Below are 72089 nucleotides of genomic sequence, written 5' to 3' on the forward strand. Positions count from 1 at the left end.
ATATATATATATATATATATATATATATATATATATATATATATATATATATATATATATAAATTTGAAGTTTTCTCAATCGTATGAGATAATTAAATACGCCTTGCGAAAATGTTGTTTCGTTAAAAAAAGTTAACTCAAAGGGGGGAATAGCATGAGTGAAAATATATATATATATATATATATATATATATATTCACTCATGCTATTCCCCCCTTTGAGTTAACTTTTTTTAACGAAACAACATTTTCGCAAGGCGTATTTAATTATCTCATACGATTGAGAAAACTTCAAATTTATGATGGCTTCTAAAGAGGTTCCCAACAAAGTGCCTCTTCCACCTTGGATGGATCCACTCTAACTCTACCGAAGATGATTAGATATCCTAAAAATTATATTTCCCTTGGTGGTGGTGGTGGTGGTGGTGGTGGTGGTGGTGGGGGGGGGGGTCAAGGTGGGTTGCGCCTCCTTTGCAGGGTCATAGGGGTAGTGCCTCTGACGGGTTGGACAAAATTCACATTTGGTATGCAAATTGTTATGAAAAATATTATTTTCGGATAATATTTATTGATAATTACCTTGATACCGCCATATTTACCCTTGGTAATAAAAAGAATTTGAATTCCATAAAACCCTAGTTCGTGATATTTTATCACATCATTGATTTAAGATTGTTCCTTAAAAGATTATTTCCATAATCTTAGATTTCATGTAACCTAGTTATAGGGTCGAAATATCTTATTCGAAAAGCGACCAGACGATCCTTCGAGTATATCTAAGTTACTTATTGATTTCAGAAATCCGTCTTCTCCTCCTAAATCTAACAAGAATATCGTCTTCCTATAAATTCAATTGATGATATCGTAAATCCAATTTAAAAGAAATGGTTCATGCGTTGAGCTTTTCGAATAAATATTATGTTCTTTTTAACAAGTACTGATTCTTCATTATTATTTTATTGAGTTTCATATAAACAATGCACATTCACATTGATCCATTGAATTTCATAAAAAAGGTATGAGTACTAACCAAGGAGACATTCTTGGCTTGATAAACATATATTCATGAATTCCTAAACCATTTCATCAAGGTATGGTTCTCATAAATAAAACAAAACACTTAATGCTCTCATTGCTCCTAAAAAGCTCCAAATCACCTAACCCATAATAAGATCTCGTATTAATACACTGAACCCTTAAGATTTGATAGTGTATGAAAATAAAACTCTAATAGATACCATAAATTATGCTTTATGCTTATAATTTGTAGTCTTATCGGAAACCTATTAAGCATCTAAATATAACTCTTTCATAATAACCTTGATTGAGAAGATATAAGTACAACAAAACAAATCATACACCAACAACTTTTAGGTTTTAATATTTCCAAACCGTGTCTTATTTGCACGGATTTAGAAAAACTCTTGCAAATTTGTGCATATTTGATCTCTAGAACATCCTGACCCTGTGTTTTAGTTACTCCGGTAGATAAATTTTTATGTAGACATATGTATTTTCTAGCTACCGTCATTTTTCATGACTTCACACCTAAAATTCTATGCTCATGTAAAACTCTGTAATCTTGAAAAAAAAATAGCCAAATTGCCTTTCTTTGAGGTTTTAGCCAAGAACATCCCATAAAACAACACCAATTTTACTTATCGAAAGTAATGATTATAATGTATATGGATGGTTTGTGGAGGTAAATAAACTATATAAAGCAACTAATTGTAACATCCCGAGATTTAGGTACTTTTAAATTCATCTCTATTGTTTTACCATACGACATTTCAGTCCCTAAGTCCATGAGAATAAGCCTTGAAGCCTTGTGGCATTTTGGTAATTTGAGTAGGATGAGTACGCAAAGAGTACATGAGGGTACGCTGAGCGTATTAGGGCGCACCCTAGTACACTGGGCGTATACTTATGTACATGGGGCGTACTCTTGTCAGGATAAAACTCTAATTTTTAGGGTTTAGGTGGTATATAAGCAACATTATGGTTCATTTTACCCCCACCTTTCCAGCCTCCAAGCCCTTGAGTTGTTTTTGGCAAACCCTAACCCCATAAGAGATTATTTTGAGCTAAAAGTGTGTCCTTTATGTGCTTAAGGAAGAAGGAATTGCATCAAGGAGCTTAGAAGTTGAAGCAAGCTTGTGGATCTTGGATCATCACCTTCGTGGGAAGCTCCATATGGAAAAAAGTCTTCACCTTAATGCTTTGTTTGCTTGGATCTCATTTTTGGTAGCTTTATATATTCTTCTTGTCCCAAAAGTCCCATTTCTATGCATGTTTGGTGTTGGACGTTTTGAGTTGTCCTTCTAGACCCTAGGAAGGGTTCTAAGCCATAAAAATGAGCTCCCTTTAGCTAGTTTAGCTTCATGCTTCTTGTATAAGGTCTTAATGGATTAAGACCTGTCATTAAGGACTTTTTTGAACGTGGAAAGTCATAAAGTTGGGAACTTTATGACCCTAATATGCCTTTGGACCTTGGATCTGAAGTATGAGCTCAAGTGCTAAAGCCATTAAGCAATTAAAAAAGAAGTTGGAGTTGTGAGGTTACGCCCTGCATAAAGGGAGTACGTCCCGCTACTCGGTTATATCCCTCGAAATCAGTCAATTTGAGGCTTGCATACGCTGACCGTACCTCCGGAGTACACCACGCGTACTCACATGGAACAACCAATTTTGAGTTAACTCGGTTGGCTTAACTCGACTGGGTTGACTCAGTGGACCTATGGAGTTTGACCAAGTTTGACTTTTGAGGGTATTTTCGGTATCATTAGGATTTTGATGGAATGATCACTTGGTGAATGTATGCATTGAGTAGAGAGTTGAGATTTGGAGTTGGGCCACATTAGTTCTGTTCAGCTTGTGAGGTGAGTTTTCCTCAATGTACTTTCAGATCGAAGGTACCAAGGCCAGACCATTGGTTTGATAACTTGATATTATTGATACGATGAGTATGGAATAGATATCCATGCTAGTTTGATATGCTAGTCTGGTAGATCTGTAGGACCACATATGATATTGTCTATTTATATGTATATGATATAATCTGTTATATGTTGACATATTATATGGGTTGGGTTGAGGTTGTACTGTTCTGTGTTGTAACCAACAAACCCTGGAGCAGACCAAATATGAGCTGAGGGTTAGGGAGTGTTGTTGGATAAGGTATCTAAGTCCATAACTATTTCTGGTATGTACTTGACCCGACCCGGCATGGTCCATTTGGGTTGCATGGCACCATGCAATTGGATAAACTAAATGAGAGAAATAACGCTTGGAGATTATTAATATATTATAAGTTCTAATATATTAATAATATTATTTGATTAGTTTGATCAAGAATTAATTTAGAATTAATTAAGTGATCAAAAGATAACTAATTAAATATATGGGTTGATTAAGTAAATCATCCATATCTTGTATAGTGGGCTAAAAGGCTCCATGGATCATCAAGTTGGGTTCTACCCATAGGATGCTCCATGGGAGTTACAAACCCATGGGTCATGGAAATGAAGAGTCATGACACATTAGGGTTTAACCCTAGATGTGTCAACACTATATAAGAAGCATAATCTCCACCAAAATCGGTTGCAACAAAGAAATAGAGGGCTTGGCCGATTTGAAGAAGTGAGTATACTCTCATAAGTTCTTCCAAGAGCATTTGGTGTTGTGTGAAGCATTTGAGGCATCACCACTTGGGGTGCTAGGCTCACAAGGTTTCAAGGAACACAAGCAACAACAAGGTAAGTTATTCTATCTATACTTTATGTTTAAATTGTTCCCCATGTATGCTAGATAGGAATATAACCTTGGAAATCAACTTTGCATGACAAATTAGACAAACATAGATCCAAGGTTATTAGGGTTGCATGTGCACTTAGGAAGTGTTAGAATGCTCAAAACCCATCAAGTGCATGCAAGACTCATATTGTGGGCTCATAAGCATTCCAGATATGAGTTGAGGGTTCGAAAGGGCATGCCAAACTTGCACTGAGGGCTTAGTGGTTTTTAATCCGAGGACTGTTCAGGCCGATGAGCAAGCCAAACCTAAGTTATGGGCCCATGGGCAAGCCAAACTTATGTTGTGGGCTCAGGGGTAATCCAGTATGTTAGCTATGGACCCATTTCATGTTGTTATTATATATGTGCTTTTTGTATGTGTATTGTTATTTTGGGGGAACTCACTAAGCTTTGGGCTTGCAGTTTTGGATTCTGCTTCAGGTACCCCCAGAGGACCGCGGGAAGGCGAATGCGTGATCGTGCACCTCCTCATGTTTCGTTTCATGATTTTGGGTTTACTCTAATATTAAACCTGTGTTGAAAACTATTTGTAAACAATGATGGTTTTTGGGTTGTTTTAAAAGTTTAAAATTTTCATGAATTTTATGGATGTTACAAGTTGGTATCATAGCCTTGGTTTGAGTGAATTGGAGGAACACTTGCATGAATCCAATCTCAAACTAAGGAAAATGATTTTTAAAATGATTTTTCAATGGTTTTCAAAATAATCAAGGAGGATGTGATGTGTACGATCAGCTGGAGCCAGGAACTAGACCCCAAAATACCATACTGTTATTTGATATTGTGATATGTTAGAACAACATGCTAGTGATAGGCTAGGGATCTTCAGGATTTTGCATGATAGAATTTCCTAATTATATGATGCCTGATAGCTTAGGGTTCTTCTCTAATGGAATTGACATCATTACTGTAGTTACTTAGTGTATGCATTATCGTCATGCATAACTAAGATTTTATAGCATGAGAATATTTGCTCTGGCCTTATTTCCTGTTCTTGTTTGATACATGGCTTAGGGTAGGATTAGATATTCGACTGTCTATAGGGTCCAGTGTTATGTATGGCTAGCATACACGAGTCCTGTAGGGTTGGAGGAAGTTTCATGGATGAGCTGTGCGGGGTCAGCCGACCACTTTTGATATATACAGACTTTTGATGGGTTTTGGTCATAAGACATCCTATGTGCTCATACAAACCCTAATGCTTGGATCTAGGTTTCTCTATTGTACATGCTTTGAATCCAAGACTATAAACCCTAATTCTAGCATATGGAAATCGACATTAGAATATAATTAGGTTTAAGGTGTTACCTTGATTGTTATGTAGCAATAACAATCCCAATTCTTCCTTGAATTGACTTTGGAATGCTTAGAGTCACAAGTGTCACTCCTCTAATGGTTCACAAACACCAAGAGCAAATGGAGAAGGTATAAAGAGAGAGGAGAGAGGTTAGAATTCATACTTAGGACTTCTTGGGAAGGGATACACGAATTCATAAGCCTTGGGGTCTTTATATAGGTGTAGAGATAGGGTTTCAGTGATTATCCTTATCTACTTGCTTATCCACACAGCAACCCATAAGATAATCCTTGAATCCTTATCATAGTCGAATTCTAAGGCCTTATCACCTTAAATTCGTTCACTCTAATAATAAGATAATCCTTACCTTATTTTGTAACTATCACATAATTACAAATCAGCCCCTCTAGTTTAATTAATTACACTTGATCACAAAATTAATTCCTAATTAATTATTGACCAATATTAATTAAACAAATACGATTTCTCCTTTAATATATTATTCTTATAACATATTAATAAATCATAATAACCTCTCTCTCTTTATTTATTTCTCCAATCAAGTTGCTTTGGTGAAGGCAACCCAAAAGGACCATGCACCATCGGGTCAAGTACATACCAAAATAGTTATGGACTTAGACATTAATCCAACAGTCTCCCACTTGGATAAGTCTAATAACTATTATGCGTATGACTTCAGATCCTGATCTGCAATCGTAGATTTCCAAAGCCGCTGTCAACTCTGATCCTATCAGATACGCGTGTCCTTAGATAAGGGATCATATATTCCTCCATTCTAGATATCGTATGATATATGATTTCAAACCATTCTCTTTGTACTATATCTCGATTTCCGATTTATGACGACAGACTAATTGAACAAATCAAATTAGCCCTAGCCCGGCCGTGCATTTACGTTTGTCATCACTAAACCATCGAGGGGCCCAAAGATATCTCTTTTATTCTTTGAATAAAAGGAACGGATAAACTTTGATACAATGCTCGCTTGCACTCACGCACCGAATCACACACAACAATATGTTTTATAACACCAAGTTACTAGTGCGTTTACATATTATCAATGTGCAACCGTTTTGAAAGATACAACTCACACATCTCGGTTTCAAGAATATAAGATGTTATCGTCTCACCAATCACTCGTAATACAATTCATGGAGTGATCCAAGTGAGCGTGGGTTTAATCCAATGCTCAAATCATATTCATAAGCACTCATGAACGTTGCAGCAAACATTTGCTTATGTCTAATACTCTTCTAGACAATCCACACACCAATTCACGACAGTCTTCATTGATATCTACTTCCAACATATGAACGACTGTGGCCCGTTCGAATAATTCGATTATTCTTAATAAACTCAATTATTCTGGAAGTCAAAACATGCAAGGTGAAACACAAGAATAATACTAATCCCATATGGCCTCAAACCTTTGAGTATAAATGAAACTCCTTTTATTTATCACCATACCGATTACTCATTATTTGTCGTTTCGGGTAATCAACTTCTTACTTGAGTTATAACACTTGTCCCATGCTCTTAGCATGCACACAATGTTCACCTATGGTTCTTACTTTTGTGAAATAGACAAATTTAGCACATTTCCAATCATTCTCATTTTACAACTCCAAATCCATTTTCTTAAGTGTAAGAATATCAAATTCTTGTTACTTATAGAATATACTAGATTCTAACTCTTTATGCAACGATCCTTTCGTAATGTCACTGCACCAAAGTCACAAAGACTATTGCCAATGATATTACAAAATCTTCTATCGGAGATTGTTACAAGACAATTCCTTAGATATTATGTCTTTCACTCAAAGTACATTCCTTTGAACATCCTTTTGCATAAAAGTTTCTAATCTAGTCATAGATTTACTTCCCAATACGGACACGCTTCCATATTTTCCATATGACAACTTATTCTTAATAGAATCTTATCTATTCATAATAATGTCAATATGGTCCATCCAATACCATGCTTTCAACTACTCACAAGCAAACAATCCTCGTCGAACTTTGGATTGTTATTTGATAGTTGTTTAATTATTTTAGTCAAAACCGATTCTAGTCCATTTTCCCTCTAAATGCGCTAGACATTTGGAAAATTTAAGAATGGTCAAACATTAAAGCATTTGCAATCGATCCTATACCCGAAGCGTATGGGACACGATGCACAATGTTTTATTTGCTATGTTCTCAAAATTCGAATTGTGAAGAGGAATGCCGTAATCATAATCGAAATTTTAAGAACACACAATGTACCTTTGACTAAATTTATTAACATTCCACAACCTAATCCTTTAGATTTGAAATGAAGCATAATATTCTCTCCCTTAATTATAGAAAAACAACTTTATAACCCTTACTACTTTGCAAGGTTTAACTCTTGTTTTCTATAATTAATATTGCCAACTTTTCAATACGTGCCTTAATAATCATACAATCATAACATTTATGCTCCCACTATCATGATGATTATTGTAAAACATAACACTTATGCTCCCACTAGCTTTGACATGTATTCATAAACATCTTAACTTTCAGAAAACAATACCTATTGAATTTCTTAAGTCCATGTTTCTAATACTTAATGCTTTGATAATCTTTTATAAAGGCTTCTTGAACTTATACACCTTTGCCTTTAGATAGTTCATATGTGTGTCTCAACAATTAAGACTAATTGCCAAACCTCACAATTCAAATTATGGAAAGGGATATCGTAACCATAATCGAATTCGAGAATGCAATTTTACAATCACTATCTTAAAATCTTTCTTAGTGAAAGCATTTCCTCACAATCATTTTCATGAAGGAGGAAATCTTATGACACTTAGATTTAAAGCGGTGTATTTGTTTCTATCCATGTGAATTTGTTAAAACCATAGTTTACGACAAATTCAAACTCATATGGATCGAACTTTCTTAATCTTGATTTCTTGCCTCATGATAGCACAGCTGCCCACCACGTCTTCAAATAGTTAAGCATCTCACCTTTTTCCTATCAATGTACCTTTCATTGATCAAGGTGCCTTGCCTTTTATGCGTTCAAAATGAGAACTCATAGGACTCATATGCATAATTAACTCAATTGGAACAACATAGAATCAAAATATTGTCAACACGATACGTTGTAAACCTCAACTCGTGTGCTAGTGATGATCGATAAGGTTTATTTGATTTGTTCTTGAAACCTTTCAAGACCATTAAGACTCCCACTGACTCCTTGACATATAAGATTCTCTTGTCAATAAACATTTGTTGACAACTAAATATTCAAGAGTTGGTGTAGCTTTTATCAAAACACTTCATAAATTGGTCCAAGCTGGTCTTTGTCTTATTCAAGACATCACTACTTTCCACATTTTATGAATGTTATAAACCTTTAATACTTTTCACTCATTGCCACAATCTTAACTTTAAGACTTGTTATTGGAACGAAGTATGATAGACTTCTTGATTTTTCCATTTCTTCAATTCTTGATTCCTCTTCTCAAACATACAATTGTACTAAGACTTACTTAGAGGATCAATTGAGATATGGTTCTTAATCATTAAGACCTATCATAAAGCATAAAAGGTACTCTCCCTTCTTCTTAGAATGGAGAAACTTTTATTTTTCTGCTTACTTGATTCTTCTTATTCGTTCTACTATTGATCTAAACCCTTTAATCAATTCAGAATTACACTTAATCTTGTAAGTATAATCATATTTACTAATCCTTTAGTAAATCATGACGAATATCTTTGTTACTCTTATGGTGAACTTGATCAACACACAACTTTGTGTACTCGATCTCCTAGTCCTTCACTTGACACTTTGTCAATGAATTAGTCTAATTTCCAAAATATGAAATTTCTCATTCATCGTGCAACCAAGTTGCATGATTCCAATTTTCTGTCCAATTGAAACTTGGGCGATGAGAAACTCTCCCTATTTGGTAAATTCTTGACTTTCCATAACACAATAAGAAACAAATCCATTATTGCTAATAATTTTAACATCAATTTTTCATACACGCCATTGTAAGGATAAATAAATAAAATATAAAATCAAAATTTATTTTATTGCGGAAAAATTTGTCCTTCACAATGCAACTCATTGAAAAACTTATGCTAATACATCTTTCTTAGCAATCTAATTCTAACTCTAAGTAGTAGCTCAAGAATCTAATCTTCGAGAAACGTGATCGAAATCCATTCCTTCACGGTTAGATTCTGCTCACTTCTTCCCTTAAGCTTCCTTTCTTTTCTTCGATCTTACAAGACATCAATTGTAATCTTATCACATTATGTATTAAGAATCTAGAATAGAAGCTCAAAAGAGTTAGTTAATGGATTTTACCTATATTAGAGCCATACGTTTCGACTCTCCCATCTCTTAGATCTCTTAGGTAAATAGGGCAGCTTCGTCTCCAATGCCCCTTCCCTTGGCAATAAAAGCAAATTGACTCCTTTTTGGAACAGGACATGGAACTACTTCAGACATCGCCTTTCTCTTATGATCAATGTTTTCAATCATAGCATGTCTTTCGTTGCCATTGTCTATATCCATAGAGGTTTCGAAGGCAGATTCACCAATCAACTTTGCTTTTCTAGTGCGCCAAACCATTGCTGATTCAGCAGCAATAAGCATATAGGTGAGATCTATAAGGGTCACGTCGCGGTTCATCATATAGTACTCTCTTACGAACTCACTAGATGAGTTAGGAAGTGACTGAAGAACCCAATCAACAGCCATTTCCTCACAGACAACGGATCCCAACATTCTTAACCTATCAATGTGTGACTTCATCCCTAGGACGTGTGCACACACCGACTTTCCTTCTTTATGTTCACTTGCCAAAAGGGCTTGAGTGATCATGAACTTTTCAAGCCTTTGAACTTGTGGGTTAGGGAGAATAATTGGAGGAGGAGGAGAAAGTGAATCATGATCTCTTGTTCTTCGATCGAATCGTGGAATATCATCTTCATGTGGAATGCTTGTTCCACAGGATTTGGGAAGACCATAGTTGTCGAACTTTGACGGGAGAAAAACGAATTCAAGTTAGTTGATAGATTGAGTCCTTAGTAAATCACCCAAATGAAATACTAAGGCTAGGACCCAACACAATATTCTACAACTCGGGAGAGGGATGCCATAACCCTTATTGCAGAATATTTGAAGGTAAGTGAATGACGATTCACTAATTTCCACCACGAAAAACGAAAAAGAAATTCAAGTTTTAAATCTATGAAAACTCCTAGATCCTTTGAGATTCATTGAACTTTCAATGGCATGTTTAAATCTCGATATGCCCCTCTTGTTTGTGACTGGGATGCCGAGGATCACAAAGCAGGTGTGAATAACCATGCAAACTTACATGGTGCCCTCACATGTTACAGTCACCTATTTGATGTGCCGGTAAACCACACACACTCCACCGAACTATGACAAACATTGAGTCACCCTTTGCTACCTTTGCTTAGAACCATTTAGTGTGCCCGTTAACCACACACGCTCCACTAATGTCTTCGCAAGGGCACAAAGTGTAATTTCATGGAATTGCATCAATTCACTTTTCCTAAGTAACTAAGATTGGGAATTTTGAAAAATGTTTAGTTACTTTAGTAATTCATTATACGTATAATGGAAGGTTTCGTCCTATCCTACCCGTTCGGCTAACGAACCTCCACTAGTCAAGACTGCGGTGGGTAAGAGTGGATACCCATTCAATCACCATTTTATAGGCAATTTCCTTAAACACCCCTTATAGACCAGCTTCGTGAATGAGGCTTACTAACGGTAAGATTGACTTTTACTCATACATATATAATGTTAGACTTTTAATGTTATATATATAGTATAGGGTGTATTTTATAACTTTTTAAAATACTGTGTGGTTAACTTTAACAATTACACTTTTAATTTAATTAATTGGTTAACCTAAACTTTTATGGATTTATTAAATTCTTTTAACTATACACCTTAATTAATTAATAAAACCATAAGGGTGTATTTGAACTTTTCAAAACTAGGGTTTTAGAATTTAACATTCCTAATTAAACTTTTTAATCAACTTTTAAATTCCAAAACTTGAGGGCAAGTTTTGAAACATTTTTTCAAAACATTAGGGTTTTAACTATTTAAATTTCAAAACAACAAAACTTTTGGGTTCAAATTTAAACTATAAAACCTAAAGGGGAAAATATGAAACTTTTCATAACAACAAGGATCAAATAACAAATAATTTTAAATTAACATTTAATCACATAATTATCCATATTTGATTTATGTAATAATTTCTTGCAAAACAATTTATCAATTTACTCAAAATAATTAATCAATTATCTTATAAGGAAACAATTATCTTATTAATTGATAAATATCTTCATTTAGATCAAAAATATAGTCAAATATATCATATAATCGGATTAATATTGATCTAACATGATAAGGTAACTATCCATATGCAAAAACAGCAAGAAATCCCGAGATAAGCATTATCTGACGAGTTGACTCGTCGAGTCAAGCCTGGACTCGTCGAGTCACCCTGGACTCGGCGAGTTCAGCTATGGACTCGGCGAGTCCAGCCTCTAGAACACCAAACAATCGAGTTTTTTAGATATACAAAGCATCAATACAATTGAAACCATCCTAGGCTCTGATACCACTGATGGGTTTTGGTCATAAGACATCCTATGTGCTCATACAAACCCTAATGCTTGGATCTAGGTTTCTCTATTATACATGCTTTGAATCCAAGACTATAAACCCTAATTCTAGCATATGGAAATCGACATTAGCATATAATTAGGTTTAAGGTGTTACCTTGATTGTTGTGTAGCAATAACAATCCCAATTCCTCCTTGAATTGACTTTGGAATGCTTAGAGTCACAAGTGTCACTCCTCTAATGGTTCACAAACACCAAGAGCAAATGGAGAAGGTATAAAGAGAGAGGAGAGAGGTTAGAATTCGTCCTTAGGACTTCTTGGGAAGGGATACACGAATTCATAAGCCTTGGGGTCTATATATAGGTGTAGAGATAGGGTTTCAGTCATTATCCTTATCTAGTTGCTTATCCACACAACAACCCATAAGATAATCCTTGAATCCTTATCATAGTCGAATTCTAAGGCCTTATCACCTTAAATTCGTTCACCCTAATAATAAGATAATCCTTACCTTATTTTGTAACTATCACATAATTACAAATCAGCCCCTCTAGTTTAATTAATTACACTTGATCACAAAATTAATTCCTAATTAATTATTGATCAATATTAATTAAACAAATATGATTTCTCCTTTAATATATTATTCTTATAACATATTAATAAATCATAATAACCTCTCTCTCTTTATTTATTTCTCCAATCAAGTTGCTTTGGTGAAGGCAACCCAAAAGGACCATGCACCATCGGGTCAAGTACATACCAAAATAGTAATGGACTTAGACATTAATCCAACAACTTTCCTCTAGGGAGTGAGGATTGAGGGTATGAGTATGTTAGCAGGTATTGTTAAGGCGATGTGATGATCCTATGAGACAAATACGAGTAGGTGTGGAAGGTAGTATGGGCCCATACTACTGAAAGTACAGGACCCGTACGTGTAACAAGCAAGTCACAACCCCTAGGGCTTTGTTAGGAATTGGTTCCACATTATGATATGCGTGTTATCTGATATCCTCCTAGTTTATTTTCAGTATGGTGACTACGCGTCGAGTTGAGGCTGGGTCCGGGTCGGGATTAGGAGCTGGCCGTCAGGGTTAGTCAGCTGTGTTAGATGATAGGATCAGGGATATCCTGTAGGAGGAGGTTGTTGCTCTTTTCCAAGATCAATTTCCAAAGATGTTTGGGTATAATAGGACTGCCATGATTGAGTACTTTGATGAGAGCTATCCTTCTTTGTCCGAGGCTACTGTTGCTACATCCACTGTACCTGTTTGCGGCTGCATGGGTTGCATTGGGTCGAGTTTTTCAGTATCAAAATTTCGATATGAAGCCCCCAACTTTCGATGGGATGCAAGACCCGATCATCACCATAAGGTGGCTATCTAATGTGGAGGGTGTTTCTTCACTTGTTCTTGTACAGCTGACCAGAAGGTCAGGTGCGCTCCGAACCTTCTGAGGATCAGAATGAAGGATTGGTGGAAGCTTGCTACTAGTTCATATTATGTAGAGCAGAGAGTGTTTGTGGCTTTGCAGTAGTTCTCTGAGATGTCATGAATAGAAAGAGTGGATCACCTCTCTCAAAGTGATATTCATAAGATAATAGGGTCGCATATCTCTCCCAGTCTTAGTGTGGATTTCTTTTATAAAGCTCCTCTCTTCACCATCTTTTGGCTTCCTGGTTTAATGGTGCCAAATCAAAATCATAGTGTGGCTTTCTTAGGATCATGCTAGTGAGTTGTGCTTACTGGGACAACAAAGCTGCAAATTGTTTGGCTGTGGAGTGACTCTTCTGAATCTCCTCTTCTCTATCTCCCATTTTTTTGCCTTCGGCTATTACCAGCTGGCAACGCTTGGCCCAACATTGGATTTGTTTGAAAACAATACAACCAAGGTAGTGTTCATTCAATCAAAGCTTTTATTCCCTAGCACTAATGACTCTCTTTGGAAAAAAAGGAATGTAGGGAACAAGTCTATCCTTTCCAATGGTTCTTGAAAGCTCTTAATCCCCGTTTCTCCCATTTTGATTCTCCTTCTCGCATCAGTTCTGCATCAGATAATGAGCCCATGCGCAAACTTTCTCTTTTATTGGCGCCTGATAGGTAGGCTATTAGATTGAGTCGAAAGCCTACCAACGCATAAAGGTTTCGATTCGAACGAGAGCCCAAACGCGGGAGGTGAGAACATCTTGATCGAAAGCTCCACTATTCTGAATAGTGAGAAAGACTTTTTCTAATTTGATCGATCGCTCCCGATATGTGCCGATGGTGGAGTGTGAGAGGTTGGACCAGGTGTACCTGGATTTGAGAGAGCGGTCTGAGACAGTGACAGAAATTACCAGGATGTTCATAGAGAGGGCTATGTTTTGTCCTGAGTTTGCTGCATCTGAGCAGGCTTAGATGACCTATTACTTGATCATGCTCAAGACGGAGATCATACAATTTGTTTCCACCCGATGCTATGGTACTTTGCTAGAGATGTAGGAGGCGCTAGGCAATGTGAGATTGAGATTGATTTGTAGTCGAAGGAGCAGAGGCTGGCCCCTGCGCAGTCACAGCCTGTGTTAAAGCGGTTTAAGATTGTTGATGTTAGATCTGGGGGCCGGAAGGGTCGTACTTGTGGGAAGTGAGACAATATGCATTAGGGTGCTTGCAGATCATTTTCTGGGTGCCACAATTGTGGCCAGCAGGGCCATATGGCGAGGGATTGTCGCCTGCAGGCCCTAACACTCAGTTCCAGGATTTGTTATCATTGCGATCAGGTTGGCCATGTGAAGATCAACTGACCATCGATTGCTACTAGGTCAGCGCATGCTCCTATGCCGGATACTTTGAGGATCACTGATGGGAGTCACGGCACGGAAGAGCCCCGAGGGCTCAAGGTCACGCTTTCCAGCTTACTTTCAAGGAGGCTAAAGCAGCTCCAGATGTTGTGACTATTATGTTTCTATCCATTATTATGTTTCTTATGTTTTATGTTATGTTTATCTATGTGCCTCTATTAGGTACGTTTCTAGTGAACTCTTTGCAAGCTCTTGTGTTGATTGACTCGGGTGCGAGTCGGTCTTTTGTGTCTCGATCGTTCACTGGGGAGTTTGATATGGCCATTGTGGAGCTTGAGTTTCCGTTGCAAATTTATATCGCCAACGAACACGTGGTTTATGAATCATCAATATTTCAGGGTTGTGTTCTGGATATCTTCGGGGTACCTTATCTCATAGATTTGATCCCTATCCCTATGGGGGATGTTTGTGTGATTGTGTGTGACATCCCCCTTTTCATGGCCAGAAAAGACCGATTATGTTTATGCTTTATAAAAATCATAGTACCCTTTTAATAAAAATGTTGTGTAATTTTTTGCCAGAAAAACATGATAAATACGTTATCAAAGCATTTCCAAAGAAAATATATTTTTTTATTTATTTTAAAACATTGGGATGTCATCGTCAATACATAAACATAAGTATAAACAGAACTTACATTCATTATCACTAATGATTTACATCTCCTTAATCTCTCAGTGAAATGAAACTTCATATCGACACCTGTGATACGAATAAACTGAGTGGGTCGGACTTGGGAGCCTTGTGAGCACATAGGGTTTTCAACCCATAATAAATAAGTTTATTAATTTCATCAATCAACAATAACCCGATTACCCATTCCCGTTATCCTCTCATTACGTCCCTAAACACCTATCATAAGGGACCTGGCCTAAGGATCATCACCGGGATGGACACTACTGCTAAGGGGATTCCTCAGTAATAAATATCCTTAAGGCAACCATGTGAGGGATGGAGTACACCTGGTGAGCACATAGTTCAAATAAACACGTAGTTCAAATAAACACCTACAGGTTGCGAGCCTGCTAGCGTTCCATTGGACTGTCTAGAATAGTCTTTAGTCGTCATCTATACTCCGCTAGATGACTAGATCATCAATAACATCTATAACGAGGTCTCTCATCATTTTATTTTGTCACACAGCAACTATTACATCTACCCATGTTTTACCCAACACATTTTGTAGATATAAAATACATATACAGTTTAAATCATTTAAAACATGTATAAAATTGTTCATCCAGCATAGATAGCAAGTATACAGATAATATGCACACACATCACGTAATTTATATAAAATACTTCATATCTATGTGTAATCTGAAAGTAACTATGCACTCACTTGATAAGGTGGTGACTCGGTACTCGGACAACGCTTCGTTTACTTTAAAATAATTTCTTTCGATGAAACCTAGTATTATTACCACTAGATTTTAGTCTAATATTTACCGTGACTAATTATTATTATTATTATTATTATTATTATTATTATTATTATTATTATTATTATTATTATTATATAAGTGTTTATACAATACTTTCCAACCACTATGTACAGACAGGGGTCAGACATAAAACATCGGAGGGCAGGATCATTTTGGCATATAGCTCTTCTAAAATCCAACAACCCTATACGACCTTTTAAACCAGATTCCCCGTACCGTGAGCAGTTAAAAAGATATTATAACGACACTTATATAATTCATAATAATAGCTCAAATATTTATTATAAGTTCATAGTAACAATACTAATTTTTAAATATAAAGTATATTTAAAATATGGTAAGCATAACTTACTTACAAGGGGATTTTAGGTAGGAGTCGGGCTCTACAGGGGCAGAACTTCGTCGCCGAATCTTTTTAAGAAAGATTCGTGCATCGCTTCAGCGCTCACCTTACTATACTAAAACTATAGAAAGAGAAGTCGAATCACGAGGGACCAAAATGCTCGGGGGATAAGAAGAGAAAGACTCTTGAATCAAGAGAATGGTGTAAGAAATATGAGAGCCAAAACCTCTTATTTATAGTAATTGAATTTTCAAAAACTACCCTCCATAATTACTTAATGACCTTATAGTTATAAAACAACTAAACACCTATTTATAATACTATTTTAAATAGATTTAACGATATTTGTACTAAACTAATATCGAAAGAACTCAATATTAGTCTTATAATGACCGCATTGTCGATACCTTTCTAATGATATATATATATATATATATATATATATATATATATGTGTGTGTGTGTGTGTGTGTGTGTACGTATATATGATTTACACTTTATTTTAATACGTACATATGCTATTATAATTTGTAACTAGTTCATACGAACTCCATTTTGACGTTATTTATATCCACGCGTAGGTGGAGACGTACTCTACAACTTTCATTTAGAATCCGTCAGGCTAATTTTGACATGATTTTTAAAGTTATATTTTTAACAGGCCGGGACAGGATTGGTTCGTTAAAATCTCATAACTTCTTCATCCAATGTCCATTTTCGTTTGTCTTTTTATCGTTACACTACTAATAACAAGATCTTCGATTCTCATTTAGCTTGTGTTGGCTAAAAACCGCTCGATCTAGTACTCGAACTTCGGACTGTACACCGTTAAGCCGAAACTTCAAAAAATCATAACTTCCTCATACGAAATCAGATTTGGGCGTTCTTTTTATGGACGCTCTCAGGTTAACATATTCTACGACTTTTATTTAGATTACTGAGGCTAAAAGTCTCTCTATCATAAATTTACTATTTACATCTTCCCGGTGCCGTGCCGTTTCCATCGCGAAACTTCGACGGGTCATAACTTCTTCGTTAAAACTCAGATTTCGGTGCTCTTTATATGTACGAAACCCTTGAGACACATTCTACAACTTGGTAAAGATTATTTATTCTAAATAATCTTTTGTCTAAAAGTCGTTTTCGACCCCTATTATCTCTAAATTGACTAGCCCGGATCTATGGGCGTTACATTTATCTCCCCCTTAGGATGATTACGTCCCGAAATCATCAATGAAAAAAATACTCACATGATGACTCCATACGTTATCTATTCATCCTAAGTAATAACCGTAACTTTGATGTTTTTCGAATGAGTATCGAACTCTAAGACTTCCTGACTGCAGGCGGTGCCCGATCCGCTCTCTATCTCATGGTAGACTTCCAATCATGATCTTGATGTCGCGATCTCAATCTTTATTGGAGACTCCTTTTTTAACAAACTTGAGATAAGTTTCTTCCTTCGATTATAATATACTGATTGGTCATGTTCTAATTACCTCTCATCGTATGATCGATTTTATTTCAATATTCCATCTTAAGTCAGATGCTACCTCGAACTTGATTCTCTGAACCACATAACATACTCAGCGTAGTCAGACTCAAATTGATATGAACACTAGGGTCAGAATAACAATCATCTTCTTAGTCATTACCGAAATGATGGTAACGACATACATGAACAAAACAAAATCAATTACTAGCTTCTTGGTAACCTTGTGACTTTCCCCGATCCAAGTGTGAGTCATGTGCTTCTAGTAGTATATGCATCTACTACCTTTCACACTTACTCATACTCGTCCAAGTATTGTTTCACAGTTTTCCAAGTCACCATTCTAGAAAATCACATAACAGTTTAACACAGCCGATAACAAAACGAAGATTTTATTATTTCTTGAAACTATTACATAGGTGTTCATGTTCAACCTATACTATGCCTCTAATAGGCTATACTGTGTGGTACTATCTACACGTCTACTTCATAGATCCTTATTCCTGATCCCTTTCATTGCCATCTGCTTCGTCAATGATCATATGGAACGCTCTTGCCTTTGGTTTTGGTGGAATGTTGGGCGTTGCCGCATCTTTATTCTTTGGGCAATCCTTAGCAACGCCCTTCTTCATGACATTCATAACACATCCTTTTGCTGGTGGTGCACTCGTTGGCATAATGCCCGGTCTTCCCACACTTGTAGCAGGTCACCTCATTGCTACATTTCCCGAAGTGCTTCTTCTTGCACTTCTCGCACCACTTCGCTTCATTTCCTACTCCGAACTTTCCTGAACCAGACTTGCTCTTCTTATTGGGTTTAGCAGACCCTTTAAACTTCCTTTTCTCACCAACCTCAACCTTGCTGGTGGCTCTTCCCTTGATCATATCCTCCACAGATTTGGCATCCCAAATAGCTGCCTCCAGAGTAGGTGTTTGACGCACTGGCACCGCGTACTCCCATGGAAGTCCCTTTGCATACTTGTCGATTTTCGTCAGTTCATCTGGGACAAGACGCACGACAAACTCCATCTTCTCTGTGAAGCTGTTGGTGCATTCGTCAATTGACATGCTTCCTTGCTTCAATGTCAGGAACTAGTTCTCTAGCTCGAGCAGGTTTTGGGATGAGCAGTACTTGCGTTTGAACTGCACCAAAAACTTTGCCCATGTAAGTTGCAGGGGCTCATTGGGGCTCAAAGTCTTCCCCAGGGTATTCCACCAGTGCACAACACCTCCTCGGAACTGACGTATTGCAAACGTGGTCTGTAACTTGCCTATGCAACCACACGTCATGAAAGCTAACTCCATCTCCGAGATCCAATCCATGACTACGATCGGATCTTCCTTTCCAGTGAAATTCGATGGCTTGCAAGTCAGAAAATCCTTTTACTTGAATCCATTTCTCTCGACTCCGTCATCTTGATTGTTCCTCCTAATTACTGGCGGATCAGCTTGACCAACGGTCCCACTGTAGTTACCTCCTTCTGACTGCGCGTCATTCAGCTCGGGCTCTACGATTGGTATGGTAGCTTCCTTTCGATTTTGTTGGAGTAAACTTCTGGTTTCCTTCATTTGGCGATCCAACATCATCTGGATCATTGCCTGCACTCCGACCATCTTCATTGTCTCAGGAGTAGCTACCACAACGGGCATTTTCTTAATTAATGGAGGTTGGTTTCTATTTCCATTCGCATTCCCGGCTCCACTGCGGGTTCTCATCATTTTGATCTTTACACCGAATAGGGTGAATTTAGATCTTTACTTAGGATAGACGTTTAAATCATCCTTACCCCTCCGAAACGTTTATATACTAGTTCTAATATCGTAGTCGTACGTTTAGAATCCTAAACACATATGGTTTCCAGATCCAACCGGCAACAAACCATAGATCCGAAAAAATAACAACATATCAGGCGCAAAGCATTTAGCACATAAAAGCATTTTCCGGCATAATTCCTAAAATAAGCTAGTGCTCACATATAACAATCATTGCTTAGCATTCTAAGTTTAAGTCTAGAAATTTCCTACAAATTCCTAGTTCACTTAAACTAATGCTCTGATACCAAATGTGACATCCCCATTTTCATGGCCAGAAAAGACCGATTATGTTTATGCTTTATAAAAATCATAGTACCCTTTTAATAAAAATGTTGCAGAATTTGTTCCCAGAAAAACATGATAAAAACGTTATCAAAGCATTTTCGAAGAAATGTATTTTTTTTTTTATTTTAAAACATTGGGATGTCATCGTCAATACAGAAACATAAGCATAAACAAAGCTTACAATCATTATCACTAGTGATTTACATATCCTTAATCCCTCAGTGAAATGTAAATTCATATCGATACCTGTGATACAAATAAACTGAGTGGGTCAGGCTTGGGAGTCTGGTGAGCACATAGGGTTTTCAACCCACAATAAATAAGTTTATTAATTTCATTAATCAACAATAACCCGATTACCCATTCCCGTTATCCTCTCATTACGTCCCTAAACACCTATCATAAGGGACCTAGCCTAAGGATCATCATCGGGATGGACACTACTGCTAAGGGATTCCTCAGCAATAAATATGCTTAAGGCAACCATGTGGGGGATGGAGTACACCTAGTGAGCACACAGTACAAATAAACACGCAGTTCAAATAAACACCTACTGGTTGCGAGCCTGCTAGCGTTCCACTGGACTGTCTACAATAGTCCGTGGTCGTCATCTATACTCCGCTAGATGACTGGATCATCAATAACATCTATAACGAGGCCTCTCATCATTTTATTTTGTCACACAACAACTATTACATCTACCCATGTTTTACCCAACACATTTTGTAGATATAAAATACACATACAATTTAAATCATTTAAAACATATATAAAATTGTTCATCCAGCATAGATAGCAAGTATACATATAATATGCAAACACATCACATAATTTATATAAAATACTTCATATCTATGTATAGTCTGAAAGTAACTATGCACTCATTTGATAAGGTGGTGACTCGGTACTCGGACAATGCTTCGTTTACTATAAAATAATTTTTTTCGACGAAACCTAGTATTATTACCCCTAGATTTTAGCATAATATTTACTGTGACTAATTATTATTATTATTATTATTATTATTATTATTATTAATATTATTATTATAATAATTATTATTATTATTATTATTATTATTATTATTATTATTATTATTATTATTATTATTATTGTTATTGTTATTGTTATTGTTATTGTTATTGTTATTGTTATTCTTCTTATTATTATTATTATTATTATTATTATTATTATTATTATAATAACGTAAAATACGGAGTCTAAACGAAAGTTTTAGATCTCGTCGATAGCTACACGTGGATATAAAGAACGTAAAATACGGAGTTCGTATGAACGAGTTATAATTTATAATAGCATATTTACATATTAAAATAAAGTATAAATCATATAATGCATTAAACTATATTAAGGTCATAATCATCAAAATTATTTAGTTGCTTACTTCATTATTTCTCATAATCCCTTCTAACGTAACATCACTTGTGATTGTATCATACTTTTATCATCTCATCATCAAATCTTTTGTAATCGATGGTCATTCATATTTAAATCATTTTCTTTGGTAAATATCTTATAATTGTTTATTCTAAGTGCATACAGGGAAGTAACTGATGAGTTTTGAGCATAACAAACAAAATTCTTATGTGTGCATGCAACCCTAATTCTTGATATATGTTTTCTCTAATTGAACATAAAAATTTGAACAACAAATAAGAAACCCTAACACTACTAGCATATTTTCGAAAATATGATTAGGGTTAGGAAAACATACCTTAATTGTTATTGACAAATAACAAGAATCCTTGTGTTGTTGAAGCCTTGAGATCAAAAACCACAAATTTCGCGTCTCTAGTGGTTCACACCCAACAATAGAAATATGATGAAAAAGGAGAGAGGAGAAGGGAGCTAAGGATTTCCGACTATCTCTCTAGGTTAATCATTGGCCACGGATCATAAGGGGTAAGGATCAAACTACAATCCAACAAGAATGCCCTGGATAACCCAAATCTGAATATAATAATAATATTTCAAATTGGTAATTATCCATCTCCTTATTTATCCACATGAGATAATCTAGAAACCCTAGATTATCCATATAGAATCCATCCAACCCTTCCCTATGAAGGTTCTAGAGCTTCTCGTTCATCTATTGAACAATTACACTTTAGACCCTGCATTTTTAATTATTTTTTTAATCCCAAAATTAATTATAATTAATTTTTGATTAAATATTAATTAAATATTACTATTTCTAATTAATATATTATTCTCATAACATATTAATAAATTATTTATTTTAATTTATTAATCAAATAATAAATTCAATCTCTCTCTCCAAAAGGATTGTGCTACTATCAATTCAAGTATATACCAATTATAGTTATGAACTTAGATACCTAATTCAACAGTCTTCCACTTGGATAAATCTAATAACTATAATTCCCAGTACAACTTCTAAAATGATCAGCAAATTGTAGCTCTCACAATCTGCTATCAAACTCTGATCCAGTCAGATACATGTCCTAAGATAAGTGATCATATAATCCTTCGTTTTGCAATATATCATGTGGAAAAATGGCATGGAACAGAATCAATCTCATTTTCCAATGCTTTGTTTCTCGATTTCTGATTTGTAATGACAAATAACTACTAATTGAACACATGAATTTAGTCCTGGTCGGGCCCGACACTATAAGTCAACACCAAATCATCTAGTGGCCCAAAGATATCTCTTTTCCCATTAAGGAAAAAGGGACATATAATCTTTGACTTATATGCTTGTACTATTTACTTACCAAATCATGCACAACAATATGTTTTATAACATCAAGTTACTGATGTGTTTACATATTATCAATGCACAATTGATTTGTAAACCACAACTAATATATTTTTGCTTAAAGATTATAATATATTATCATCTCAGAATTAATCGTGATAAATTCCATGAAGTAATTCTCTGAGCGTGGGTTAATCTAATACTTAAATTCTCCACTTCAAAGCCCTCATGAATATTATAGCAAAACTATTGTTATGTCTAAAAATCTTTAGACAATCTACAATCCAATTCATGAGAATCTTGATTCACTGCTTACTTCCAAAAGTATGATCGACTGTGGATGTTTGAATAATCTAATTATTCTGAATGTAAAACATGCAAAATGAAACACAATAATAAACAATTGAAAAAGATAGTAAACAATACTCATAAATAATTCTCCATTACTTAATTATCACAAGTAATTACATTTACTTTGTTACAAGTACCTAAATACCTATCTACCTACTAAAACTAATATCATCTTTCAGACCAATGCTCCCTGCATGTTGAACGTGCTTAATACTACTCAAACCCTTTATGAGGGGTTCTGTAGGATTTTCTTCAGATGATAGCCTCTTCACAACGAGGTAACCTTCTTCAACTCTATGTCTGATGAAATGGTACTTTCTATCGATATGTCTTGATCTGCCATGATCTCTTGGTTCCTTTGTTAAGGAAATCACTCCTTCGTTATCATAGAAAAATTCCTTCGGCTCCTTGATGGATAGAACAACTCCAAGGTCTCCAATGAAGTTTTTCAACCAAATAGCCTCCTTCGATGTTTCTCTTGTTGCTATGTACTCTGATTCACGAGTAGAATCAGTCACCATCTCCTGTTTGGAACTTTTCCAGGTTACCGCTCCTCTATTTAAGGTAAACACCCAACCAGATTGAGAACAAAAGTTGTTTTTATCTGTTTGAAAGTTGACATCACTATACCCAGTTACTCGCAAGTCATCACTGCCACCAAGCACAAGGACCCGGTCCTTAGTCGTTCACAGATACTTGAGAATATTCTTAATTGCTATCCAATGAGCTCTACCCAGACTTCCCTGATAACGAATAACCATGCTCAAATAAAAAGCCACATTAGGTTAAGTACATGTCATAGTATACATGATCGATCCAACGACGGAATCATATGGAACTCGACTCATTTCTGCTATCTCTGCATCAATACTTAGACTCTAAGTCTTACTCAGTTTAGTATTACTTTGGATAGGCAATTCTCCTTTCTTGGAATTTTCCATGCTAAAATGTTTTAGTATCTTTTCCAAGTAATTACTTTGACTAAGTCCAATTAGTCTTTTACTCCTAGCTCTCAAAATCCTTATCCCTAAAATATAGGAATCCTCTCCCAAATCCTTCATAATTAAACACTTTCCAAGCCAAGACTTAACTTCTTGCAAAGTTGGAATTTCTTTTCCTATAAGAAGTATGTTATCAACATACAATACCACGAAAGTGACTATACTCCCACTAGCTTTCACATATAGACAAGATTCATCTTCACTTCTAGAGAAACCACACTCTTTAATCTTCTTAAAAACAAAGATTCCATCTGTGAGAAGCTTGTTTCAATCCATAGATTGATTTCTCAAGCTTACACACTATATTAGGATACTTTGCATCCACAAAACCCTCTGGATGACTCATGTAAATGTCCTCAGCCAACTTCCCATTAAGGAAAGAAGTTTTGACATCCATCTGCCAAATTTCATAGTCATGAAATGTAGATATGTCTAGCATTATCCTAATTGATTTAATCTTAGCTACTGGTGAGAATATCTCATCATAGTCAACCCCTGAGGTTTAAATAAAGCCTTTCGCAACGAGTCGAGATTTGAAAGTATGTACCTTTCCATTCATGTTGGCCTTCTTCTTCTTGAAGATCCATTTGCACCCAACTGTCTTACGACCTGGTACATTTTCAACCAAATTCCAAACTTGATTTTCATACATGGATGTGATCGTGTTGTCCATTGCCTCTTTCCACTTGGCAGACTCAGGGCCGCCATTGCTTCCTTGCAGTTCAAAGGTTCATCTAAATTTACCAGTGTACTATCACTAATAAACGTATCACCGTCTATAGTAATATGTAAACCATAAAACTCAGGTGACATTCTAACTCTATTGGAACACCTAAGAGGTAACGACTCGTCAATTTGTTCAACTGGAACTTCTTCCTCAGGTTGAGCCCTAGTACTTTCAGAGGTTTCTTCATCGTTTGACTCTTTAATTTCTTCAAGTCAATTGTACTCCCACTATCCTCTTTGTATATGAGATCTCTCTCGTGAAAGACTCCCCTTCGTGCTATGAATACCATGTTCTCACTAGGTTTGTAGAACAAATATCCAAAGGACTTTTGTGGGTAGCCGATGAAAATACATCTCTCACTTTGAGGTTCAAGCTTTTCGTGTGTCTCTCATTTAACGAAAGCTTCACAACCCCAAACCTTGATATGTGCTAATGAGGGAACCTTCTCTGTCCACATCTCGTGAGGTGTTTTGGAAACCTTCTTAGTTAGCACAAGATTAAGAATACGGGCGGAAGTCTCTAAGGCATACCTCCAGAATGAGATTGGAAGTGAAGCTCGACTCATCATGAAATGAACCATATCCAACAAGGATCGATTATGACTCTCAGCCACACCATTAAGTTGTGGCATCCTAGGAGGTGTCAACTATGAAACTATTCCAAATTCCTTGGGGTAGTCGTGGAATTCGATACTAAGATACTTACATCCTCTATCGGATCTAATCATCTTTATCTTCCTGCCTAATTGATTATTGAATTCTTGTGGTGAATCTAAAGGGCCCATGCATATTTGTGTGTATGAGATCCAACAATAATTCACCTCTTTCTCAAGAACCAGTGAAAGGTGATTTTGTCATCTTTCCTAGTAAACAAGACTCACACGTATTATCTGACCTTAAGTCAAATGATTCCAACTCTCCATCCATTTGGATTTGGGCTATGCGTTTCTTGTTAACATGTCCAAGACGACAATGCCACAAGCATGCTTTGTCTATACCATTAGACGAATCAATCTGGAAAACTCTATTACCTAAATTGTCTATAATCATCATAGTTTCATACACACCATCACCAGGTAAAGCTTCAAAATAAAAAATAAAAAAACCATTTTTAAAAGCAGAAATAGATCTATTCTCATCATTAAAAGAATATCTAAAACCTAGTTTTAAACAAAGCATGAAATGAAATGATGTTTCGTGTCATTTCTATAGAGTAGCAACAATTTATCAAATCCAAACCTAACCCACTACTAAGCACTAAGCTATAAACTCCAATACTGGTAACAGGTGAAGATTGCCTATTGCCCATGATCAAGTTCATCCTTCATGCTCCACATCCTCACTTATTCTTAGCCCCTGCAAATAAAAACAAATATGAAAACCACATCCCATATTAAGTACCCAAGAATGAGAATATGATGAGTTATTAGATAAGATAGTGTAAATACATGTCGAGGTTGGCTTCACCTTGCCATTCTTGATATCTTGCAAGTACTTCTGGCAGCTTCGTTTCCATTTCCATTTGTCATAGCAGTAGAAGCAAGTGGTCTCTTTGGGATCGGATGTAGGGGAGCATCAGAGTTGGGCTTTATTTTGGGTTCATTGCTTGATGACCCAACTTGGGACTTTCCCTTCCATTTATGATTTAGAGGACCTTTCATCTTTTTGCCCTTTCCTTGCCAAATGGCCAAGACTAGAGTAGCAACAGGAGTAGAGGCAATGCTTTTTCCCTTCATTCCTAGTTCAGCCGTTCGCAAAAGGTTCTGGAGTTGAGCCAATGTGGTCTCTTGGTTGTTCAAATTATAAATCAAGATAAACTGATCATAATAATTGGGTAATGAGTGCAAGACTATATCAATAGCCAATTCCTCATCAAAGTTCACATTTAGATTCACCAAGCGATCCACATATCGTTTCATCCTCTACACATGATTACTAACAAACCCCCCATCTTTCGTCTTGCCGGTGATGAGGATCTTTACTACTTCATACTTTTCTTGACGAGCTCGTTGATAGTATTTTTCCATCAAGTCCTTATTCATCTCATACGGTTAGTAATCCTCATAGAACCTTTGTAGCTCAGGAGTCATAGTTGCCACCATGATGCAAGCAACTTTTGTTGTATCATTGTAGTGCTTCTTATACTCAGCTAGTTCTTCAGGAGTAGCTTTTGTTTCATCTATTTCAAGGAGGTCCTTTTCGAGGACGTACTCCTTGTCTTCAAAGTGAACCGCCATCTTTATGTTGTGCATCCAATCATTGTAATTAATGCCATCTAATGTCACCCTTGAGCAGATGTTAAGCAACGAAAATTTGTTGTGGTTGGAGGAGGAGGAACCAGAAGCATCGTTTGGAGTAGAAATACGAACAATATGTGAATAACCATGTAAATTAGATTAGTACTCTTGATGTCATTTATCATCTCATTTTAATGTGTCGGTTAGCCATACGCACTCCACTAACAACTTATAAAGTGTAGTATGTAATTTCATGGGTTAGCATACAAATTCACATTTTCCTAAAGTAAATAAGATTGAGAATTTTATAAAAGGAATTTAGTTACTTTATAATTCATTATACCTATTAATGAGGATTATTTGTCCTATCAAACCCGTTCGGCTAACGACCCTCCACCATCAAGGAAGGGATGGTGAGAGTGGACACCGATTCAAATACCATTTAATAGGCAGTATTCCTTATCCCCCCCCCTTTTTATAGATCGGCTTCGTCAATGAGATGTACTAGCGACAACTGACTTAGGCTTATACATATAGTAAATATTGATCATTTAATTTTACATATAGTATAAGGTGTATTGTAAACTTTTCAAAATACTAGGTTTAATTACTAAATTTCGAAAATTAAAAATATAATTTAAATTTAAAATTAAACCATATGATTTAATAATTATCGATTAATTAAACATTTAATTAATTTATTAAATCAATTTAGGATTATCCAATTAAATTAATCAAGATAATTTAATCCTAATCATTCCCCTTAATTTTGAAAATAATGGGTAGGGATGTATCCAATTTTATAATTATCCTATTTAACTAGATAAACTGATAATTACCAAAAATAAGATAATACTATCATCATCTAGCAATTATCGAAAATAGGGACTTGGGGTGGAAGGTAAGGATTTCAATCATTACCTAAATTTCAAAATCTTGGGGGGCAAGAAACCCCCAAGATCGAAACTTGTAGGGCAAGGCAAAGGGTTACAACCCTTTCCTAAATTTCGAAACTTAGGGCCTAGCAACCCTAATTTCGAAAACCCTAGTCCAATAGGGTTTAGTTGCCATAAAACTCTAATTTGATCAATTCAACCATTGCACTCAATTCATTAGAAAACAAGCCAAGTCTATGATACCGCTAATGGGTTTTGAGTATAACAAACAAAATTCTTATATGCGCATGTAACTCTAATTCTTGATCTATGTTTTCTCTAATTAAACATACAACTTTGAACATCAAATAAAAACCCTAGCACTACTAGCATATTTTCGAAAACATGATTAGGGTTAGGAAAACATACCTTGATTGTTATTGACAAATAACAAAGAATCTTTGTGGTGTTGAAGCCTTGAGAGCAAGTACTACAAATGTCGTGCCTCTAGTGGTTCACACCCAACACTAGCAAGAGGATAAAAGAAGAATGGGAAGAAGGGAGTTAAGTATTTTCTGCTATCTCTCTAGGCTTATCAGTAGCCGAAAATCATAAGGGGTAAGGGTCTATTTATAGTCCAACAAGGATGCCCTGGATAATTAACACTATCTAAATATAATAATAATATTTCAAATTGATAAGTATCCAACTTTTAATTATCCACATGGGATAATCTAGAAACCCTAGATTATCCATATAGAATCTGTCCAACCCTTCCCTAGGAAGGTTCTGGAGCTTCTTGTTCAACTATTGAACAATTACACTTTAAACCTTACACTTTTAATTAACTCTTTTAATCTCGAAATTAATTTCAATTAATTTTTAATTAAATATTACTATTTCTAATTAATATATTATTCTCATAACATATTAATAAATTATTTATTTCAATTTATTAATCAAATAATAAATTCAATATCTCTCTCCAAAAGTCATCATGACAAATTGCTAGTTTTGAAGGCAACTCAAAAAGATTATGTTACTATCAATTCAAATATATACCAACTATAGTTATGTGCTTAGATACATAATTCAACAATAACCTCCTTCCCAACCATTCTTCACTACCACTATGCATAGAAACACTTCTTCTTATTAGGTTCTTAACATTAATCTTCTTTCTTTTAGTTCTCTTACAAGGAATAATCCTATCCTGATCATTACTTATGCTTTATTGGGTTTCATCATCTTAATCTTGTTATAATTACGTTTCCTCTAAAGATTCTACACCATAACTTTAGCAAGTTACTAGTTCACTCTTACAAGTCATATTTCTAACCTCATATTCCCATTGGGGAAACCACTTTTCCTGTTATAACATTGCGTATATAATCCATCTAAATTTAGGTGATACTATTATGTCCTCAATAGAGATGTATTATAAATCCAATCATCACATAATTATTCCATTATCTTTAGATTTCATGCATCTTAACATTACAACACTAGATCATAACTAACAAGTCATTTTCATACATTTCTATCGATTTCTTCCCGGTGGTTATATCGTACAATCTTCTCAGCATCTCTTTACCGAATCTTTGGGTCTAAATACTTATATTTCTACTGAGGTTACTACCTCAACGAGCTTTTTTCATTTCATCATAAAGTAATTTACGTTAACTTGGTCTTAATACTTTAGATGTAATAGTATTATTTGTCTATCCCATTTGATCTTAATAATTACTTGTTTGTGGGTTATGGACCCATTATACTTCTAATACGCTACTAATTTAACCTTATAAGGAACTTTATCTTCCTACATTAAATCTCTTATTAATTTATTCACTGAAGGACCAAGATGGAATCACTTCACCCTTAAGCATGACCAACATTTCTACCTTTAATCTTGTAACAAATATACAATACTCACATATGCTAAACACCATGTTTATTAGCACACTGTCATATATGAGGTATGTAGACCTCATAGTAGATTTCCATGATTTCCATACTATTCTTCACATGCGATATTTATTATCTTTCTTTTTAAACTTGATCCTCATAATACTTCATGTTTATTGTCAAGTCACATTTAGGTGTTGTATGTTTTTTAGAAGCAAAAATCCATAAAATCTGTGGACCACCTCTGCAACCTTTTACAGTTGAAGAGATGAACCAAACGGCTGCAGACTGTAATAAGAAGCGTGTTTGTTTTTTTAACATTTGCATGCTGTTGCAGATATTAAAAAAATTAAAATAAGCTGATTTTATAATCCGAAAATAAGTTTTTAATACCAAAAATTTAATAATGTATGATATTTCGGCAATAATTTATGATATTTCAGCAAAAAATAATGATATTTTAACAAAAAAAATAAAGATATTTTAGCATAAAATAATGATATTTCATCAACAAATTATTATTATTATTATTATTATTATTATTGTTATTATTATTATTATTCAATATAAAAATTCAACAAGAATAAAAAATAAAATTTAAATAAGATTTCAGCAATATATAATCAATGTTTTAGTAAGAAAAAAGAAGAAGAGGTTGGAAAATGTAGAATAGGCAAAACAAGTGTTGGGCCAAAAAAGACCACACACAGAAGTTTTTTAATCCGAAGACTTCTGAAAATAAACAGCTGCGACATGAAAAGTGTTGCACGTGTGTTGCGTCGCACAACAATAAGAGCTCTGAAGAGGGTTTTTTTTTTTTTTTTTTTTTTTTTTTTTTTTTTTTTACAAAAAACAAGCATCACCTTAGTTCCAAGTCCTAATAATATAGTGTATGTGGTTGAAATTTTAGATGTTGTTAAAACTGTTGATTGTTACTCAAATATTTTTATTGCATATAACATCTTATTAACCATCTATGTTGTTGTATTTGCAAATATACGTTTTTTAAAACTGAAGTTATTGAATAATGACCTAATATAATCAATATCACGATAAAGGTTAAATGGTTTATCAACCAACGGGCTTCTAGCCCAGCGGTATCCGGTGTTGTTCTCCCTCTTTGAGGTTGAGGGTTCAAGTCCTATGAGGGACATAGGTGGAGAATTAGGAGTAGTGTAGGAGTAGATTAGATTTGCCGTTCAAAAAAAAAGGTTTATCAATATTATATGTACAGAAATATGGAAACCATAGTGTTTATATTAATGTTCTAAATAACGTAAGACATGACTTGATGACAATGTCAAGCCTCAAACTTTTTCGATCCTTGACGAGTCACGTCGTTTGTAAGGCGTGACTTAAGGCATCAATTTTGTATATAATTCATATTTTTATATGTCTTTTCAACTATTATTTATTTTTATACATATATATGAGTCAAGACGGCGTTTTGGTAAAGTTTTGTGGTACATACAAGTCTTGGAGTCATGGCATGCCATGATGATCTTTTTAGAACCTTGGTTTATATAGCATAGAAAATGTGCGTTAAATAAAACTTATCTTGATAGTGTTATCAATGATTTTATATCTAAAAAATCTAGATATATTTGTATTTAAATAGTTGTTTTTGATAATATTTTTAATGATTTTTATAAATGGTGTATCTATTTACTATGAATCTTTATTATTTATAACTCTGATGGCTCCTTTTCTTAATTCCCATTTCGGATCCAAAATATATTTGTACCTGCTTTATGTTTATGTTTGTATATAATATGTCGATATATACAATTTAAACTGGTACATAAATGCGAGTATACATCTGATATATTCTAATTAATGAAAAGATGTTCTTCTTGTATTTGCAATAGTTATAAAAATTATAAGATGTCATAGAGAGTTGGTTATGTAATTCCTAGTTACATTGTATAAAATAATCTTAAGACTATTTTGCTTTAATATATTTCTGCCGTAAAAAAAATAATAAAATAAAATAAACTAGTAGTAATGATAACTCAAAAATATGGTCAACGTTAAAGAATATATATAAAATAATAGTCAATATGTGTGTTAGACCTTAAAAAAAAAAAAAAAACACTTTTCTATTTAACGAGAAATACAATATACAATATATAAAATATATATAAATATCTTTCTAATTTTTCAATTTGCAGTCGTGATTTTATATTTAGCCAATTTCGTATCAAATTACACATTGAATAAAAATGGATATCGATGGTTTCCTATTGTGGATCTGAATTTAAAAAAAGCCAAGACTTGAGCTAAAAGCTTAAAACTGGAGTCGAGATTTCATCAGAGATGTGGGATCTTGATTGAATTTTTTTTCTTACCTAAAAATAGTACTCGTTCGTGATCAGAAGAAGGATTTCAAATGGGAAGACTTTCACATGTTGTAATCATATTCATCGAACAACTAACTATAATTAAGAATAATAAATTACAAGTCAACTCCAGGAGACCTCCTATCATCTTCTTCGCATGTGCTCATGATTTATTGATTTTGATACTTCCCTAATAAAAAAATGCTTCCTTTGTGTGTTTGAAATTAGTTTTTTCCAACCTTGAACTATCAAGAGTTCTATTGATACTTCCTCTTCTCTGATTTGCAGTTACTCTTAGAAAGAAGAATCAGGTTTAATGATAGAGAGAAATTTGGAACAACCCTCCATTCTTTTAGGTTTGATCTTCAACACCATAAAATCTAATCCTTTTTTTGTTGTTCTATATATAGCCATTGTTCATGCACTTTTCTTCCTTGAATATCTTTTATCTAATCTGAAATTTAGCCAATTGTTTTATGGGACTCCAAGTTCTAAGTGTTTGGACCCTGCTATTGTTTCTTCCTTTGAGTGATGCAGCTTCTTATGATGACTTTTCATTCCCTGTTGACCATTCACTCATTCATAACTACACCCGATTAACCGAAATCAAGAAGCATTGCAACCCTTTTATATCATCAGCTTCTGAGTTAGAATCTGATGATAATTGGGCTTCTAGGCTTAAAAATGAGCTTTCTTTCTTCAATGGAGATTGGGAACAGGACTCCTATGGAGCACCCTTGATGCCCTTTGACGACAGTGACATGTCACATGCCACGTCATCATTCATCTCCCCATGGAAACTTGTTAGCTTCGAGGTTAAAAATATTAGTTCTACTTCATCCCACCACCCGAAAAACACAATTAGCATCAGTGGGGTTTTATCAATTGGCATAACAAGAAATAGCACAACGATTTCTGAACCCTTTTTGAAGTTTCATAAAAAGCCTGGTATGTCTGCTCTTCGAGTTGATTTTGAAGGTTTTTATCTTGAAACAGAGGGTGGAAATTTAGTCTGTTTGTTGGGTAATTCAACTTTCCCATTCAAGAAAGTTCCAACCCGATATGAATCCGATGATATGACATCATATTACAATCTTAGAAACCCATACAATGAAGATCATGTCATCCTCCCACATGACAAAATCTTTCTTGTTCTTAAGTACCCAAAAACTTCACCTTTTTCAATCAAGAGAATCCATGGAGAAATGAAAAGTTTGAACAAAAAGGATGATTTTGAGTACTTTGACAATGTTCACATAACTTCCCACTTGGGTATCTTTTCTAGTAATTCTGAAGATCTCATTTCAGAATCTGAATATTTCGACCAAAATCCACTACAAGATGCAATGGTAGAAGATGGTGTCAATAAGTTTAACAACTCTGAATTTTGTAAAATTCTCAAGACTTTTGAACATAAAGCATATAGAGTTATGCCAAATTTAAAACTCGGGGGCCAAAACGGGTTCCAAGACAAAGTTGGTCCCTTTCTTTTAGGGAATGAGATTCAACTTGTTGATAGAAACAATGAGAATTTAAGGATTCTCATGCAAAACATCATATGCAAAGAAGAAAAGGTTTCTGGAGTTTTAAGAATGTATCCTGCTAGTATGGACCCACATATGGCTGCAAGAAGAACGGGTTTATCTTCGTTGACTTTATCGGTCAAAGGAATATGGAATCCTTCAAATGGGTTGCTCTCGATGATTGGATGTTTGGGTCCCACGCTTGTGAAATGTGACACAAGGGTTTTGTTATACTTCCCAAAATCTTTCTCTATTAAACAAAGAAATGTTGTTTTTGGAAGTATAAATGGTTTGAAAAGTCAAACCGGTTTTTACCACCCTGTTTTTTTTGGACTTGAAATGCTTTCTCCTGGTTTATATGAAGATGGTTGGTATAGTAACGCGTATCTTTTGTATAATTACTCAAAAAGTGATTTAGCCATTGAATTTCAAGAAAGAATTCAAGAACCTTGGTTGTTGACTTATATAAGGAAATCACTTTTTAGGTATCCGACACTTGAGGAAGAAAAAGATGGGACTTTTCACCTCTTAAATGATCTAAGGATTGATACCTTTTCAAGCTCCGAGACTTTTGTGAGAGTAGAGGTTTTGTCTTTTGGTGGATCATTTAGAACAAATGTGAGCCGTTTCTATGAAGCTTCCAAGAATGAGGTGTTTAACATATCGATGAATCTTTATATAGTAGAAAACCCAAGAAAAGTTAAGGAAGAATCCTACCAACATGTCTCAAAGTTATATTTGGAGGGTTTATATGATCAAAGTGTTGGGAAAATGTATTTGATTGGGTGTAGGAAAGTGTCGTATGATCATGTGGATCTTGAAAGAGGATTAGATTGTTTGATTGAAGTTGGAATTGAATACTCATGTGTTAACACAAGATGGTTGATTAATCCAACTGCAAAGATCACCATTAGAAGCCAAAGAAACGAAGAGGATATTTACCATTTCAAGACAATACGCTTGCAAACCTTCATGATTCATGACAAGAATCATGAAAAAAATGTGATCTTTCGTAAACTCTTTGAAGGTTATTTGCGGGTTTTTCTTCTTTTGGTGTTCATTGCACACATGTTGAACCAAATGAGGAAAATGAGAAAGTCCATTGAGCCTTTTGCTTATATATCTCTTGCCATGCTAGGGCTATGGATCATTGGATATAGTATCAACTTGATAAATGGGAAAGAAATCATGTTCATTTCATCAGAAACTCAATATTACAAGAATCAACCTTATGATCATCGAAGTTACAAAAGATATTTAAGCATTCTTGATTATCTTACAAGGTTTCTTGTTCTAGTTTCTATGTTCCTCATGGCTAAGATCTCTCATATTGTATTGAAAGCTCGAAAAGCACTTAAGAATCAAGGCGAGTCAACTCCTAGTGAGAAGAAGATCCTTATGATGACCTTAGGTTTCTACATGTGTTATTTTCTCCTTGAAATGGTTGAGCATGGGATTTGGATATATCTTAATCCATTACAAGGTGAATCAACAAAAGATTATTATGTGAAATTAATGATGGATTTGTTAAGGTATCATGTTTATATGCTTCAAGATTACTTTATGGTTCCTCAAATAATTGCTCTTTATGTATGGAAGAATCGCCCACGTGATCAACGACTTGGATCTTTCATCAATGGTCTATGGATACCATCTTTAGTTTTGTTCGTTTATGAAATTACTAGAGATCCGGTTGATTATCCTATTATTGTGCATGATATTGTCTTGTGAATTCGGGTTCTTTAATGTTGTTTTTCTCAAATGTGTTGTATTGTTTTTTGGCTAATAAAACCTTGTATTTTCGTCTCTTTATGAAAAATTCCAAGATTCTTTGCTCTAACATTTGCGAAAATGCAACACACACACAAACACACACCCACACACACGCAAACATACACGTCTATGTATGTATAGTTTAGAAAAGTGAGTATGGAGAAATTATTGAAATGTAATCACAAAAATGAATAGAACTTATGTTGTAAAATCATTACTTTGGCTAAAAAATGTAGCTCAACTTAGTATTTTTTGTAAATTTTTGGGGAAACACAAATTTATCCTTTAAGGCATTTTGGTGCATAGATCGACATTGACCCAGAAATGAGTATCCAATTGTTTCATCATCTTCCTCTTTCTTACTAATATGGTACATTGTCTTCTTCATGATATTGGTTACTATTCTCTCTCCTCATTTTTATAATCCCTAAAAAGTTTGTCTAACCAAATCATATCTCTTATACCAAACACAACAACCAAGGGGCAATCACTACCAACATTGGATTCACATGACCAAATTCATATACAAACACAAATTGTTAAAACAACCAACAAATACTCTTTATTTTCATCCAACAAGAACATCCTCAAGAGTTAACACCAAACATCCCCGAGAACATCCTCAAACTCCACAAACAACTAGCAGCCACAAAGCGGGTCCCGTTTCGCTCTTCTCCTTAAAAAAAACACAAGAAGAAATCTAATGCAAAACCGGTTTCCTATTACATATGACTTTTGCTAGCAAGAAACAACACAAGTAGTCGCGGTTTCTTCCATGATTGAAACACTTTCAAGGCGCTCCCAAGTCAACCGCCGCCGCTCAGCCGCCACGGTCAACGTTGACTTGTCCTCCTCCACCCGCCCTTGGCATGACACCACCAACTCATGGTCAACATCATCCAACATTTTCATCATGTTTTGTGCAAGGTTGACAACTGTCCTACTCCAATGTTTTTGGGAGTTTTGCTCTAAAGAGGAGAAAACAAGAGGCATGATCACCTGCCGATTACACATGATAAGATGGAGTATGTGTTCGTTGTTCCATAAGAAATGTGCTCGTTCAGCCACCTACACGTTTTAAAAAAAAAAAAGTTTTCTATTAGTTAAATGTCTAAAATACCCTTTGGGTAAACTACAAAACTTTGAAAAATTACCTGAAAATGAGAGCTACGAAGACAGCAATTTATACGCCTGAACAAAGGAACCATAATCTTCTCAAACTCATCCGTATGAATCATTTCAAGCAACTCTTCCAACTCACTCAAGAACATCAATTGCTTTTGACTACTTGTAACAGGCCAAAATTTCAACAATCCTTTTATAACATCACTTGATAATTTCGGTTCTTTCTCTACAAACTGAACAACACAATAAGTCAACTGATGATGATAAACCCCCACAGATTTCGGTTTATGAAGAGGAACAAGAGCCCTGAGTAAAAACATCTTGTGTTCTTTCTTCAATGGCAACGCAAACCCACTAATCACACTCCCAAAAATCTCCAATAATTCAGCAATCCCGTTGTGTTTTTCAGTTTCAAAAACAAATCGGTATATAATATTGCTCACAACCATCCGAATAAAGGGTCTATGAACCATGAATTTACCATAAACCCTGTGCAAAATCGCTTTCAAACAGTCGCGTTCTCGAGGATCTTCAGTGTCAAAAAGATCGAGCAATCTTAATATGAATGAGTGATCGATATATTGTTTGGCAATTTTTGGATCGAGGGAAGTTTGGGTTAGGAATCGAGCGAGAATCTCGTATACAAGTTGTAAATGCGACCACGCGGGATCAAAACACGGTTCTTCATCTTCCGTTTCACCACGTTGTGACAAAATCGAGTTTTTTGGCGGGAAATCGCGAAATAGATTGTTCCCGCACATTTTACAGATGGAAAACATCGCGGGTTCGGTGAGTTTTGGGGATTCGGATGAGAGAAAATCGATGATTTCTGATAAAGTTTGTCGCTTGATGTCTTTCTCGATAGAATCTTGATTTTGATCACTGAAATCATATAATTTTGAGCAAAGATTTAACTTACTGATGAGTAGTCTTAATTTATCGGAATTTTGGACATCTTTGAAGGGGACACGTGGATCGATCATTTCGCCAGCTGGCATGATGCTGGCTGGGAAAATCGAGGAAGACATTTTTTTAATGGTGTTTAATCGACTTGAAATGGCGTTGTATGTGTTGAGGAAGCCATTGTTGTTGCTTACGTCATTTATGACGCTACTTGAAGAACTGCCCCCATCGGGATCTGATGCGTTGGATTTTGATGATTTACGAGGGATTTTTGCGAGAAATTGCTTGATCATAATGGAAACTGTTGAATTTGAAGCCAATAATAAACCTAAAACAAGATGAAAAAATGGAGATTAGAATTTTATTACAGAAAGTAGCAAACTATAAACATTGATCAAATGTTCAAGAAAAAAATTGTTAAACAATAAACATTTTCCTCTACCTACCATAAAAGAAAGGATTAAATGCATGATAATGTACTTTGTAATTTTGTAATTTGAAAAATCTATAGCGTTATAGTTATTTCATCGAAATACAAAACAATTTTCAATGTTATAATGGGGTAGATTTTTTAAAGTAGAATGTTTTAATAAGGAAAAAATTGGAAGCAAATGCTATAATTGGATAGATTTTTCATAATACAACGTTTTAATAAGAAAAAAGAGTGAAGGTACAATGCTATAATTGGCTAGATTTTTCAAGGTATAAGGTTTTAATAAGAAAAAGATTTGAGTACACTGCTATAAGTGGGTAGATATGTAAAATTACAATGTGTTAAGAAGAGTAAAATTAAAGCGCAATGTTGTAAAAGAATTAGTTAAAAGTACATTGCCATTTATTGCATTTATCCCTAAAAAAAAAAAAAAAAAGAATACCCATCATTTTTAGCACCTTGTGCTTCTTGTTGTGAACGAATAATCTTTCTTGTGAAAATGGAAAATAGACAATAAACCTTGCAAGAATTACAGACAAAATCGTTGTTTTTCAATAACTGTATTTAGTTTACGATGATAAACGATGGATTGAGTGTTATAAAAAAAGTCAATTTCCTTTTAGGTAAATCGTTAAACAGAAAAAAACCCTAATCGAAAAAACAATTTTCGTTATGATCTAATCTCAAAATGGGTTAAAAGGTTGAAATTTTTAGAGAAAATCTCGAACAGATTTTCAAGAAAATCGAACATTCATTTCCCCAAGTTGAAATTACATCTATAATTAAAATACATAGACGAGAATCCAATAGGCGACAAGCAAATTCAAGAACTGCAAGTGTATTCATAAGAGTACCGAAAAGGGATCTAAGAATGGGATGCCCAGATCTGAAACCTAAATAAAGATCTGCAAATTCATCACAAAGAAAATGGAAAATAAAAATAGAAGAAAACCCAGATCATAAAAAGACCTAAAATTCTTAAATTGGGAATCGGAGGCTACAAAATTACCACTAAAATTGTTGAATGCAAGAAGTGTTCTTCACACAACGACTTGTTTCCCCATTACAAGATTAAAGATGAATGTAAAAATCAGAAGACTGAAGAATCATGTAAGTCGGAAGAGATCTATACATATATGGATATATGACATATGTTCGATTGTATAGAGAGAGAAAGTACCTGGATTTTCTGGGACGAAAATGGACATGGGCTTCTGAGAGAGAGAGAGAGATTAGATAAAAGAAGAAGACATGAACATGAGAGAGAAAGAGAGTTCTGTTAATTTCTTGAAATCGAAGACATAATAATAATAATGGCGATGGAGGATCCCATCTTTCCTTTCTGTAAGCATCCAAGGAATAGGTTTTCGTTCATGATTTTGTACCTTCAAACTTTATTTTTGTTTTCATTTTTTATTTTCTACCTTCAAACTTTATCAATTTCCACCAAAAGTAAAATGAATAAAATATTTCATTTTTATTTTTGTTTTTAAAAATAATGTCATAACTAAAAAAATAAAAATAATTATAAATATTTGGTAAAAGAACATAATTGATAAACCTGTCCTAAATACAACAAATATTCATATATATAATTAAAAATCAATGAAAATAACATATAATAATATATTTAAAAAAATCTCATTACCTTATCAATAAGTATTAAAAAAAACTAATTTATAAACTAGTTTATTTGTCTCATCAAACACTGTATGACATCAATATCAACAAAATAAGTTACCTTAGATCATCAAGGTATGGATTTTTCAAGCCAAAAAAAATGTTTTGAAATTTGAAAAAAGCTATTAAAAGAGTTTTTTCAAACTAAAGCTTTTTACTAAGCTTGCTGGGGAAAATGATTTAGGAGGGTAACTACGTCTTATCCATATTCACATATTAACAACTTTTTCTTTTTTGTACATAATAAAACAACTAACTTGTTTTAACTGTTTAAATTACACCAATATTATCAGTTAATATATTTGTTTAACCGGTAACTCAAAGTGAAAATGACTTAGGAGGGTAACTACCTCTTATTCGTGTTCACATATTGGCAACTTCTTATTTTTTGTATATAAGAAAGCAACTAACTTGTTTTAACTGTGTAACATCCCAAAAATCATGAACAAAAATTACTTTTTTAATTTAATACTAAAACCATAATTGTCAAACCATTAATTTAATACTCCGGCATCGGGCTCCGTCCGGCATCAGACCCCGTCTAGCATCGAGTCCCGCTCGGTATACAAATCTGTCTCTCTTAGGCCCCGCCCACTAAACACATGCAATCATATAACATGCTAACACATAAAGAAACATACTATACCGTATCTATGTCCTAAGAAACATACTAAGCTAATAATGAGATACGAAACTTTGTCCGTACTCAACTAGTTCCAGCTAGGGCTTCAACAGTGCAAGGTGAGTCTCCTCACTGTGTGAATGGGTCTAAGGCCATAATGTCAGCCCATGTAGTCTATGAGTAGGAAGACCCGGGGGTTAGCTCTAGGCATTGTATGCTAGTATGTTATTCCAGACCAAGGTCCGATGTCGGGCGGGTGCCCGAGGAATGTTTGCATGTTAGATTATACTTGTTGTATGTGTGATACTTGTATGTGCTTGGTAAGGAGGTGAGTTTGGGCGAGGTGCCATATCTCATCGCTAGCTGAGTACGGACGATGTTCCGTATCTCATTATTAGCAGAGTATGTTTCTTAGGACAGAGATATAGTAGAGTATGTTTCTTTATTTGTTAGCATGTTACATGATTGTATGTGTTTAGCGAGCGGGACCCAGAGACATGCGGGGCCTAAGAGAGGCAGACTTGTATACCGAGCGAGGCTCGATGCCAGGCAGGGTCTGATGTCGGGTGGGGCCCGATGTCGGAGTATTGAATTAATGGTTTGACAATTATGGTTTTAATATTATATTGAAAACGAAATTTTTGGGATGTTACACAGTTAAAACAAGTTAGTTGCTTTCTTATGTACAAAAAATAAGAAGTTGCCAACATGTGAACACGGATAAGAGGTAGTTACCCTCCTAAGTCATTTTCCCTTTGAGTTACCGGTTAAAACAGGTATTAGCCGGTAATATTGGTGTAATTTAAACAGTTAAAACAAGTTAGTTGCTTTATTATGTACAAAAAAGAAGAAGTTGTCAATATGTGAACACGGATAAAAGGTAGTTACCTTCCTGAATCATTTTCCCGCTTGCTGATTAGCAAGCTTTTTTCTTAAGCTTTTTCAATGATAGATGGGTCCTGTGGTTTTTCAACTTATAGCAAATAAGCAACTATAAAAATAAAATATAGACAATCAAAAGTAAAAATAAAAATTCTTATAAAAGCAACTATAAAAATAAAATATAGATAATCAAAAGTTAAAAAAAAAAACTCATACTAGGATACAAAAAGTGTTTCTATTTAAAGTTTTTTGTTTATATATATACTAGTTATTTACCCGCGTAAAGCAGCGGGAGTGAATAGATTCTAAACGTTCTATTTGGAGGGTCGCATATAGTTTGATTTTGTGAATTGTTTCCCTTTCAGAAACATGTAATATTCCAATGAGCATGCGGGGGAGGGAATAGTTTTGTTTACAACCATATAGGTTATTTCGAACAAAAAAATCATATTTTAATGGACGCGCAATAGATCGGGATGTATTATTTTTTTTACGAATAGTTTCCTTTTGACGGTTGGTTTTCTTTCAATGGCCACAGATAGTTTTATTTTGGAATCATTTCTTACTCTAAATCGACAATGGAAAATACATATATGATCACAAATTGTGATGGTTTACGGCCAAACAATTTCCAGTGGATTTGGATCGTGGGGATGGTGTTTCATGTGTGTCTTTGTGGTATGATTGCGTGTTCTCAAGTAACTTAAAAACATTTTTTTTTTCTTTAAAAAATTCACAAGTAATCCACAAAGTGAAAATTTTGAAACTTGGCTGATATAAATATTGTTGAAAAGAAAAATATATGAAGGTTTTGTTGAAAGTATTAAGATGCATTGTTTTTCATATTTAGTTGCAAATTAGGTCTCCACAAATCTAAGTTTTCAGTTTACATGTTTAACAAAGTGGACCCGGTGGGATCTCAGCACATAACCTCAATTTTGTATAAAATAAACCTTAGTCATTTCAACTAAATTTATTACATTTGTTTACGTTTTTTAGAAATATTAATTTTACTTGTTTTTACTCATGAAAAATACATAATCCTCACTAATTATTCGCGTATTTTTGTATATTCGTAATTTCGCTGCTAAAATTAGTGACGTTTTTAATCAAATATTCTTTGTGCTATAAAAAAACTAAATACACCGTTTTTTTCGATTTAAGTGGAAATTCTAAAAAAATGTCTACAATTGTCATATATCATGACAATCCATTGTCATTTTAATAAATAACTCTAAAATTAAGTTAAATACAATAACATGAAAATTAGTAAAATTGTTAGTGACTTAAATTAGTTAGATACCATACGAAACATTAAAATTTTATCATAACAAACTTGAAAATTGATAAAATTGAACAAAAACTAACTAATCCAACATAAAGTTGTTAATCTTTTACAAAAAAATTATATATATTTTTTACTTTGCAGCATACATACATACATACATACATATATATATATATATATATATATATATATATATATATATATATATATATATATATATCACATACTCATAGCAACATATAATCACACATACATACATATAACAAAAAATCATAGCACCAAACACACAGTAGCACACATACACACAACACATGACCACACATAGAGCACACATAACTCATCATGGAATGAGGGTCTTCACTTAGATTTCATCATATGTAACTATAGTATAAAACCATGGATTGTTTAGTCACAGTTAATAACCCATAACAAAAAAATGTAAAATAAAGCAACTACTTTTATTTCTTTGTGTTTTATGACTTCCTACTGTTATTTATTTCCATTGCAACCTTGTACTTTATAAATTATCTTATTAATGCATTGTACTTTGATAAATCTCACAAATTTTAGCATTGTACTTACAGATTCCTCAAACTATGATGCTACAATAGGAACAAATGGAAGTATAATGCTCTAATTAACAAACCAATGAAAGTACTCGCTGAATCTTGCATTTAACGCTACAGTCACATGCTTTACTCGTCCAGTGTCCGTGTATCTTTTGTAATAGATGACTTCCTTGCGGGCAAAATAAATTTATTATCAATTTTTAAGATATTTACCGAAAGAACACACATTTTCAAAGTCTATCTTCTCATCTCCTATCAGCTCACCTTTGGGTTTCCCCCATCATGGCAATTGAAAAGGAATAGGGGGGGGGGGGGGTAATAGAGGAAAGCATTGTGTGGCTAAATCGATAATAAATAGTACTTTCATGCCTTAATCAGTAAATACATAAGCAAAAAAAAATGGTAAAACAAATATGATTACTTCTTTGAAACTAAACTATTAACAACTAGAGTAAATTACACGAATGGTCCCTATGGTTTGGAGTAATTTGCATGTTTGGTCCCTAACTAATTTTTTTAACTCAGAAGGTCCCTACAACTTGTTTTTGTTACATGCTTGGTCCCTACTATTTATTTGTGTTACATGTTTGATCCCTATCTTATGTAAAAATACTATTATTTAAATAGGAAAAAATGGTGAGATAGATAAGGTAAGGTGAGGGGGTGAGATTGGGGGTGTGTTTATTTAAATAAATCAAAAAATCAAGGGAAAAATAGTCTTTTTAGGTAAGACAGGGACCAAGCGTGTAACAAAAACAAACAGTAGGGACTTTCTGAGTTAAAAAAATAAGTTAGGGACCAAACGCGCAAATTACCCTAAACCATAGGGACTATTCGTGTAATTTACTCTAATTTGTTATATGGTAGGGACTGTTGAGTCAAGGGTTTAGATCTTGATCTGTAGGATCATGTGAAAAATTAGTACATGACACAGAGGAGTCTAGGTTGGGTGGCCTCAATATTGATTTCTTGGGAATCTCAGGGGTGGACTAGGTGCAAGACTAGTAATCTCGGGGACTGGCTTAAGGCTAATTATTTTTCGGTCAAATAAGGGACATCGGGAAGTCATGGTGTATTATGCAAATGCAGATTTATGGATTTCGGGGTAGGAGCGGAGTATCGATTCAGTTTTGGATAGGATCCCAAATACGAGTTCGTGCGTGTTCAGTAAAGGATTTCATTTCAGTGAGATGATATTTGGGGGGCCTATATGCCAAGGGCATCAAATACAGGATTCCAGGGTAATGGATAGGCATGGTTCGATGGTAGCTTAAGTCATTATGATGTGTCTTGGGCTGGTTCTATCTGTAATAGAGCCACGACATGTTGGAAGCAGGAAAAAGATAGGTAGTTGGCGATTGTATATGATATGAGGTTGCAGTGAGTCAGGAAACATTCGTTCCTTTAGCAGAAATTTTGGTAACAAGTTGTTTTGGATCAAGTCTTTCCAATCGGAATTCTTTTCGGAAGGCATGTGAGGCTATTATGTGTGTGTATTTTGGCTCAGCAATCGGGTAGGTGTCCGGTGTTCCGACAGTTGACAGACAAGTTGGGACCAGGGAGGTCCCAAATTCCTTTAAGGAAAGCAGGTATGTGGCAACAATATGGGTTGTAGTGGTTTCAAGGATTTGGGGTCCGTGAGTGGAGATGCTTGTCGTTCAAGGTATATACTAAATGTTTGCAGTTAGATTAAGTGATCTCAGAGTGGTTGACGAGACCCTGTTGCGCAGCTCTTATCTAAGTCTAACCATTGCATGGGTGAACCTTGTGCTCGAAGGATTATCCGATCCTTCTGCTGAGTATGAGTGTTCGGTAGCTGTATATGGCCAGTAACTTTATTTCCTTTGTGATGTTGGTTAGCTCGAATCTCTACGAGGTTGGCATGTTGTCGGTCTAGCGGGAGAGGTCTGACAGGGAGTCAGGCCTTTGAGGCAGTAGGATTTGGGAATCCAGGCATGATGAAATACTAAAGAGGTTCTAGTAGCAGTCTCTTTTTGTATTAGATTCTGTGCCGACAAGTTATCAGGCTAGTATGATTGAATGTTTCAGAAAGATTGATGGAGCCATGAGTGACGGTATAATTAGGAAAGTTATTGCTAGACGAGGTCTCTTTCGGAGGTTGCATGGGGCGAGTGTGAGGTTGCTGGTCGGCTCGACAATCGAATGGGGAAACCGATATTCTGAATGTAGGTTTTCGACATATGGGTATGGTAGGTGAATTCAAGAAGTTGGTAGCTCTGATAAAATCAAGATCAAAGAGAGTCTGGTGTGGTTGGGTCCCGTTGCCTTTAGAAAGGACATTGAATGATCGGGGTGACGACAATGTCTCTTGGTACGTCGGGTGATGGTATTCGTTGGGTTCAAAACAGTTTTCCGACTATTGGTAAGAGTTGGATACCTAAGTTTTATCGAGGTTGAAGTACTCTCAGGGCTTCGACATGAGGGGTGACACCCGATTAAGGTTGAAGGCCAAGTATTGTGATTTGGTTAGAATTTGGCCCAGTTGGGCAAGGCGATGTATTGTGTAGGATTGTGGTGGAAGCTCAGAATGATTCATAGTGCATACTATGTATCAGCCATGGAAGTGTTTGGACGACAACTCTTCGGTACTTCTTTATAGTAAATGTCCAGGAAACGAGCGTCTGAATCATGGGAGGAAGTTAGTTCCAATTATCGAATAGAAAATGTAGGCCGTGAGGAATTAAGGTAGCCAGATTAGTGAAGGTGCTTTGGGAATCACTAGTAGGGTTAAAATAAGTAATGGAAGTCGTGGGCGTGGATCGTGAGCAATGACAGGAGGAGGAGATGAGGAAGCATTAAATAGACCCTGTGCATCAGTAGACTTTGAAGACAAAGTCTAGTTTAAGTGGGGGAGATTTGTAATGCTCGTCTCAAGTATCGAATTATTTTCAGAATTTTTAGGATTTTGGATTGGAACTCGATGAGTTGGGGAGCTGCAACTCGTCGAGTAGAGATCATTTATGAGGACGCGAGACTTCGGATCTACTCGACGAGTTGGGAGGCCCCTACTCGACGAGTAGACACTCTAAAGGAAAACCCTAATTTTTAGGGTTTATACCTTATTTAAAGGCCTTAAGCCTTACTTGTAGCCTCCCTTATCACCCCCTTTGTCTAGAGAAATCCTAAATCGTGTCTCATCTCACATTTTAAGTGTGTGAGGGCTTAACGAGTGCTTTTTTGGTGTTTATGGGAAGAAGCTCGAAGTGGTTGGTGCATAGCTCAAGGGAGAGGCTATAGGTCCGATGTTTACTCTGTTGTGGCAACCCTTTTAAGGTATAAAGTCGAAACCTTGACCTTCCATTGCTTAGATCTTCTTCCATGAAATTTTATGGCCATTATTAGCCTAGTTTGGTACCATTCTTGGTTTTGAGCATGATATGGAGATGGATTTAGATTTGGACATCTTAGGGCCTTTGGGGACTTAAAGTTGCAAACTTTATCAAGTCTTGGCCCTCCTTCTTGCTCTAGGTCCCTTGACAAGCTTTGATTAAGTGTTTTAGCCTTTGATGCCTTGAATGCATGTAAAGTTTGCAACTTTACATGGTAACTACACTATAAGGGGTTAGATCTGTAGTTTGGAGCATTAGATCCCATTAGAAAGGACTGAACACAAAAAGGGCTGAAGGGCCTCGACGAGTTGCTTAGCCAACTCGATGAGTCGGGTGGGGTTTTCCTATTTTCGGGATCCTGAGTGATTTCGGTGAGCTGATTAAGATATTTCGGTTTAGAGTTTTCGGCCTTTGGGCATTAAGGAACTCGACGAGTTACTCAGGTGACTCGGCGAGTTGATTCGGGGTTTTCCTGGTTTGCTGAACAACTGAAGGAACTCGACGAGTCGCTAGATGCACTCGACGAGTTGGGTCAACATGGACTGTTGACCTTGACTGTTGAATTTGAATTTGACATTGACTTTGGGCAAATTAGTTCAAAGGAGTGCTTGAAGTAGACCAAATTATAATGAAGGGGATTATGGGATTAAAGTAAGGCCCGTAAGGAGTTGGGGCCAAATTTGGAAAATTGGGCCATTGATGGATTTATGGACATCATAGTGTTGGGCTTTTGTTTTGTGCTTGAGCCTCAGTTTGGATCATACTTGGCCAGGGGTAGAATGGTAATTTTACCCCATGTATGGATTATGGATTATAGTATGGGACTCAATTGCTAATTGGGTATACTGCTAGCTATTAACAGCCCGGGAAGTCGGCAGGGCAGTAACTAAGATGTCATTCGGGAAGCTTCTACATTCAAGGTGAGTTTCCTCACCATACCAATGGGTCGAAGGCACAAAGGCTAACCCATTATTGTTATGATTTATGATTAGTTGGTTATGGGATATGTGGTATGCTAGTTATTTGTGATACTCACAAGAAATACCTCGGGGGGTTCCCGAGGCACTTATGTGTAAGACCTTGGAGGGTTTCCATGGCATTCTAGTATATTTGCATGTATGGTTTGTATGTTGTTTCTTGGTAGTAAAGACCGCGTGGGGGTTCCCATGGCAGGAAGACCATGTGGGGGTTCCCACGACAGGAAGACCGTATGGGGCTTCCCATGGCAGGAAGACCATGTAGGGGTTCCCATGGCAGATAGTTAAGACCACGTGGGGGTTCCAGTGCCACTAGGTGTAAGACCCTGGAGGGTTTCCATGGGTTCCTTATATGTTTGTATCTATGGATTTTGTGGTTTATGTAGCTTTTATAGCTAATATGGATTATGTGACTATGTGGATTGTGTGGGTATGCTTTGGGGAACTCACTAAGCTTTGTGCTTACAGTTTTGTTTATAGTTTTAGGTATCATCGGTTTGGAAAGGAAGGGCCCGTCTTGATCGCAGTGCACACACCCGTGTTTCCATAATATATGAATTTGGGATGATCTTTGATGAATGTTTTAATTAATCATGTTCTTGTAATGTTTGGATTAAAGATATATGTGTTTTAACTGTATTGAAAAATGGAATTTTTACCCTTGATTTTGTGGGTCGTTACATATGCTATCTAATGAAGGTGTATAAGATTGAGAAGTCTAGATGAAGACTTATCGAAGCATCATGTATCAGAAATCTACACTTTAGTAAGGAAGTCAAAAAGTATTGATTTCTAGAAGTCTAGTTGATTTCTAGACACATGTCAAAGCTAGTGGGAGCAGAATTGGTATGCTAAGTGTTGCAAGTTGGCAATACTATTTGTAGGAGACAACGTTTTTTAAAATTTGCAAATTACAAAGCTTGGGAATTGTTTCGCTATAGCAAGATTTAAGGGAGAGGGTACTCATACTTCTTTTAGAATCTAAAAGTTTAGATTGAAGGTTTTAATAGAACTTAGTCATGAATATATATGAATATCATGTTGAAATGATTCAACATAGGAAATTCACTATATGGAAATATTATAAGCAAGAGACTGATCGGATATTACGTGTATGTGTAAGACATTATGAATCAAGTCCCATACGCTTCAAATATAGGATTGATTACATATGATAATATTCATTTGTTCTGATTTTTCGAAATGCCTAGGGCATTGAGAGAGAAAAGGACTTGAATTTGTAAGGTCCTAAAAACGTATCTTACTAGTGATCAAACAATCAAATAGTTAAAGAAATAAGAATTAGAGTAGAAGAAGAAAAGAAACAAGCTTGCACAAGCTTTATTACTGAAAAATGTCAGGTACAACTTGTTAGAATGACCGTGAACTCTTTGGCATCAACAACTACTAATGAAACAGACCAACCCTTTATATAGGGGACACGGGCCATAAACATGGTTTACGACTGCAAACTCAAACACTGGCCGTAAATACATCAAAACGCCCTAAAATATGCCAAAAGACTCAAAAGACGTTTATACAAAGTAAATCCTAGACCAAACCACTAATTGGACCCTTCAATACCCCCCTTGGTTTGGGGTTAGCATGAATTAGTCTTTGTCAACAAGGAGCATATCTGATCTACCCATCGCCCCGTTCCACATCCGCTTGTTAATAATGTCATCATCCATAGCTGTATACTCTTTAGCGGCCGACTCAAAAATCTCTTCTGCAACTTTGATCTGATGTAGATTCAATTGATGTATATCCTTTTTTCCAAACTAAAACAAATCCCTTTTGTCATATAAGTGAATACATCCATCTTGAAGCTTTATAACAGCAGAGGCTATGGTTTCATCGAAGACCCAATAAAGCATAGATGACAAAGATCCATCTGGATAACTTTGAAGAATAGGGATCTGTTTCACTTGATTTGTAGCAGACCACATCACATTTCGAACAGGTTGATTGGTTTTGGGATCAAGCACACTTGGGTATAGTTTAATAATTGACTATGCAATATTCATTGGAGGAAAACCCTTAAGCACTTGATCTTCCAAGAAATGCTTGAATTGTGTAGCCTTTGGATTTTGAGACGGATTTGCAAAAGGAGCCTTTGATAATTCCGAAAGATCAACGCTAGTCCAAGAATTAAAATCATGAACATCTTTATAGAGCTCTGTGTTCCCACTGTTACGTCGCACCAACCACATGTTTAAAGTATCATGAAATCCCCATGAAATAATTCCAGATTTGTCACCATAGACATCTCTGAAACGATTATCTTGAAGATCTGTGACAATGATTTTGGGTTGATCCCCAGGAGCATTTTGATCCGAGCTCGTTTTGAACAAAAGTTGACCTTTCTCAGCTGCTTTGGCCAATATGGCACGCTTCAAAGCAATGACATTAGGTGCTTGAACAGGCACCACTTTAAAGCGATGCACAACACGGGATGATTAAGCAGATCGTGGTACGACCGAAGGAGCTTGAGATGGTAGAAACATACTCGATTCATCAACATAGGACTTAAACTTGTCACCAAGGTCTTCTTCCAGCTTCTTTTTCAAGTCAAAATAACAAGCTGTGAGGAGACCAAAGTGGGTCTGAGGATTGAAGATCTGTTTAGTCTTTAAAGTCTTATCCTCTTCAAGATCAAAAACTTGAATCTTGAGCTTGATATTTTCACTCATAAGATCAACCACCTTAATTTCAAGCTCAATGTTCTTTTGATTAAGCACACTTATTTCCTTTTGAAGCTCAATAATAGAAGGATTGTCTTCTCCTGTGATACCTTCTCTAAAAGAAATTCCTTTAGCTCTCGGAGAAGGCAGTGAACCTTGTTCTTGAGCCAAATACAAGGCGAGCCTCACGGTAGAAACATCAAGATCTGGTCTGGGAGGAGAGAATCCTGTAGGAATTAAAGAGCCACCAGATTTAAATACGTTGGAAGGTCCTTCAGATATAGGTTCAGATGAGACAATGGCAGGAGTGGTTGTTGGTGATGTTGGAAGGCCTAGAGATAGTTCTGGAATAAGAATTCCCTGTCTAGGATCGTGTCTTGTTCTCTTCAAGGGTGGTAGGATGGTATGAGTTGTTTCCAAATCACTTTTAATTGGCTCAGTAGTAGGAGAAACAGTAGCAAGGGGAGGAATCCTTGAAATTGTCTCCATTAGAGTGGAAGTGTCAGCCATTCGTTTGGATGCTGGAGGTGTTGTTTCGAGAACATCATCAATATCCTGTATTCCGTTGCTATATGAGCAACATCATGGATATTGTCAAGGAGTGAGTCAAGGTTTTCATTTGACAAGAGGTCTTCATTGCTTCCAAACTTAAAAGGAATTTCATCCTTATCATAGCCAGAAAGACCAAGATCTTTGTACAAATCAGTCTTAGTCTCCTTCTCAGTAGTCCCTTCACTATAATCACTTTGCACTGGAACTGATGTCAAGACATGTTCTTCAGCCACAAGAACATTAGTAAATGTTTCTTCTTCTTTTTATCCTTGATCTGATATAGTGATAACATCATCTTCTGAAATCACCCTCTCTGAAGATGTAGGCTCAGAGGATACTTTGTCAAATGATCCGTGAGACTTAGAGGCTTCATTTAGTTCAGGAAACTTTCCAAACTTCACAAGCAGAAACTTTCCTTGGAAGACAACCTTTCCCTTGTGATTCTGCTTGATCAGCCTAACTGTGTGAGGACCAAGAGATTTCATATCGAGTGTTTCTCCTTCTTCTATCAAATTTGGGAACTGAATATCAATAAACATCTGGATAAATCTGGGATACATCGGAAATGTGTCCTGTGTTGTTGCATTGATGTTCACCACAAATTCTTCTAAGATAAACTTTAAGAAATTAAAGTCTATCCATGCAGCAAGTGATGCAATGGCTACAGTGTTCCTCAGTGATATCTCATTAGCACCAGACCTTCTACCAGAAATACAGCTCACAAAGACATGAGCCAAAAATCTCCAGCACGGTGGCAAAAGCTTCTTCACAGTAGGAGGAAAGTTGCCTTCATAACCCATTTTTTTAAGAACCTTTTGGGCGTCTTCAATCCCAATCTCAGTAGGAAAACCAGGTTGGTCATCAATCATCGAAGCTTCTATGATGAATTGTTCAGTAATTTTAATCTTGTGTCCCTTCACATCCGCTTCAACAGTAATTGCTCCATTATTATCTCTTTTGACTTTGGCAGTCATCCAGAATTCTCTAACAATGTTCTTGATGAGATTTAACAATCTTTTAATCTATAAAGATCGATTAGATCTTGAACAAGTAAGTAAACAAAGATGATAAAAACACAATAATAATAAGAACGAGACAAGATTGAATCAAACGTGTCGAATGATTAAACAAAATCCTCAGAAGAGCTCGATTAAGAACATCAATTGTAGAGGATTGGAAGGTTACAAGAATGATCAAAGAAACCTGTTGTCGTCTAGATGTATCGCTATTTTCAGATCTCTAAAAACCTTGACCTAATATGCATGCAAGCGTAAACTTATATACAAAACATAAAAGGCTCACGGTTGGACAGGCCCAAACCGGAATACAAAATAGCATAATCAGATGAGCCCAAAAGATGCAATCTTCAAAGCCCAACAATCTCCCCCTTTGCGTCAATTTGGAGCGAGACCTTCACTCTCTTTTCAAAGCAGAGGGCTTCTTTACCATTTCAAAAATTTTCGGTATCAAAGCCAGAATATGATGCCTGAAGGTAATATACCAACGAAGCATATCTGTAAAGTTCTTCTTGTCTGCTGTTGAGTTCTGTTTGCATCGGTGAATGATATTGATGATGTGCTCCAGACACTCTGTAGAAAACAGATGCTTGTCTACCAAAGCAAACAGAAACTTATGCTTGTCGCCCCTGGTGAACATAACCGTCAGATTGGAAGAATCAATTTGCCGCAACTTCATTTTATGAACATCTCCGGTCTTGGAAGTGGGCTTGACAGTGGGTTTCTTGTTCATCACTTTTGCTATTTCCTGATCCATAGTGGCGAGCTCATGGACGTAGGAAGCCAACATTCTTTTAAGATGAGAAAGAATTGGTTCATATTCTCTCTGGTTGGAGAGAAGAATGTTGTATAGCAAGATCCAATCGTGCGGGTTCAGACTGGGAAGATTTGCCAGAGAAATAAGATGTTCGGTGTTGGCCGTTCCTCTGTTGATTTTGAAATTGACGTTCACAAATTTCCCAGCCTGGGTTGGTTTCAGTACCTTGACTTTAATAATTTTCTGGGCACTCCATGTCAAGTACTGTGGTTGACCGAATTTCAGATAGAAATCGATGAGCTCTCTGTCAACCTTCGGGTTCGGATGAGGGACATTGGCAGTGACATCAAAGCAGTGAAATGTGAAGGCTTTGCGCGTAATGGGCATGTCGAACTGCGAGTCTCTTGAATTTTCACACTCAAAAGATGCAATCGGTTCCAACCAATAAATAGAAGGAAACTCAATCGCTTGAGTGATGAGTGTGTCTCTGTCCCAATCTGGGAATAGAGTCTTTTTAGCTTGAATAGCCTCCTCATCCTCCCTGATTTTCCTTTCTCTGGCCTCGGCCTCACGAGCTATCTTTAAAGTTTCATCAAGCTCTTTGTCCCTTTTCTTGCGTTGAAGAGCTTCAGTGATGGTTTCGCCTGATTCTGATTCGCTCTCAACTAGGACTTGTTTACCAGAACCCGAAGCTACATTACCCTTTGGTTCTGTTTTGGGCACACCTTCCTCTCCCCCTTGTCTCGGAAGAACAAGCTTCTCCGAGACACCCTTCATTTCACTTAAGATAGTAATTGCAGGAAGGAGTTTTGCCTGGAGATGCTGACGAATAGTGAGGGTTAGGAAGGGATCATGGGAGTCAAGAACGCCTGTTAACATATTTTTAACGTCACCAGCGCAACGTTGAAGAACTGCCCGCTGAGTTTGAAGCAAAGTTATTTCTTGTTGTGCCTGGGCCAGTTGGATCTTTTGTAAATCAATAGTCGCCTGGTGTTTTATAAGTTCTTCCTTCAGGGTGCTCTCGGCTGCCAGAGAGGCAAAACGTGAATCCAAAGATTTGAGGAATGAAGTGGATTCAGTTTTGAGGTCAGAATGCAGAGCCTCAAATTTGCTGGTTTCTCCCTGAAGGGTAGCTGAAAAAGAGTCTACTGACGCTTGAAATTTGGAAGCATTAGAGTCAGCATGAGCCTTGAGAGAATCAAGAAAGATATGAGTTGTATGAACAACCTCAGAAACTTCCTTAGTGGCTTTGGAGCATGAGGCCGCTGAATTATCTACGACGTCAGTGGAACGATCCAAGGCTTCGGTGTAAGTCTGGATCGCAGACTCTATAAAGGCTTTCAGCACAGCACCCCCATAGGCTTTACTGTCAGCCAGCAGACTGTCAAGTTTGGCGTGAATTTCCTGAAGCTGCTGACTTGACGCAGGGGTATCTGCATCTGTGTCGGTAGGTATCCGGTAGGGGCTATAATAGATGGAATCGAAGTCTTCATCATCACCCCTAAGGTAGCACCGGAGTTGGAAGATGGAGAAGGGGAGGAGGGAAGGTTGATGACCGGGGTTTCAACCACAGAAGCAGCCCCCGTATCAGATACGTTGACCGTTACTGGTGGTTGGGTAGTGGTGATGGTAACAGATTCGGTGATATTAGGCTTGGAGATAGAGGATGAAGGTTGAGAAACAGAGAAGGGAATATTAGGTTCTGTTGTGGTTTGGGGGATTGATGTTGGAACAGAACTTGTGACTTTCTGTTTGGGTGATTGGGTTGGGGTTGGAAATTTTGGGGAAGTAGGAGGAGAAGGTGATTTGGTTATTTGGGGAGATTTAGGTGGGGAGGGTGAGTTGGGAATACGAGGAGAGATTGGTGAGGATGGTTGTTGTGGAGACGAAACGGGTGTAGTTTCGGTTTGAGGATCAGCAGCTTCTGTTTCGGATGGTGCATTTGGTTCTGATTCAGAAGAAGGAGATCCTTTGGCTCTTTTAGCCATCTTCTTTACCTTTTTTGATTTGGATTGAGAAGGTGCCTCTGCCTCGGATTTGCGTTTGGAGGACCTTCTCTTTTTCTCCTTTTGTGGTGCGGTTTCTTTCTTCTCCGCCTTCTCCTTTTTGCTCACTCTCTTGCCCCGGTTAGTAGGCTGATCCAGGGCCTCAAGAGCAGCACGTTGTTCCTCAGAAAGAACCCTAGGAGGCAAGGGGGTCCTTGAGCTGTAGTCCGCCATGATCTTGCTGTGGGGCGTGACACATCTATACATGGACTCAGGGATTAGTCCATAGTGAAGGAACTTACTTGGATCTGAGACTATGATTTTCTTGGTGTGGTAAGTGGCAATTGAAGCCGTAAGAACATCCTTCATTACTGGGATGTCAAGAGAATCAATAGCCCTTCTGGTGATAAGGGTCCAAAACCTGCCACAAGAAATCTCGGAGTGCCTGGCAGTAGTGTTGAGACTCTGAACCACTTGAGCCCAGATGATAGACCCATAGTCAAGATTAATGCCATTGTAAAGACCGTACAGGATTGTTAGAAACCCTTTGCTTGTGGTGTCGGAACCACCACATCTCTCCGCTAAACCCTTAATCAAAAGGGTAAGCAATCCGTTCCACTGAGATGGAAGACAGGATTTCTTGACTTTGGCAATAGAGGTTAGAACATCTGTATACCCCATCTCATACATCATCGTAAATATCTGGGCGGTGGTGATGACAGAGGAGTCGACGGCAAGCCCTAGAAGAGAGCAAAACCGTGTTTTGGATACTGAAGTCTTCTTGTCGTGAATAGTGAAGAAGATGCGGTCTTTGTGCCTGTCATAGCTGGCCGTGGTGTAGACTTGGGAGAGCAGGGACATAGGAACGGCCTCCACTTGCGTAAGTGCTAACACCAGTGGGGAATATTTGAGGCATTCCACCACGTATAGCATGTATGAGTCATAGAGGAATGGAGACATCTCTATGATCATGTTCTGATTTGGTTTGATTGAGAGTAAAGAAGAAGATGCAGATTGATCGTGAGCGGAAGAAGAAGTCGCCATTGTTGAGTTTTGGAAGAAGATGAACAGTGGTAACTTTTTCAGAGAGATAATGCTTGAGAGGTAACTGCCAAAGAACACGATCACGTCTTATTTATACCGTTCACAGGAGAGAGAAAACCGTGATGATGAAAAAACCAAAACGTCGCCTGAAAAAGCGCGATTGGAAGTTATGGTGTATCCCAGGAATACGTCAGCACACGTGGGTGTGAAATGAATCCTTTGCACGCGCCCAAATCTTTTTTGTACCGTTTGAAATTCCTTGTGCCCTTGTTTGGTTACAACTGAAACTTAGAACCATGTGCCAAACAGCAATTAGAATGTTGGAAAAAAAATTCCGTGCATAAGAGTGTGAAAGACAAAGAAATAAATCAAATGTGTTTGGAAGTGGGTGTTGTCTAGATAGAAGACAGAAAGCAGAAGATTCCGGGCAAGAATCGCTTCCTTCAAAGCCAAGAGAGACCTGAAGTGTTTGTGTGGTTTCCCGAGAAATACGATCAGTTGTCTTTAAAGAAACAATGAAAGGCATCTTTTGTTGATGGCTAAAGGGTGGCTGAACTCAAACCAAAAATTAAGTCTTGACATAAAACTGAGTGTTGGTAGAGTTACCTGTGAGACCGATGTGATCTGTTGAACAGGTAGGTGGGAAGTATTTCGTGATAAGAATGATATAGACAGAAATCTCAAAAAAAAATTAAACTGGACCTCTTTGGGAAGAAATGTCTTAGGACGAGACAATTTCAGAAAAGATCACGCATAAAGAAAAAGAGATTTCCAAGTGAAAGCTTGAGTTAATTACTCACCGTCAATTCATTTTAGGTGTTGGATTTTGGGTTTCACTTAGAACGTGGTAAACGAATCTAAGATCATAAACACAGATTTTGTGCAACCATAAGCCTCAGTGGTAAAGACCGAGAGCATCAAGGGTTACTTTGGGGAGCGAATGCAAATGAAGAAGTTGAAAAGATGGTTAAGAGACCGAACGTACCTTCTGCTACAGAAATGGGACAAAGCAGAGCAACTCATGTTTCAGATGAGTAAAAGAAGGTAGCTCTAGACCGAGTATGAGAGAATAGCCTGATTGGGAAGAAACGATAGGTATTGATCGAATCATTAAGGCATGCTCGAGGTCATAGAGGCTTGAGACAACATACACCAGCATGCTTCTAGGGACGTCTAACTAGTCTGATAAAAATAAAACATACCTGGATGAACATTACATAAGGAGATGCTTGTATTCACTCGTGCAAAAAGTACACATACTAGAAATATAAAATGTTTTTGTAGTTTTGAAATTTACTTAGAGATAAATAAATACTGAAAGACAACATATTTTTGTAATTTTGGAATTTTCTGAGAAATAAAGAAAAACAGAAGGATAAAATATTTTTGTTAATTTGGAATTTTCTGAAAAAGAAATAAAAAATAGAAAGATAAAATTTGTACAAAAGAAAGAAGCAGAGATAGACCGAACGATCTGAGTATTTCGGTGATGGTTTTACAATCAGGAAGAACCGAGCGGTCTGTTTGGATTGGATCCGTGAATCTTTTAGAACAGAGAGAGACCGAGCGTTCTGAGCGCCTTTAGATTGCAGAGATAGAGAGGGACCGAGCAGTCTGGTTGTTTCGGTTCCGTTATTTCACCAGAGCAGAGAGTGACCGAGCGGTCTGGTTGGTTCGATTCCTTTATTTTACCAGAGCAGAGAGTGACCGAGCGGTCTGTTAGCTTTGGTTCCGTTAAAGCGCCAGAGCAGAAAGCAACAGAGCGGTCTGTTGGCTTCGGTTCCTGATTCTTAAATAGAGACTTGAGGATTTGGGACCGATTCTGAAACCATCATACCTAAGCCTTGCAATATTTGATTGAATGATGCTTCAGGAAGAGCTTTTGTAAAGACGTCAGCCAGTTGATCAGTGGTTCGTACGAAGTGAACTTCAACGTTTCCATCTTCCACGTGATCTTTGATGAAGTGATACCTCAGCGCTATGTGTTTGGTTTTGGAGTGTTGCACTGGGTTATGACAGATCCTAATTGCACTTTCAGAGTCACAATATAGTGGGATCTTCTTCATATTTAGTCCGTAATCTCGAAGTTGACTTTGGATCCAAATCACTTGTGATGTGCAGGATGCAGCTGCAATATATTCCGCTTCGGCAGTAGACAACGACACGCACGTTTGTTTCTTGGATTGCCAGCTGACTAGCTTCCCGTCAAGAAATTGACAACCACCAGTTGTACTTTTACGGTCAAGTCCACATCCTCCGAGGTCAGCATCAGAATAGGCTTGAACAAAGAAGCCTGAGTTGGATGGATACCAAAGACCTAAGGAGGTGGTTCGCTTGAGATATCGTAAGATATTCTTCACTGCAAGCATGTGAGGTTCACGTGGGTTTGCCTGAAATCGAGCACAATAACACACAGAAAACATGATATCAGGTCTGCTAGCAGTTAGATACATTAATGAGCCTATCATTTGACGATAGAGCGTGATATTAACAACCGGTTTGTCTAGGGATGGGGTAAGCTTGGTGCCGAATGCCATTGGGACTTTAACTTTTGAGTCTCCTATCATACCAAACTTTGCTAGGAGAGTCTTCGTGTAAGCTTCCTGATTAATAAAGATGCCTTCGGGTCCCTGTCTTATGTTTAAACCAAGGAAAAAGTTAATTGGACCCATTGAGCTCATTTCAAACTTAGTCTCCATCAGCTTTCTGAATTCAGCCGTTAAGCTGGGATTCGTGGAGCCAAAGATGATGTCATCGACATAAATTTGAACTATCATAAGGTGGTTACCTTCCTTTTTGCGAAAGAAGGTTGGGTCAACCGAACCTTGTTTGAATTTAGACATCTTTAAAAATTTTGTAAGCGTTTCATACCAGGCTCTCGGAGCTTGTTTAAGGCCGTACACAGCTTTATCCAGAATATAGCAATGATTTGGATGCTTTTCGTTCACGAACCCAGGAGGTTGCTCCACGTACACCGTTTCTTCGAGTTCTCCATTGAGAAATGCACACTTGACGTCCATTTGGAAAACCTCAAAGTTCTTGTGAGCAGCATAAGCCAGAAATATTCTAACAGATTCTAGCCGAGCTACTGGAGCGAAAGTCTCTTCATAGTCTATCCCTTCCTCCTGAAAATATCCCTTTACCACCAGACGAGCCTTGTTCTGTATAACATTACCTTCCTTGTCCATTTTGTTCCTAAAAACCCATTTGAGACCAACAACCGAAGCATCTGGAGGAGTTGGAATTAGGCGCCAGACTTTGTTCCTTTCAAATTCGTTCAGCTCGTCTTGCATTGCTTGAACCCAATCAGAGTGATCGAGGGCAGTATTAACTGTCTTTGGTTCAACTTTTGATACGAATGAGTTGAACATGCAAAACTCAACCTTTGAAAATAAGGAAGTCTGTTTTGCTTTCATTTGTGATCGGGTCAAGACCTTTTCAGAGACATCTCCAACTACTTGAGAGACCGGATGATCTCTGGTCCATTTGATAAGAGGAGGGTAATTTGGATCAAAGGTTGGGTGTAACAGCCCGAAATTTCAGGTATTTCTTTAAATTATTTTTGGGGCACATTTAAGAGGGGACTCGGCGAGTTGGTGCATGACTCGCCGAGTAGGGCCATGGTCTTGGTCGCAGTCGCAGATACGCGACTGGACTCGACGAGTCCAAATAGGGACTCGGCGAGTCGACGCTGATTCAGCTGAACCCTAGCCGTTTCAATTCTGAATCGTATATAACGATCTTATGGCCGTCATGTCGCGTCTTTTGGCCGATTGAAGATACCTTGGGAGTTTGTGGGCATCTGGAGCAAGAGTGAGGACTTGAGGAAGCTTGAAGAGACTGTTAGACAAGGAGGAGCAAGGTGGTGATCAAAGGAATCGAGTACTGGAGGTTTGGAGACACAGGGAACACGTTTCCAGGTAATCTTCGGATCAAAATCTGTAGCTTTTACGTTGTATGCGAATTTAGGGTTTAGGAAACCCATTTAAGGAATTGTTAGATTATAGTGTTGTTATAAGTGTTTAAAAACCCCTGTAATAGTATATGTGAAAGTCCAGGAAGCCCCATATCTATATACTTCAAAATCATGCGAAATACAGGAGGCAGCGGATTGACTGCATGGCGAGGACTCGCCGAGTCCAATGATCAGACTTGGCGAGTAGCTTGAAGATTCACTAGAACTCGCCGAGTTGTTCTTCAGACTCGGCGAGTAGCTTGAAGGTTCACTAGGACTCGCCGAGTTGTTCTTCAGACTCGGCGAGTAGCTTGAAGATCTACTGGAACTCGTCGAGTCGTTCTTCAGACTCGGCGAGTGGAGTCAGGGTGTCTATACTCGCCGAGTTCCCCTTTGCACTCGACGAGTCCGGTCAAGATTGACCGTTGACCTGTATATAACTTAGTAGGGTCAGTTGTCTTGTTTGATAAGATCATTAACAAAGGTATGTGGTATTATAAGGAACCTGCGGATTAGCGGATCGAGTGCGAGTAGCTCGAAGGGTTTATAGCTTGCATACTACGAGGTGAGTCTTCTCACTATACTTCACCCGGAAGGGTTTGACTGTGAGACCGGAAGGTCGTATGTGTTATATTTATGCTATGTCTAGAGAGGTAGATGCTTTATATGTGATGTATGCTTATATGTGATGTATGCTTATACGGGCCGGAAGGCGAGACTTTATGTGACAGAAAGAACGGTATGATGTATGACTTATGTGTTATGTGCGTTATGTTACATGTGTCATGTCTTATACTTTTATGGGCCGGAAGGCAATCTAATACGGGCCGGAAGGCGATATGTTATGGGCCGGAAGGCGATTATATTACGGGCCGGAAGGCAATGTTATGTGGACCGAAAGGTCCGGGCCGGAAGGCGTATGTGGGTAAGTCGTATACCGGGGAACTCACTAAGCATTTATGCTTACTAGTTGTGTTTATGTTTTTCAGGTACTAGTGATGACCGTGGGAAGGCGCCGGCGTGACACGTACACACTGCCACTGTTGAAGATCCTGGAGATTTATTATTTATACTTTTGAAATAAACTTGGAATAAACCCTTTTGTCGAATAATGATGTTTTGTTTTAAATGAAAAATTTATTTGAAAACTTGAGCTGTTACAATTGGTATCAGAGCCTTGGTTTGAGGGATTCGGGTGTACTTTTGGGTGCAACTGAACTCAGACCGGGGATTTGAGGAAAAACCTTTTCTTTTAAATAATAAGGACACAATATTTTATAAATGGTAAGGCGGTAAAACAAGGATGGAACAGTGTGTACGAGCAGCCAGCGTCCGAACGGTAAAGATCCCCAGAATACCTTACGATGTTATGTTATGTACTGAATTATGAATTGTTATGCATGCTAGAAGACTAGGTATACATGATAGGACTAGATTTGCCTGTTTTGTGATGCCTTAGTCTAGGGAGATTGCTTATATGAGATATTTGGTAGCGTGCAAGTAGATAGTGCATACTAGAGGTAGAGTACTCATTATTCGGGATTTGGGGAGGAAGATTTGGGACGAATACTGATACGGTGTGGTCGGTAGTATTGGGCCCGTACTACCGAAGGCACCGGATCAGTGGAAGACTCAAGTAAGAATCCCTGGAGATCGGAGACTGGGTAGGGCGCGTATCGAGTACAATTGTACTTGGTGGAGTCTCTGATGATTTTATGTTGTATTTCAGAGACATCATGGTTATCACACGCAATGGGGCGAGTTCGAGCGGTGCGAGTGACGAGGAGATTCGTCAGATTATTCAGGAAGAGGTAGCTGCGGCGGTCCGGGCTGAGATCCCGGAGATGTTTGGGTCTATTAAGACCACGTTGATGGAGGAGTTTGAGGAGCGGTACGCCGCACTTACTGAAGCTGCAGTTGCTGCCGCTACCGCAACGGTGGCTGCTGCCAGGCCGCAAGGGGGTGATTCATTACTATTCAGGGAATTCAGCAACACGAAACCCCCTGAATTTGATGGGACGCAGGATCCGATTGCAGCTATGAGGTGGATCGCCGACATCGAGGGGTGCTTCTATACTTGCTCATGCCCGAAGCACTTGAGGGTACGGTTCGCCTTGAACCAGCTCCGTCTGGGAGCGAAGGATTGGTGGAAGTTCGTGACGGCGAACTTCACTCAGGCAGAGATTTCGGCGGTGACATGGGAGAGGTTTACGGAGATGTTCAGGGACGAGTACGTTCCCCCGGTAGAGAGGGAGCGATTGATTCAGGAGTTCTTGACCCTTAAGCAGGGTACTGATTCCGTGGCAGTGATCACATGGAAGTTTCATGAGAGGGCAATGTTCTGCCCCGAGCTGGTATCTACAGAGCAGTCGCGGATGAGCCGCTATTTGGGTGTTTTGAAGAGGGAGATCCGGGAGTTTGTGTCAAACTCCACCTATCGTACTTTCACTGAGCTTCAGGCGAACGCCAGGAAGCGCGAGATCGAGTTGGAGACGCAAGCGAGGGAGGAGGCTGAGTCTCGGCAGGTGGATCGACGACCGGCCCAGTCTCAGCCGGCAGCCAAGCGGACTAAGTTCGCTGATTCGAGGATGGGAGGTTCGAAGGGTCGCACTTGCGCGAAGTGCGGCAAGAGTCACGAGGGGGCGTGTCGAGCTGGTGGTTGCTACAAGTGTGGCAAGGAGGGACATATTGCCAGGGATTGCCCTAAGGGGTTTATGGTTTGCTTTCACTGCAACCAGACAGGCCATCGGAAGGCCGAGTGCCCGCAACTTCGTCAGGGAGCTACACCTACTACCCGGACTACTGAGACCCGACCGGCGAAGGTCGAGGCCCCGAGGGCTCGCGGGAGAGCCTTTCAGCTGACTGCGGAGGAGGTCCGCGCTGCGCCCGATGTTGTGGCAGGTATGTTATCATTCACGTATTTAATTAAAGGTCGAAATGTTATGCTTATGTTAATGTATGTGTAGGTACTTTCCTTGTGAACTCTATGCCTGCTCTAGTATTATTTGATTCGGGTGCGAGTAGATCGTTTGTATCGTTAGCTTTTAGTCAGCACATCGGCATTAGTCGTGAGCCGTTACGTCGGCCTTTGAGCGTTTCTATTGCGGCTGAGAGGGTGATTTGTGCTACGGAGGTTCTTAGGGGATGTGTGCTAGAGATCTTCGGGGTCGCATTTCCGATTGACCTAATTCCTATTGCGATGGGTGATGTCTGTGTCATCGTAGGCATGGACTGGTTGAGCCGATTCAGCGCTATCATTGACTGCGAGCGTCAGCTGGTGACTATACGAGACCCTAGTGGGGGAGTTCTTACGGTATACGGCGAGGGTACCCGTTCGGGATCAGCTTTTTGTTCGGCCGCTAGGGCGAGGCAATGCCTACAGCGGGGATGTAACGGTTTTGTGGCGTATGTGATGGATACGCGGGAGAGTTCCGAGAGACCGAAGACTTTGAAGGAGGTTCCAGTGGTGCGCGAGTTTCCAGATGTTTTTCCCGAGGATTTGCCAGGAATACCTCCTGCGAGACAAGTGGAGTTTGGTATCGATCTAGTTCCAGGGGCTGCGCCTATTGCGAAGGTACCTTATCGTCTTGCACCTCCAGAGATGCAAGAATTGTCCTCGCAACTTCAAGAGTTGTTGGGGAAGGGATTCATTCGGCCGAGTAGCTCACCGTGGGGAGCACCGATTCTGTTCGTCAAGAAGAAGGATGGTTCACACCGGATGTGTATCGATTACCGGGAGCTGAACAAGGTGACAGTTAAGAACCGCTATCCGTTACCGAGGATCGATGATCTATTTGATCAGTTGCAAGGGGCATCTTGGTTTTCCAAGATTGACTTGAGATCAGGGTACCATCAGGTAAGAGTGCGGGATGAGGACGTCCAGAAGATAGCCTTTAGGACGCGGTATGGGCATTACGAGTTCGTGGTGATGCCTTTTGGGCTCACCAATGCCCCAGCAGTGTTCATGGATCTCATGAACAGGGTATGCAGGCCGATGCTGGATCGGTCTGTGATTGTATTCATCGACGACATTCTGGTGTATTCGCGGTCTAGGGAGCAGCATGAGGGACATTTGAGGGAGGTCCTTGAGGTACTGAGGTCGGAGAAGCTATATGCAAAATTCTCCAAATGTGACTTCTGGTTACGGGAGGTTCAATTTCTGGGGCACGTTGTAAATCAGGCAGGGATATTGGTCGATCCGGCCAAGGTGGAAGCGGTGATGAGTTGGGAGGCACCGAAGTCACCTTCGGAGATCAGGAGTTTCCTTGGGTTGGCGGGGTATTATCGAAGGTTCATTAGGGACTTCTCCAAGATCGCGGTGCCACTTACCAAATTGACCCGAAAGGGTGTTACATTCTCTTGGGGACCCGAGCAGCAGACTTCCTTCGAGACACTTCGTCAGAGACTGTGCGAAGCACCAGTATTAGCTCTTCCGGAAGGGATGGAGGACTTTGTCGTATATTGCGACGCATCGATTTCAGGACTGGGTGCAGTGTTGATGCAGAGAGGCCATGTGATAGCCTATGCATCGAGGCAGCTGAAGCCTCACGAAGCGAGATATCCCACGCATGACTTAGAGTTGGGGGCAGTAGTGTTCGCCCTCAAAATTTGGCGTCACTACCTGTACGGGGTTCGTTGTACCATATACACGGACCATAAGAGTTTGAAGTATTTGATGGATCAACCCAACCTAAACATGCGTCAGAGGAGATGGTTAGACGTGGTTAAGGATTATGACTGTGAGATCCTATACCACCCAGGAAAGGCTAATGTGGTAGCTGATGCATTGAGTCGTAGGGCGGAGAGTACTCCATTGCGGGACGTATGTTTGAGATTGACGGTGATGACTCCGGTATTAGATGCTATACGTGGGGCACAGGCCGAGGTTGTGAAGTCTGGGATGCAGAAACAGGAGCGGGTCGTCGGGTTGATTTCAGAGTTCGTTACGGATGGGCGGGGACTTCTGACATTTCAGGGTCGGATCTGGGTGCCATTCGTGGGCGGTACGCGTGTTACTTTGATGGAGGAGGCACACAGATCGAAATTCTCGATCCATCCCGGTGCTACGAAAATGTATCTGGATTTGAAAAAGGAGTACTGGTGGCCTTGCATGAAGAGAGACGTTGCCTGGTTCGTTGAGAGGTGTTTGACCTGCCGTAAAGTTAAGGCTGAGCACCAGAGACCGCACGGTAACTTGCAACCCTTGGAGATTCCTGAGTGGAAGTGGGATCAGATCACGATGGATTTCATCACCAAATTGCCGAAAACTGCCAGGGGAGTCGATGCGATTTGGGTGATTGTGGATAGGCTAACAAAGAGTGCACACTTCCTTGCCATTAGCGAAAGTTCATCAGCAGAGAAGTTGGCAGAGTTATACGTGAGAGAGATAGTATCTCGGCATGGAGTGCCGACCTCGATTGTTTCGGACCGCGATGTACGTTTCACTTCTAGGTTCTGGAAGAAATTCCATGAGGAGTTGGGTACTAAGCTGCATTTTAGTACCGCATACCATCCCCAGACCGACGGTCAGAGCGAGCGGACGATTCAGACATTGGAAGACATGCTTAGAGCATGTGTGTTAGACTTCGGGGGTAGCTGGGATGCGCATCTGCCGTTGGCTGAGTTTTCCTACAACAACAGCCATCATTCGAGCATTGGTATGCCACCTTTTGAGTTGTTGTATGGTAGGAGGTGTCGGACTCCCATTTGCTGGGGAGAAGTGGGACAGAGAGTGATGGGCAGTACAGAGATTGTACTTCAGACGACCGAACAGATTCAGCGAGTGAGGCAGAGGTTATTGACCGCCCAGAGCCGATAGAAGAGTTATGCGGACAGACGCCGGTCCGAGCTCGAATTCCAGGTCGGCGACTTCGTTCTCCTAAAGGTTTCTCCTTGGAAAGGGGTAATTCGGTTCAGGAAGAGGGGCAAATTGGGGCCCCGGTTCATAGGTCCATTTCGGGTAATTGCAAGGGTAGGTCGGGTAGCTTATCGGTTGGAGTTGCCAGTGGAGCTGAGTCAGATTCACAATACCTTCCACGTATCACAGTTGAGGAAGTGTATAGCTGATGAGGCAGCAGTGGTTCCGTTAGAAGATATTCAGGTGGATGCGAGCCTGAATTACGCCGAGAGACCAGTAGCTATCAGGGATCGGAAGATCAAGGTTCTACGGAACAAGGAGATACCTCTGGTGTTGGTTCAGTGGCAACATCAGAAAGGATCGGAGATGACTTGGGAGCCGGAAAGAGAAATGCGGGAGCAACATCCGGAGTTATTCGCAGAATGAGACTTCGAGGGCGAAGTCTAGTTCTAGTGGGGGAGAGTTGTAACAGCCCAGAATTTCAGGTATTTCTTTAAATTATTTTTGGGGCACATTTAAGAGGGGACTCGGCGAGTTGGTGCATGACTCGCCGAGTAGGGCCATGGTCTTGGTCGCAGTCGCAGATACGCGACTGGACTCGACGAGTCCAAATAGGGACTCGGCGAGTCGACACTGATTCAGCTGAACCCTAGCCGTTTCAATTCTGAATCGTATATAACGATCTTATGGCCGTCATGTCGCGTCTTTTGGCCGATTGAAGATACCTTGGGAGTTTGTGGGCATCTGGAGCAAGAGTGAGGACTTGAGGAAGCTTGAAGAGATTGCTAGACAAGGAGGAGCAAGGTGGTGATCAAAGGAATCGAGTACTGGAGGTTTGGAGACACAGGGAACACGTTTCCAGGTAATCTTCGGATCAAAATCTGTAGCTTTTACGTTGTATGCGAATTTAGGGTTTAGGAAACCCATTTAAGGAATTGTTAGATTATAGTGTTGTTATAAGTGTTTAAAAACCCCTGTAATAGTATATGTGAAAGTCCAGGTAGCCCCATATCTATATACTTCGAAATCATGCGAAATACAGGAGGCAGCGGATTGACTGCATGGCGAGGACTCGCCGAGTCCAATGATCAGACTCGGCGAGTAGCTTGAAGATTCACTAGAACTCGCCGAGTTGTTCTTCAGACTCGGCGAGTAGCTTGAAGGTTCACTAGGACTCGCCAAGTTGTTCTTCAGACTCGGCGAGTAGCTTGAAGATCTACTGGAACTCGTCGAGTCGTTCTTCAGACTTGGCGAGTGGAGTCAGGGTGTCTATACTCGCCGAGTTGCCCTTTGCACTCGACGAGTCTGGTCAAGATTGACCGTTGACCTGTATATAACTTAGTAGGGTCAGTTGTCTTGTTTGATAAGATCATTAACAAAGGTATGTGGTATTATAGGGAACCTGCGGATTAGCGGATCGAGTGCGAGTAGCTCGAAGGGTTTATAGCTTGCATACTACGAGGTGAGTCTTCTCACTATACTTCACCCGGAAGGGTTTGACTGTGAGACCGGAAGGTCGTATGTGTTATATTTATGCTATGTCTAGAGAGGTAGATGCTTTATATGTGATGTATGCTTATATGTGATGTATGCTTATACGGGCCGGAAGGCGAGACTTTATGTGACAGAAAGAACGGTATGATGTATGACTTATGTGTTATGTGCGTTATGTTACATGTGTCATGTCTTATACTTTTATGGGCCGGAAGGCAAAATACTATGGGCCGGAAGGCAATCTAATACGGGCCGGAAGGCGATATGTTATGGGCCGGAAGGCGATTATATTACGGGCCGGAAGGCAATGTTATGTGGACCGAAAGGTCCGGGCCGGAAGGCGTATGTGGGTAAGTCGTATACTGGGGAACTCACTAAGCATTTATGCTTACTAGTTGTGTTTATGTTTTTCAGGTACTAGTGATGACCGTGGGAAGGCGCCGGCGTGACACGTACACACTGCCACTGTTGAAGATCCTGGAGATTTATTATTTATACTTTTGAAATAAACTTGGAATAAACCCTTTTGTCGAATAATGATGTTTTGTTTTAAATGAAAATTTTATTTGAAAACTTGAGCTGTTACATTGGGTCTAGTTCAACATTAATTATTTCGCCTGGCTCAGATTGGCTATCGTAACCGAGTGTCATATCATTATGTTCCCTCTCAGTTGATGAGCTTTGAAAGACATGAGGTTCAGGTGTTTCATGTGATTCTGAGCTTTCGTGTGAGACCTCTTTGGTTGAAGTTGTAGAACTTGGCTCCCCCTGGACTTGAGCGCTTGGCTCCCCCTCGACTTGAGCACTTGGCTCCCCCTCGACTTGAGCGTTGTTGGAAGGAGAGTCGTTAGAGATTGATGCTTCTTCATGCATTCTCCTTGCAGCGTCTTCGACAATCTGCTCCATGTGATCAACTTTGTTGTCTGCTGCACCTGCTTCGGAAAGTGAAGCGTTCTCTGGTTCGTCAAAGATGTCCATTAATGTCTCGAATAAGTTGGCGACCGAGACTGTAACCTGGCCATTTAGAGGAAAGATTTCCCCAGTGATGTCTTCTTCAGCCTGTAGCTTCTTGACATAGTTGTCGTCAAAGGTCACATAGTATGTCTCTTCAATCTTTCTCGAACGCTTGTTTAGGACCCTGTATGCCTTAGATGTGAGCGAGTAACCCAGAAATATTCCCTCGTCGGCTTTGACATCAAACTTGTTGCGTTGTTCTTTAGAATTAAAGATGAAACACCTTGAGCCGAACACATGGAAAAATTTCACATTTGGCTTTCTGTTGTTCAGTATCTCATATGGAGTGAGCGTGAACCTCTTGTTGAGATATGACTTGTTCTGTGTAAAACAAGCAGCCGAAATAGCATCAGCCCAAAAATAAAGAGGTAAGGAAGTGAAACTTAGCATAGTTCGGGCAGCTTCACACAAAGATCGGTTTCGTCTTTCGACTATTCCGTTCTGTTGCGGTGTGTAGGGAGCTGAGAAATTATGACTAATTCCCTTTTCTGCAAGAAATTCTTCAAACTCCCTGTTCTTGAATTCGAGACCATTGTCGCTTCTGATGTTACGAACAACCTTCTTAAGCTGTACTTCAATTTGCTTGATAAACACTTTCAGCTTTTGAGTCGCTTCAGATTTGAGCTTTAGAAAGAACACCCATGTAAATCGTGAAAAGTCATCAACAATAACAAGAATATACTTGCTACCACCGATGCTTTCGATAGATGAAGGACCACACAAATCGATATGAAGTAATTCGAGTGGTTCAACAACTTTTGTGTTGATTATAGATGGATGACTTTGACGACTCAGCTTCCCCATTTCGCATGCAGCGCACAGATGATCCCTATCGAACTTGAGCAATGGAAGGCCCCTAACATGACCTCCAGTAACAAGACGGTTGATATCTTTAAAATTAAGATGAGATAATCTTCGGTGCCACAACCAACTTTCGTCGGATTGAGCTTTTGACAACAAGCATATAGCTGGGTTTCCTTTGATGGGTTTAAGGTTTAAGGGAAACATTTCACCCTTTCGCTCTGACTTGAGAATCACTTTCTTTGACTTTTTCTCTATGATTTCAGAACCTTCATCATCGAACGAGACTTTGAGACCTGTACCTCCAACAAGCTGAGATACACTAATGAGGTTGTGTTGGAGTCCTTCCACATAAGCCACTTTCCTTATAGTAAAGTCTCCATTTGTTATCATCCCGTATCCCTTTATGGTGCCAAAAGAATTGTTTCCAAACTTGACGTTGCCACCATTTGCAAGAGATCTGTATTCCCTAAGCTCCTCTTTCCTCCCTGTCATGTGACGCGAGCAGCCACTATCGATGTACCATTCTTCGTCGAACTGCTCGTCACTAATAACCTGCAAGAATTAGATAGATTTAGGAACCCAAAATTTCTTGGGTCCACGTGAGCTTTGCATGGGAACGGGAACAATAAGAGAGACATCAACAAGATAAGTTCGTTTTATAAGAGTTGTTGCATCTTTCCTTTTAATGGTAAAAACTTTTATTTTGTTAGGATTGGGTGAATTAGGTTTGGATTCTGGTTGGGATTCATTGACCTTTTTCTTCCACTTTTGCTCAGTTGACGAATGAGATTTTTGAAAACAAGAGAAATCAGCTTTAGAGTAAGATGGAGATGAATCAGTGGGAGTAGAAGAATTATGAGACCGAGAAGAGGAATTAGAAGAACGAGAAGAATTTGAACAAGAGGGTTTGGATTGAGAGAAGTTCCGGGCTTGAGACTCTAGGTGACCCTTTTGCTTTTGATCATTGGAGGGAATGACCTTAGAGTTTTGTTCTCTTTTGACTTCAGAACCGAACCTTTGCGTTCGGTTGGAACTGTCTTTGGAACCGAACCTTTGGTTTCGGTTGAAGTCCTTTTCAGAACCGAACATTTGCCTTCGGTTGATATCTTCTTGTGAACCGAACCTTGGCTTTCGGTTGATATCTTCTTGTGAACCGAACCTTGGCTTTCGGTTGATATCTTCTTGTGAACCGAACCTTGGCTTTCGGTTGATATCTTCTTGTGAACCGAACCTTGGCTTTTGGTTTTTGTAACTTTCAAGCTTTCCTACAGGATTGTTTTCATACTTTAGATTCTTGTCTTGATGAGAGAAATATGCATTCTGGGAATGCCAGAATTGTTTCCTTTCAGAAAGGTTCTTCCTGTATCTATTGTTCCTTTCTATCTTCCTATTCCTCATCTGAGAAGGTTGATGATGAACATTTGCTTTCGTTTTTGGTGACTCCTTGGCTGGTTCCTTTTGAACTGCAGGAGTTTTACTTTGAGCCGAAGGAGCCGAGGGAATGTCTTCTTTTGCCGAGTGATCATTCTTCTGAGGAATATCTTTTGTACCACTGGTGCTCGGCTCATCGAAGTTGTTCGGCTTATTCAAGGGTTCAGGTATGTATCTTCCTTTGCTCTTCCAGGAAGTTCTTTCAGATAAACCAATGGTTTCGTCTGCATTATCAATTGGAGCTTCCCAGAAGTACTCATCACAGCCATCAGCGTTGTCTTCGTTTACAATGGCTACAAGTTCAGCTGTTTGGTGTTCGGTTACTCCTGTTACCTTGTATACTTGATTTGGAGTGGTCCTGAACTTTTGATACACAACAGCTTTCTCAACTAATTTTGGGGACTTTTGATGGGACAACCGAGCGAACTCCACTGAATTTTCAGAAATTAGATTCTTGTGATTTTCAGGCTCGGTTTTAATAAATTCTGAGCAGTCAACCGTGTCCTCTACAGAAATTTCGCTCATGTTATCGTCCTCGTTAAGCTCAGATGCATTTTCAACATCAATTTTGTTTTCTGAGCTTACGTTGGCGTTTAAAGAGTCAAAATTTTGCATGGTTTCGGTTCTCAGTTTAAGTCTGTCATTTTCATCCAAAAGATTTTTAAGCATGTTCTTGTGGTCTTTGGATTTAATGAAGGACTCAATTTTGTCCAGTCCATACATGTAGGTTGGATTGACATCATCAGACGATATCACACTCTCACAGTTATAGGCTTCGGCATCGATTTCATCTTCCTTAAACTCTAGGAAGGGTAAGATCATGCGGTGGATCTTTTGGCCTATTTCACAATCCAAATGAAGCTGAGTAATATTAGAATACAGACGTTTAGCGATTAAACAAAAAACATTTCGTTGTTTTAACAATTTTAAATTGTCTCTTTGCAAATAAATGTTTTCATCTTTAACTTTGACTAAGTCTGACTCCTTTAACTCTATCCACATTCTCCGCTCCTCACTCTTCGACGCCACCCTGCTCAATTGATTAATTAGGTTAGAATTTGTGACTCGAGTTTGAGTTAAGCTACTATCTAGATGTGAAATTCTTGTATTGACGTTTTTTAGTTCTTTCTCATAAGAGGATGATGGTACTTTGCATGAAATAAAAACAGATTGTACCTTCTTTATCAGTTCATCGAGCTCATTGAACTGCTGGCTGAGTGGTTTGGCCGTAGAGCACATATCCTCCTTTGCCTTCGGTCCATCACTTCCTCCATCGGTGTTATATCCCCTCATTTGAGATACGTCAGTTACCATGAAGCACTTTCCACCACTACTTTCTTCCTTAGTCACGTAGGCCTTTCCATGGGTAGGCTGCCTCACTTCCTCATCTTCTGAGTCGGTAGACCAAACTTCCGTGCTACCGAATTCATCACCTTTAACCGAACCCTGCACAATAAGAGCATTAATAGAAGGGTTAACGGCAGACTTTTTCTTTCTCAACTCATCCAGTCTTTTCTGCAACACGGCTTCCTCGTCATTCCCATCATCTTTTTCAGCCATCTTCTTAAGGACACAGTCCTTAGCATAGTGATTCTTCCCACCACAGTAGAAACAGCTTACTCCAGAATCGCCATCCACTTTTGGTTCCTTTTTGTGCTCCTCAGCTTTCAGTTCATTAATCACTTTTTCAGAGCTGTAACTCCCCTGCCAGCTTCGGTTTTTGTTGCTGGGAAATTTCTTCTTTATGAACCTCTTGGGATTGGACACCATCATGGCATAATCCTCAGACGTGAGATCATATTCCTCCAGGTTGAGATCTTCATCCTCCATCGCAGCTTTACTTTTAGATAGGAGGGCCAACGAACCGAGACTGGAAATGACGTTCTTTTCTTGCAGCACAATCTTCTCTTGGGACTTGAGAATACCCACCAGTTTCGCCAAAGAGTATGATTTAAACTGCTCATGGGCTTTAACTGTGGAAACCACTACTCTCCATTCAGACCTCAGACCATTCAGGAATGTAACCTTCTGTTCGATAAGCTTCCTTTCAATATCGTGTTTGATCATCTTGCTGAGAAGATGATTGAAGCGATCGAACGTCTGGGTCACAGTTTCTTCAACCCCTTGCCTGAATTCTCCAAACTCAGATAGGAGCAAAGTTTGAATAGAATGTTCAAGATCCTCGTCTG

At 38.2% G+C, this 72089-nt stretch overlaps 2 protein-coding genes across 4 annotated transcripts; one reads left to right on the top strand and one right to left on the bottom strand.

The window, feature by feature from the left end:
* Positions 1 to 32658: 32658 nt before the first annotated feature.
* Positions 32659 to 35436, top strand: LOC145010050 (uncharacterized). Its single transcript, XM_078968643.1, has one exon. The coding sequence runs from the start codon at positions 32659 to 32661 to the stop codon at positions 35434 to 35436; it is 2778 nt and encodes a 925-aa protein (XP_078824769.1).
* A 521-nt stretch (positions 35437 to 35957) lies between these two features.
* Positions 35958 to 39329, bottom strand: LOC145010880 (serine/threonine protein phosphatase 2A 57 kDa regulatory subunit B' kappa isoform-like). Of its 3 annotated transcripts, XM_078969446.1 has the most exons (5): positions 39120 to 39329; positions 38949 to 38990; positions 38794 to 38844; positions 36633 to 37834; positions 35958 to 36546 (listed from the first exon to the last, which is right to left on the bottom strand). In XM_078969446.1, exons 4-5 carry the CDS (start codon positions 37797 to 37799, stop codon positions 36217 to 36219), a joined length of 1497 nt encoding a protein of 498 aa, XP_078825572.1. In that variant the 5' UTR covers positions 37800 to 37834; positions 38794 to 38844; positions 38949 to 38990; positions 39120 to 39329; the 3' UTR covers positions 35958 to 36216. The 3 variants fall into 3 exon arrangements, with proteins under 3 accessions (XP_078825572.1, XP_078825569.1, XP_078825571.1); XM_078969443.1 differs by lacking the exon at positions 38949 to 38990; XM_078969445.1 differs by lacking the exons at positions 38794 to 38844; positions 38949 to 38990.
* Between the last annotated feature and the right edge of the window lie 32760 nt (positions 39330 to 72089).

This window comes from Lactuca saligna, chromosome 8 (assembly GCF_052625555.1).
Source record: "Lactuca saligna cultivar CGN05327 chromosome 8, ASM5262555v1, whole genome shotgun sequence".
Classification (NCBI taxonomy): Eukaryota; Viridiplantae; Streptophyta; class Magnoliopsida; order Asterales; family Asteraceae; genus Lactuca; species Lactuca saligna.

Bases quoted from the DNA above. Each gene is read 5' to 3' on its own strand.
- LOC145010050 (XM_078968643.1), top strand. From the start codon at position 32,659: ATGGGACTCCAAGTTCTAAGTGTTTGGACCCTGCTATTGTTTCTTCCT.
- LOC145010880 (XM_078969443.1), bottom strand. From the start codon at position 39,147: ATGTCCATTTTCGTCCCAGAAAATCCAG. The intron at 38,845-39,119 runs GTACTTTCTCTC...ATGAATTTGCAG, and splicing joins TTTCGTCCCAGAAAATCCAG to ATCTTTATTTAGGTTTCAGA. The intron at 37,835-38,793 runs GTACTCTTATGA...ATCTTGTTTTAG, and splicing joins CATTCTTAGATCCCTTTTCG to GTTTATTATTGGCTTCAAAT.